Source organism: Lissotriton helveticus, chromosome 12, assembly GCF_964261635.1.
Source record: "Lissotriton helveticus chromosome 12, aLisHel1.1, whole genome shotgun sequence".
Lineage (NCBI taxonomy): Eukaryota > Metazoa > Chordata > Amphibia > Caudata > Salamandridae > Lissotriton > Lissotriton helveticus.
The window spans coordinates 81,798,875-81,870,963 of record NC_136073.1 but is presented as its reverse complement, the minus strand read 5'-3'; the positions used below and the strand labels follow the sequence as shown (position 1 = coordinate 81,870,963).

General features: G+C 44.6%; 1 protein-coding gene across 1 annotated transcript; it reads right to left on the bottom strand.

Moving 5' to 3' along the window:
* Positions 1–16,640: 16,640 nt before the first annotated feature.
* Positions 16,641–65,819, bottom strand: LOC144797871 (extracellular calcium-sensing receptor-like). Its single transcript, XM_078668674.1, has 7 exons — positions 65,575–65,819; positions 51,534–51,825; positions 49,378–50,202; positions 36,895–37,126; positions 30,363–30,370; positions 17,637–17,760; positions 16,641–17,560 (listed from the first exon to the last, which is right to left on the bottom strand). Exons 1-7 carry the CDS (start codon positions 65,817–65,819, stop codon positions 16,641–16,643), a joined length of 2,646 nt encoding a protein of 881 aa, XP_078524800.1.
* Positions 65,820–72,089: the final 6,270 nt, after the last annotated feature.

Below are 72,089 nucleotides of genomic sequence, written 5' to 3'. Positions count from 1 at the left end.
TGTGACATCATCAGCAGTGGATTGCGGGTGCGCGATATATAGTTAGTGCAACTAACTATATATGGAATTTCAATGGTTTTGTGTGAGTAAAATAAGGTTTTGTAAATGCTAATTCCTAACTATATATGGTCTATAACCTATGGTTTTTTCAGTGAATATATATATATATATATATATATATATATATATATATATATACACATAAAACATTCTTAAACATTTTAGAAAGACTGATACTAACTGGATGATGTCATCAGTGATGCCATTTGAGATGTCATGAGGGATGTCACTGACCATGTCATGAGTGATGTAATATGGGACATCATCAGCAGTGCATTACGGGGGCGCGAGTTATAGCTACCTCAGCTAACTATAACAGCTGAACTTCTCAGGTTTTGTACAAGTGAAATGTCAGCCTAAGAATAACATCCATGTAACCTTTGTTCTTTCTATCAATTCCTAAGGTTTTTTAAATGCTAATTCCTAACTATAATGCACCTGAAACCTGCGTTTTTTTCAGTGAATTTCTAAGGTTTTTTAAATGCTAATTTCTAACTATAACATCCCTGTAACCTTTGTTTTCTTCTGTGAATTTCTGCATTTTTTTAACTAGTACTCGCATTTGCAGAGTGGTGGAGAATGGGGCCTGGGCCTCCGACCAGCTCTCAGGAATTCCATTGCGTAGGACTTACAAGAGGTACCAGGAGGGCTTCTCGGCTCCCAAGGTCCTTCAGAGGTAAAGTGGACTTCATCCGCCAACCAGTAGTGTACTAGGAGGTGGGTTTGCAGAGTGTGGAGAAAGTGGGCCATGGCCTCAGAAGACAGCTTAGCAATCTCGCTGTGTGGGAATTATTGGAGGTAACAAGAGTGGTAGTTGGCCACAAGGACGTCCTTGTGAGCCAACTACCCCTCCTTTTCCTCCAGTAAGTCCCGACACAGCAGGATTGCTGAGTTCTGATAGCAGGCCACATGCCCTTTCTCCATCAGTCTACAAACACACCTCCTGGCGTTCTCTTGGTTTGGGGATTATGGCCCACATGCATCAAGCATTTTTGTAGTCGAAAACGGTGCGATTCCTTAAAATCGGCCGTTTGCGAATGCAAAAGTGCTTTTTGGGATGCATGAAGCAATTTTAGAATTCGTAACATTGTTGCGAGTTCTAAAATTGCGGGTGCTTTTAAGAAGTCGCATATGTGCGATTTCTTAAAAGCAATGCATCATTACTTTTACAAGTGGAAATTCGCAATTAGGGTGCCAAATTTACCGAGTGGTTGAACCACTCGGTAAATTTGGAAAAAGTGTTTAAAATGGTGAAAATGTTTTTTTTTCAACATTCATGTTTCACACACACATGTCCTTAGGACATGTGTGTGTGAAACATGATGCGAAAAATACATTTCAGGGGTGCAGGGGGGGGTCCTTTGGACCCCCCCCTGCACCCATGAAATTTTCTAAGTGCCACTCGCAATTTGCTGATGCCTTCCCATTGACTCCTATGGGCCTTTTGGCCCATAGGAATCAATGGGAATTGCGAAAATTTACTTAAGAATTCGGTATTCATTTGGGATTCGGTAAAAATTGCGATTTTTACCGAATCCCAAATGAATACCGAAAATAATGATGCATAGCATTTTGCACTTCTTCATTTGCGATTCCTTATTTTTCGCAAATTAGGAAGTGCAAAATGTTACAATGATGCATGTGGGCCGTAGTCTTCCTAAGTACATTTTGACACCCAAGGGGTGCCTCATGAGGTCTTGGACCCTTGGCTTCAGTCAGAGTGTACTCCTCCAACCTGCAAACTGCAAGACCTTGACTCCAAGTGAAAATCCAGAATTTCTGAGCTCTTCAAAATCACGAGTTGACTCTGCATCAGCAATTACCATCCCCATCTCCCGCCAAAGTGAAGCTCCTGAGGTGACAGGCCAGTTGTGTCAGCAGTGACTGCCTGCGTCTGCCATCGAGGTGAAGCTTTGAAGGTGGCATGTTCTTCAGACCGACAACAATCTAGTCACGGCTTCCTGAAAACAAAGGTCCAACTGAAGCTCCTCACTTGGAAGTGGACTGTGTGTGAATGTAAACTTTCCACCAAGATGGACCTGGTCCTGCAGCATACCTGTGCTCCATGGTGGTTGGCCTGAACTTGTGGATCTGAACCAGTCTAGCTTGACTAGATAACTGCAATTGGCTCTTTGTTCTTCCTGGTGCCTTGTTTACCTAAAACAAGTTTTAAAAAACATAACTCTGCTTCTAGTTATTGGATTTTTGTTGATTTTGTATTTTTTTTTCTAAATTGGTTTTAGATTTTTCTGGTGTTGTGTTTTCACTCTATTACTGTGTAAGTGCTGTAGAAATACCTAACATGTTGTCTCTAAGTTAACCCTGACTGTTTTTGTGACAAGCTACCAGGGGTTAACCACAGGTTTAGCTAGTAACTTTTCTGATTTACCTGAGCATTGTGTTTATTACTTGAGATGAACTCTCACCCCTCTCAAACAATACCTACATTACTTACAATGTTGATTGACATTCTTTAAATCTATTACTTTCTTCTTCCATCTAAGTGGCCGATTCTGATCTTGCTCGTAAAACATTGGGACCAAATCGTGTCTGCTTTCCAATGACTCAGATCTGGGGAGTCCGACCGAGCAAGTACATGCATTTGAACGCATCCTGATACAATTCGGTCAGACTCCCATTGACTTCAATAGGAGCCTGTGGACCAAATGCGTACACAGGCTCACATTGTCAAAAGGGTTGATTGGGGATAATCGTGCACCCTGTGGCGGACACCCCATGACGCCTGCCACACTGTGCATGGTTGGGAAGAGGAGACCTATGGGTACCCCCACAGCCAATTCGGAGGGCCCCGGGTGAACGGGGGCTGCTATGGGCCCCTAAAGAGCGATTCCGGCAGCTTTTTTGATCAGGGCAAACCGAGCTGGGAAGGCTGTCTGAATCGTTCATCGTACTTGCTTCCTCAAAAACCTAGCCCATAGAGCTGTACGATATGGCTCCGGAAGGCTCTATCCCTCAGTATGCCTTTTGGAACCGATTCGGTCAACACCAAGGCTTTCAAGGCATCTTACTTGGTTGTTCGGAACTGTGAACAATGCGGTCGGGGACAAGGGCTCTGGATTGGTTTAGGCAATTCCGAATCCGATTTGAAGCACTTCCATACGAGATCAGAATCAGCCCCTAATGGTTCCATGCAGAAAACACTGCAGACATATAGTTTAAAGGACCAGGGTTGTTATTCACCTAGAACAGCAATGATCTGTTGCACCATTTTGGAACCATTCACCCTGAAATAGGTGATTCATCTACAAATTAATTTTAAAGTACATTTTTTGGCTGATGGGTATTATCAGCTTCTTAGTGTTGATATTTGAGCAGTGGCATTCAGAGATGTTTACTCTATCTGTAGAGGGACCTCCACACCAAGGTAGAGTGTTTAGAAAAACACGCTATTCCGTTTCTAACTTCTAGAAAGCGTGCTTCCACGCTAGAGGGTTAACCCTAAACCCCCTTCACTTTTGTTGTAGCTCCGAGTGGAGGGCTTCTTCTACACACATCATCCACCATACTGTGTTCAAATAACCCCTGATGAGGGGTTTAGCTGAAATGCATTGGGATTGATTGTAAAATGAGCAACTAATGTTCTCTTGCAAATAATGCAATATGAGTTAAATTATTGTATTATGCACCAATGATGTTTCAAATTGTATTTGTGTAATATATACACGTTTATTTTGAGAATCATGAAAATACAAAAGCATTGCAAATAACTTTGATTCAAAACATTGTGTTTGATTTTGTTGTATATGATTCCATAACATTTGAAAAAGATTGGATACCTAATGAGACCTTAGGGTCTTCTTGCTTTGCTTCATGCAGGTCTGGGGCTTCCCACACCTTTAGTTCATTTGATATTCAGAGATGTTTTACACCTATTCTGAACTGAATGTGATGCAAGGATGGAGTTTTCAAGAAAAATGGTTAAAAGATAATTCTTCTTATCCATTTTTTTTTCTGTCTACCAGTGGTAAGACAATAGGTGTGGCCATGTAGATCACTGAGGAAGATGCTACTGAGGTAATTGACTTGTAGGCGCCATTTTTAACTAGAGTGACTTCATTTCCTGACATTGACAGTGTAGAGGTAGGGTAATATGGAAGCATAAGAGGGTCTATGTATGTGAAAATATAGGGCATTATTTAGAGTTGAGTGTGCCACAAATTGACATGTTCTCCCGCCTCATTTAACATGGGGAACAATGAAAGTAGAAGCCTCATCTTGCTCCACTAACATAAGTTGTGGACCTTGAACCTCATTAATCAGATCACAGTTAGATCAGCGGTACAAACCAGGACCGCCATGCATGGAAGAAAGTCACAGGAAGGAAATTGTTAGAATGGAGAAAGCTCCCCCTGCGCAAGGGATATATTGCTTTTTAGACACAAACTCCTGCTTTGGGGGTTTATTGTTGAACAGCAGAAAAGCATGACAAGCATACGGAATAACATGGCAACTTGTCCCACATTTGACCAGGATGAAAGTATACCAGTGAACACACTTTTATCACAGAGATCACTGCCAAGGGGGAATTCCAAACACAGCAGGTGGTCCTCTGATGGGAGGCTGAGATTGGCAGGATTCACTGGAATAAAATACAAATGAACAGCTGCAAATTTTAAAAAAGTCTGAACTTTGCAATTTCCTCCTCTCAATCATATGTTTATGTATGCTTTGCCATTGAGTCAAAGATAAAGGGGAATTCAGTCTGCATGGCCCCATGCAAATGAGGGAATCCCTTTGCCTCTTCACCCGCGCCATTTAATTGACGCAGGCACAGAGGCAAAGAAACTGTCAGGGGGAGCACTTACAGTGCACCACCTTAAAGGTGGTGCACTGTCAGTGCACCCCCTGATAGCAGCCCTCTGGAGGGGGAATGGGGGTCCTGTGGTCCCCCAGACATCCTTCTGCTGGAGGGGGCAGTCACTTACTGTACCCGCTTGCAAGAGGATTTCTAATCCGTTTGGAAGGTTCCCACACAGTACCTAGTAGTTGACAGTTGCTGGATTTCCAGTTTGTTTGGTGGTGTTTTTTCATTGAAAAGCAATGTGGAATGTTATTGTGATTTGTTGGCACCATTCCCCACTGCCATTAAATCTACTTTAAAATTGTAATTCAATGCTGCTATTTTTTTTTTAAATCCTCAAATTCTTTGCCGGTATTCTTTTAGTATTTTGCTATTGCAAGCTACTCAATTGGGAATCGAGAGGAAGTGTTGACATATAGACGGGGCTTTTGGGAGGAGGGCTGGTACATGTCATAGAATGATGCCATATTGCGACTGGTGCATTCTTCTGCTGCATTTTTATCAGGAGGAGTCCCCTCCCATATATTCAAGGCCAAAGTGCGAACACGCAGCGGATGCATGCAGCGGGCACACTGCTGGTGTGCTAAAGACATGTCTAAGGCAAACCTGTCTGCACCCATTTGCGTGACAACAGTGGCCTGCGCAAGCCATTATGTTGATGCGGTAGGGCGAGATTTGTTGAGAAAAACGTATACATCGGCTGATTTAACAGGAATGACAGGGGTCGACTCACAGGGGTGCAGTCCGGTTCCGTTATACTGTGTTGGCCCTGTGGTATGCCGCAGATGTAAGCATAGTCTTTTTCCTTTAATTCAATGGGCCACCAATAGGGTGAATATAAATAACAGAGAAAGAGAACTGAAGGCAGCTCTGAATGTATGCTCCCTACATAAACATGTGCTAAATATTTTTGATATGTTAAAATATGGGAGCCTGGATGTGAATTTGTTAAAGGAAACTTGGATGAACGAAGTTTCCTGCCCTTACCTCCATTTTGCTATGCCTGAATTGTATGTGTATAAGCACTTAGACAGGGTGTGGATCGGGTGGGTTGCTATGGTCTATAAAAGAATCATTAATTGTAAGTCCTTCAAACTCAAGGGGCTGATAGGAGTGGAATCTTTAATGTTCAGCTTATCTGTTGATAGTCAAACTAGCTTCTACGGCGTATTGATTTACTGCCCCCCTCAGGATATGTGGGAGATTGTATTGCATCTCTCAACCAAGCTCTGGCCCCTAAATGTATTTCCTATACAAACTCTACCATTCTAGGAGACTTTAACATCAACTTGAACAAAGTTGAAGATCCAATAACTATGCGCTTGATAGAAACTCTAGCTTATTTCAACTCAAGGAGCTTTCATACTGAACCAAGGCATATAGGTGGACATGCTATTGATGGTATATTTTTCAATGTAGCGTTAAAGATCAATCCCTCTCAGCCAGTGCATTGGGCGGATCACCTTGTATTAACTGTCACCTGGAAAATGGATCATTTGAATGAACCTCGCTCCCCTTTGCCGAGGAATGGGAACAGAAGCTGAAGTAGTGTACCTACAACTGTAAGTAAGTAAGTAATAGTTTATTGTGTGATCATTTAAAATCAATACAAAATTGCCTACAACTGATTTTAGGAGCACACTGCTAGATTTAATTCCTGTAATTCCAGACTCTGTAGTGGAGGGAGACATTGCCACCAAGTCTTAGCTTACGAGGGCAGTAGATTAGTTAGCCCGTAGTAGGGCCTCCATAAAGACCAATAATACTTGTTAAGCTTGTTGGTTTTCACCGCAATTAGCTCTAGAGAGTGCAGCGCCACTATTGTGACACAGACAAAATTCATTATAAATCCATCTTGAAAGTTTATCAGAAAAATCTTAGGAAAACCTGCAACTCCTTTTATACGCGTTGCATTAAGCAGGCAATTAATGTTGGGGAAAAGATTTCTAAGATTGTAGCCAAGTTTAATTTTTTTTTTTTTTTTTTAAGACCAACGGTCCCAAACTTTATTTAGTTTCACAGATGAGGTAAGCAGTAATCATACAGTGTCATACCAATGAAACATTACTACAAACGGTACTTGGCTATCAGCACAAAATGACATGTCAATTATATACAAGTGAAAATAAACAGTAGCCAGTGGAGAGGCATTAGTTCACAAGTGGCAGTGCTAGGAAATGTCTCGTGTCGCAGTGCTCGCGACTCGTAGCACTGCGCAAAGGCCAGGGTGCCCAAGAAGTCCAACAGTCATTGTATGAAGTTGCGCTCCCTGGTTGTCAACAATCTCCGCGTCAACCAAAAGATATAACTGGGAAATAAAAGAAGAGGGAAAGGGGGAAAAATATTTCAACAACTGTTGGACTAGGATATGTGTGTGTGGTAGTGTGTATCTAGGTCCCTAGCTGTGTGGGGTGCACCCTATGTGGGCTGCGCGGGGGCGGGCGGAAATGAGGATGTGGGGTCGCTGCTGCTGCAGGGCGGAGGGAGGGGGGGAGGAGGCGGGGGGGGGGAAGGGCAGCGGCGGGGAGCGGCAGGGGACATCCCACGTTGTGTAAAATCTCAGCAGTCAGGGCAGGCGGCGGGGGGGAGGAGGGGGGGGAAGGGGGGGGCGCGGCAGCGGGGGGGGGAGTGTAAATTCCGTGCCCTACATGGACAGCAATGAACCGGGTCCTGTCTAGTCTGCGTCGAGGCGGCATTCTATACCGGCCTGGGCGCACGCCCGATGGTACGCGATCAGGGAAGCGTCCCAGTCTTGGGCCATCGGGTATTTCCGTAGGCCAGCGGTCTCCTCCCTGTGCAGTGACACACTCTCCGCACAGGCCCAGTTGCCAAAAGAGCGACGCCAGTCCGCAGGGCGCGGTGGAGTGGCGCTTTTCCACCGTTTCGTTATGAGGCGCTTGGCCGTGATGAGGCCTAAGTCCCAAAAACGTGCCCGCAGCTTGGTCTGCTTGGATCTCTTGTAGAGTCCCAATAGGCATACTTCCCACGTCCTGGGGAGAGTTTCGCCTGTGGCCGCTGACAGCGTGTTAGTGACCGCTGACCAGTACGAGGCGAGGTGGGCACAATTCCAGAGTGCGTGTAGGAAGTCTGAGTCCAGGAGGCCGCATCGGGGACACGCCGACGAAGTGAGTCCAAAATAGCGATTCAGTTTGTCAGGAGACAAATACGCTCGGTGAACGATATAATACTGGATGGTTTGAAATCGCGCGTTGCGGGGAACATTTCTAGCGCCTGCTAGTATCGCGACCCATTGTTTGTCCGTCCAGCCGGAGCCCCGGTCGGCCGTCCACTTCTCCCTCAATCTTTGTGAGGAGAAGTGGGTATGGGTGTGTGGAGCCTGTGCCAGCCAGTGCACTATGTGAGACCCATTGCCCATCACGTGTAGGTACTGGATGAGCAGATGAGTGGGCGGTTCTTGGCCCATGTCACCCCATGCCTTCGTCAGCTCATGGAGGAGTCTGGCATATGTCAGGAATTGACCCACCGGTAGCTCGGTATCTGCGGCCAGGGTCTCGAAGGGCAGCAGCTCTCCGTCGCTATACAGGCCGCTCAGGTCGTCTAGGTCTGCCGCAGTCCAGCTGCGTAGCTCAGTCGAGGACAGTATGCCCGTGCCTAAGGGAGTCCCTAGTAGAGGTAGGTTCGGGGCATAGGGTATGGTACCTTTGGTGAGTCTGAGGGCCCGCGCAAAGCACCGCCTTGCAAGCGCCACATGGACTTGTGTGAGGTGCCGTCCCTGCGTTAGGGGGTGGAAGAGTGTTAGCACCCGCACGGGGGACAGGATGGCGTCGGCCGTGGCCGTGTCCATCAGGTTCTTGCCGCTCAGCCAGTAAGCGACCCATTGTAGCTGGGCCGCTAAGTAATATAGCTCTTGATTGGGGACTGCCAAGCCTCCAGCGTCCGTGGCAGCATATAAGGTCCTTAACGCTACCCGGGGCCTCCCTTTGTTCCAAATGAGGCGCCTGGGGAGAGTTTCCAGTCCTCTGAAGATGTGTGTTGGCACATACACTGGCAGGTTAGCATAATAATTAAGGAGCCGGGGGAGCATTATCATTTTGGTCAGCGCCACTCTGGCCGGCACATTCAGTGGGAGGGAGTTCCAGAACGTGACCTGGGCCGTGAGCGAGGATATAGCTCTCACCAGGTTACCCTCCAGGAGATCCACGGGGTCTCGATATATCAAGATCCCTAGGTACCTGAATACCGTCGGGTGCCACCGGAGCGTCTCCCCCATCATGCGCACCTCACATTGCGGCAACTCGCTACTGAATGCATAAGTTCCCGATTTGGCCCAGTTAACGTGGAGGCCCGACATATCCCCGAATGTACGGAAGATGTCCGCGATTGCTTCGGGTACATGCGTGAGGTCCCTGACATACAGTAGTAGATCGTCGGCATACAGAGACACCGAGTGTACGCCGTCCGCTAGCGGGATGCCCCATGTGGCGCCGGAGGTGCGGAGCAGCTCCGCCAATGGCTCCATCGCCAGGGCGAATATCATAGGGGAGAGGGGGCAGCCCTGCCTGGTACCCCGCCCTATGCGGATCCTGTCAGAGAACAACCGTCCAGTCCGGACGCGTACCTCGGGCGCCTGATAAAGGAGCCCCACCATCTGGATATAGGCCTCGCCTAGTTCGTATTTCTCGAGGACTCGGAGGAGATACGGCCATTCCACCGAATCAAACGCTTTTTCCAGATCGAGCACGATACACCCTGAACGTGGCCAGGTGGGGGTTGCATACCGTTGGATCCTAAAAAAGCGGCGTAGATTGTAGGACGTGCTCCGGGTGGGCACGAAGCCATTTTGATCAGCGTGTACCAGCGTGGGGACTAGCGGTGCAAGTCTCCGAGCCAGCGTCGCGGCCAATATTTTATAATCGGTGTTGAGGAGTGCCAAGGGTCTATATGAGCCAAGTTTGGACGCGTCCCTACCCGGCTTCAGTAGAGAGACCACATTAGCTTCGTTTAGGGACGCCAGGAGCTCAGCATCCTCCAATGCCGCCTTATACATTTTCAGCAGTTCCGGTATCAAAACCAGTGAGTAGGCTTTATAGAATTCTGCCGGGAGCCCGTCAGGGCCCGGCGCTTTGCTATTGGAAAGGGAGAAAATCACTTCCCGTAATTCCTCACCGGTGAGCGCAGCGCCCAATTCAGTCTGGTGGGCAGCAGTAGCTGTTGGGAGCCGTAGAGTCGTTAGATAGTCCACAATCTCCACCACAGTGGCCCGCAGCCGTGAGCTATACAGGGACTTGTAATGTGACGTGAACGCCTCGTGGATCTGCGACTGGGTATAGACCTCGACGCCCTGGGTCGTGCGGATCGACAGGACCGACGCGGAATGCGTGTCCTGCCGTATCAGCCACGACAGCAGCCTACCAGGTTTGTCCCCCGCGTTGTGAGTGCGCGCGGAGTGGGCTGCGAAGTTAACGTTCTTTAGGCGCTCTAGCAATACAGCGTGAGCCGCTCTGGCCGAAATCAGTTGGGAATCGTCGCCCCCCGTCGCCTCCCGCTCCTTATCTAGTAGTGCCTCCTCCGCCCTTATCAGATCCCTCTCCACCTGACCTCGTATGCCCGCCTGCACACTGAGGCAGCCTCCCCGGGTGACCGCCTTGAAGGCGTCCCACACAACTCTCGGTGAGGAGGTCGAGTCGTCGTTGTCTTAGAAATATTGTATGATTCTCCTGGACATCTCCTCCCGGAAAGGTGTGTCAAGCAGGAGGTCCGGTTGCAAGCGCCATGTGGGTACGGGCGGACGCGGGCGCCGCCATCCATAGACCAGTGTGTGCGGGTTATGGTCCGAGTGCGTCCGTCCTAGATAATCTGCGTCAGTCACGGAGGAAATCAGGGCGCGGGACAGCATGTATCGATCCAACCGGACATGTAGTGAATGGGCTCCCGAGTAATAAGAATACACCCGGGCGGTGGGATTTCTGACTCGCCAGGCATCGTGTAAGTTCCATTGCGTTGCCCAATCAAGCAGGGCCTTGGAAGTCGCTTGCGCTGGGGCGATCGCTGCTGGGGGGGACGAGCGGTCAAGGGAAACATCCAGTACGCAGTTGTAATCCCCACCCACCAGCAAAGGTACGTCTGGCCAGGGCGCAATTACTGCTGACAAGCGCGTGAAGAATTTCCCCTGCTCTACATTAGGTGCATATATGGAGGCTATGACAATCTGTTGCCCATCTAGCCTGCCCTGTATGAAGACGTAGCGTCCCTCAGTGTCGATATTGCTGTGTGTTAGTGCGAATGGAACCCCGGGTCTGACCCAGATCAGGGTCCCCCGTGCGAACGCTGAAAAGGTGGTGGCGAATATCTGCCCCCTCCACCTACGGCGAAGTGCGGCTACCTCAGCGGTGACCAGGTGCGTCTCCTGTAGTAGTGCAATCTGGACCTGTTGTCGCCTAAGGTATGAGTACACCTGGTATCTACGTGAGGGTGTGTGCATGCCCCTGACATTCCAGGTACAAAATTTAACCGTAGCCATCACAGTGTGCCTCGTGCCCAAGTGCCCGCCCTCCCCCCCCAACCCCCAGCCCGCCCCACCCACACACGCACAGCAGCCGTGAACAGCGACCATTGTTTCCCCCCGCCCACCCACATAGGCCCAGGGATGCACGTCGTAACTTATCAATGTCCACACTAGTCTCAAAAGGAAGAACTTTAACAGAAACATAATACCAAAAGGGCGACAACAGAACAAGTCGCCGCCCAAACGCTCAATCAAGCTCAATCAATCCGTGGTAGCCAAGTTTAATGACCCCAAATTTACCTCTCCCTTTTTGGATTCTAGCAAGTCTTTATGCTCCCAACTCAGGGATTTGTTTGAGGATAAAATCCTCAAGATCCTGTAAAATTTAGCTGGGATAAATAGCGCACCCAGAGGGTTAGAAACCCTAGCCCTGATTTCTCCAACATCACACTCTAACGTTGTCACTTTCTCCACCTTGTCTTTGGAGGAAGTGACTGCCGCTTTTGGGAATTGCAAGTCATATTCACCAACAGACTACAAACCTCCTCACATCTTGAGGTCTGTATTGAATATCATTGCTCTCTATATCGAGAGTTGCTAGTTGTCTCCCTTAAGTCGGTGGTCGTGCCAGATGCCTGGAAGAGAGGTAATGTGATCCATTTTTGAAAAAAGGCTAATGTGGATCCCTAATTCCTGTCTAATTTTAGACTGGTTTCCCTACTCCCAGCAGCTTCAAATGTTTTGGAAAAGTTGGTTAACCAACAACTTACCACCTTTCTAACTGATAACAACTTGCTTCGTCCTTCTCAATCAGGATTTAGAGCCCGTCACAGCACTGAGATCACATTACTTGATGTTTCAGATGCCATTACGTTCAATTTGGATTCCAGTCGCATTGTAGCTCTGGTGCTGCCTTACATGTCAGCCCCATTTGACACAGTGGATCATAATATCTTGTTCGACAGGTTAGAACATCTAGGTGGGCTCAGCACATAGCTGGCTGGGTTCATTTCAAGAGGGACATGAGAAGGAGGTTTGGGTGAAGCCATATCCTTCAGGGGCAAAATAGTTGAAATGGGGTGTGCCACAACATTCCTCTCTTAATCTACACTTATCCTTATTTACATGGTCATATTTGGCAGAATCCTTTAACATCAAGGTAATCGCATATACAGATGACACCAAACTCCTGCTCTTGTGCGATGAGCAAGCTAACAATGTAAGGGTCACATTTGTTCAGTGCATGACATCATTGCTTGATTTACTGAAGGCTAATTGCCTGTGATGCAATCCAGCTAAAACTGAAATCTTACTCTTTGGGAGGGACCACCATCCAGAATGATTAGTAGTCTGACCTAACAATGTCTCACCGATGCCCCCTCCATCGGTAGTTGCAAGAAATGTTGGTGTTATATTTGATGATCAACTCTCTTTCAGAGCTCAAGTGTCAGCTGTAGTGAAGGCACGCTTCGAGATCTTTTGTATGCTGAAGAAGTTCCTGTAGTTGCTTCCACATGAGACGCTGGTTATTGTGCTTAGGGCTTTAATCCTTTCTAGGCTGGGCCATACCAATGTTTTGTACCTGGGTCACACAGATTGTTTAATTCAGTTGTTACAAGTTATTCAAAACATGGTAGTCAAGACTACTGTATAAAATTCCTAGAGGTGCGTACGTGTCCTTGTTCAGGGACAGATTGCATTGGCTGGCAGTGCGCCAACGAATAACGTACAAGACACTGTTCCTAATGCATCAAGCCCTTCGTGATAGGGGACCAATGTATTTGAAGTAACAGGTCAGGGAATACATCCCAGGGAGACATCTTCACTCCAAGAAAGCCAGACTTATTGCAATCCATCGTTTTCAAAAGCCACAAAGGGGAGGTTCCTCCTTTTCCGTCATAGCAGCAGGAATGTGGAATCAGCTGCCCTGTACCTGAGGTTTATATCATAGGAAAACAAATTTAACAAGCATTTGCAATGCAATAGCTCTCACATTTATGTGAGTCTGAGCTATTGACATTGCCTTTTATTTTAGTTTTTGTTTTAAAAACATAAATAAAAGGCATTGTCATTTACAATGCCATTAGCTTAAACTCGGGTACAGCAAGGTCTATTGCATTGCAAATGCTTGTTACTGCTTGGTGCAGGCTGCGAGAGACTTCTGGAGCCCCCATTTAGAGAGCCTATTCCCTTTAGCCATTGAAATATTTTTAAAAGACCATCAATTCATTGTCCTGCCCCCTCGTGGGACCTGCCATAATTTCATTTGAGCCACTGGATTCAGTGAACTTGAGTTTCAGGTCTTATAAAGTTTTGTTTTAGTGGCAATTTCCACGGGAGGAGGAATGGGTGAACTAGGAGCTCTTTAGAGATCAGAACCATTTTTGAGAATCTTTCTGGATAAGATAATTCTCAGACCCAGTCCTGCTTTGCATCCAAAAGCACCATAAGTGTTTCATTGTTCAACTCACTTGGTTTTGACTGTTCTTGTACCTTCACCGTCCTCACCAGAGGGGGGATTGCTCCACACTCTTGATGTGAACAGAGTACTGGTATTTATTTATAGAGAACAAACTTCTTTGCAAACGTAGCTCGTTTGTTACTTTTTGTTCTACAGGAAGGGGTTCGAAAAACAAACCCCTTTGCAGAGGAAGATTGTTTGTTTCCTTTTAAAGGTCTCTGTGTCAATTCTAAGCAGGTGGTTGATTGAAGCCATAGTGGTTTTTACCTGAAACAAGTGAATTATTTGACAACCCGCTTCTTTAGTGCCAGGGAGATTAACAAGAGCAGTGGTTGCACTGAAAGGCGCTTTAATGTCAGTTGGTAAATGTGGGTGCCTTAAATCCCACCGCATTGGGAATTACAAGCAGAATATTATTATTACATCTAGTCCGTTCGTCCCATATGCTCCCGGTTCAATTGATTTCAACTCTTAATTCCACTGTGCTCGAGGGATGTAACTGTATGTACTGTACCAGTGTTTACGTATGCAGCTTCCAATTTCTATGCAAGTCATATTTGGGGCCTTAACTTTTTACAAAGCAAGATGGCCGAAATATCCGTATTGTGAGTAAATCCTGGTAGCACTAATAAAATGGCTCTTCGATCTCATATACAATTATCGAACACTGACCATTTCTTGAAATGCAAATTACTTCAGAGAATTTCTGGGTGCTCTGAAAACGAGTGGGAGTGTAACCCCGCCTTTATTTTGCTAAGTGTGGGTTTCTAGTGATACTGAAGGCAGGCAGGTTGTTTTATTCCCACCCAGTGGCAGTCAGCATGGCAGTGACAGCCGCTAATTGACAGGAAATGCCTTCTGAGAGTTCCGCTAAATAAACAACTATTGGAAAAACAATAGTGAACAAGGCAGAGGCGCTTTTCATGCGGATATGAAAGACTCTGCCCTGGAGCTGGGCGAGCCACTCTCGGGGCTGGAAGTCAAGCACTATAGCTGTACAAACAGCAACCCTTCAGGGAGGCGGCTCCACCAATGTTGTCTTTTCATTCTCACACGGCTCATGTGAGCGGCTCTCTCGCACAATAATATTTGAGCGGCATTAAAGAGGTCGAGTGATAGCGCCCAGTGAACGACGCGAGCAGCCACCAGCGGTCGCCTCATGACATGAAGCGGGGCTAATCTGCTTCCTCACTCACGGGCCACTCCAGGCAGGGCCACGCTTCAGGGACTCGGGACCAAGCTTCAAGGACCCGGGGGCCAAGCAGGGAGATTGGGTAACTTTTCATGCTCTGTGAGCAGCTGCTTCTGAGAAAGAAAGCAGATAAGGGTATGGTGGGGTGGGGGGCTGTATTATTGGTTGTGGTGTCGCAATCAGCACCACCTGCTTCTCCTTCACTGCATGGCTTCTGAGGAATAGCAAGTCTAGAATAACAAACATTAGCAATGGCTGGGGAGGGGGCGGAAAGGCACGGAAAGCGGAGTGCGGGTGGGGGAGGTCGTTTCCCTAGTGGGAGTGAGCAGCAAGGCGTGATAATTGCTGACAGAGGGCACCACTGCTCGCTCCCGCAAAGGAAATGCCAAACGTGCATGTGTTGCAATTGAAAGCAATGCAAAGCGTGCATGTTTTTGGGCAAAAAAGCTGATCGATTCCAAGAGGTCCCCTCCTATGCAGCGCATGCACGCTGCATAGGCGAGACCTAAAAAGGAGCTTTAAACATCTGTATTCTGATTGTAGAAGTGTGAGCATTGTGTTAGTATTTGACTTCCATCTTGATCTTTACCTAAAGCACCAGGACACTCTTTATGCTGAGCAGTGCGCTATAGAAGTAATTTCATTTGTTCTTTCATTCCCCTGCACTTCCCCAGGCAGCGCAAGTTCTCAGCTGCCCTGGAAGAAGTGCATTGACTATAATGTGGCACACTATCCTGGTTAGCGCTGAGCGCTCCTTTTAATAGGTGCCCCCAGCGCTAAACAGGAAAATGCGCAGTATTGGCAATACGGCCCCAGAGAGGCAAAATTAAAAAACATTTAAATTAATTACTATATCTCTTTTGCAGGCGGTCATATATACAATATCGGTTTGGTAAGGTTCAGGTGACAGCAGGTGCCAGAGAATAGTGCAATGTACATCAGGCTGAAGCCATTTGTCCCTATTATCATAGCCAGATTGAGTCCTTGACCGCAGTGAAAATACTACAGTGTCTGTTTTTCATGCATGCCAATGTGTCTGCCATGTGCTGACAGTTTTACAATCAAGAAAGGTTTGAGTAGGTTGCCGTATTTATCATTGAAATCATGTCAGTGGATCAATGGAGGAAAATACTTCATGGCTATTATGGAATAAATGAGATCTGTAGGCTCATAAATATGTTAGATGTGCCCAAATTCTATATCACATCATGGAATTTGTACACCGGATTCCTGTGGATAGTAGTGTGCAAACCGGAGTAGCCAGATACTAAAGATGTAATCAAGAATCACAGGTACCAGAGGGGCACACTTGTCCTCAAAATAATCCAATGTGTGCATGTCATAGTAATGCCAATTTTAGGTAAAGCTATCATACACAGTGTTTTATGCAAATTATGTAATTAGAAATGCACATTACATATACAAGACAACACAACACAACACACCTACCTGTGTCAACACTATGTAACATAGATGCGAAGTCAACAAATGCTAACAGTGGGCGATAAAAATAATGATCTTTAACATAATTGAATTTATTGGTAGTGTAAGTATCTAGAGTTTATGTACCATGTCAGACACATATGAAAGAAAACGATGTAAAATGTATATCTAATTATAACAGGTTTACAGTAGTAGACTATAATTTCTTGGTTTGTCCTGCACCACGGCCCATTAGATATTCTTTGGTATTCCTTTTAGGTCTCAAGAGTATTATGTAACATTTTGGTGAAAAAATACACAAAACCAATGCTAAGGTAGAAGACAAAATAGCAAAAATCTCCATGGCCACCATGTACTTGCCCTTAGTACTGAGATAGGCTGGAATAAATGAGATCCAAACGCTGAGGAAGGCGAGCATGCTGAAGGTGATGTATTGAGCCTCGTTGAAGCTGTCAGGCAGTTTCCTAGCCAGGAAGGCCACTATGAAGCTTATGGAGGCCAGAAGCCCAAGGTATCCCAGCATGCACCAGAAAGCGACAGAGGAACCCTCATTGCATTCTGCGATGATAATTCCAGGTTGGGTGTGGGTGTTATATTCAGCAAAAGGGGGATTGAGAAGCAACCAAAAAACACATAGTAGAATCTGACTCAGAGTACTAATACTAATGATCGTATATGACAGGTTAGGTCCAACCCATTTCTTGAAGGCACTGTTGGGTTTTGTGGCATTGAATGCAATTACCACCATGATGGTTTTGGCCAAAATGCAAGCGACACAGAGAGCAAATGTGATTCCAAATGCAGCCTGGCGGAACATGCATTTTTCAGCTGAGGGGTATCCAATGAAAGCCAAACCACAGAGAAAGCACAGGATGAGAGAAAGAAGCAGCAGGTAGCTAAGGTTAGAGTTGCTTGCTTTGACGACCGGCGTGTTTCTGTAATAGACAAAGATTCCAAGGATTAAAGCAGGAATCAGTGATAACAAAATGCTGGTTGCTGTCAGGGTAGCTCCAAAGGCTTCCTTAAATGAGAGAAAGTCTGTGACCTTTGGGATGCATCTTTCACTTTTCTTATTGGGCCACTGATCCCAGGGGCATTTGAAGCATTCATTGGAATCTGAGATATAAAATAATGAAAAGTACATTAGTGCATTGTTCTTGACCAGCCAAATGGACTTGCTGATTTCTCTTACCTGTTTGGTTAGAAATTTCCCCTAGTAAGCACTGGACACACTGGAAACAGCAAATGGGCTTTCCTGGTATGGTAGCCTTTCTAAATCCAGTGGGACAGCTCGGATTGCACACAGACACAGGAACCTGGATAGAAAAGAAATGTCATATTGAGTAAGAGATTACTTTTCAGGTAATATTAGTCATTTTAATTGCAATTAAAATATTCTGCCACTTTAATAGGCTCTGCTCTTAGTGATGGGATGCCATTTAAAGGAAGCACAAAGGGAGAGTTACTATTGGAAACCATCTGTTACTAGGAATGATTTGAAAGAGTTACACTAACTTTCTAATAGCTCAGTTGCTACTAGGCTAACGATTGACTTGGGGATCTTACTTTGGTAATTTTAGACCTGTCAGACGTAGATCGATCTCCCCAAATATTTGTCTTCTCTCCTCTTGTTTTGCTGAATTCGTTTTTTTGTTGGGCTTATGGACTCTCTGCACTTTACAAGTGCTAACCAGTGCTAAAGTGATTGTGCTCTCTCCTTTAGGCATGGTAAAATTGGCTTGCACCCAATTTTCACCTTCAGTTTACTTGTAAGACCCTAATAAAGGGCTACTATGGGTACCACCAGTCTGTAAATTAAATGCAATTATTGATTTTGCAGCACTGATAGTGCTACCTTCTTCAGTAGCCTTTCAAACATGTCCCTGCCTGCAACTGCAGCCTGTGTGTGCAGCTTAAACTGCCATCTCAACCTGGTGAAACAAAATGTTTCAATTCTAACAAAGGAGGGAGAGAGAGAATATTACCTCGAAATGGATTCGTTCTCCCTGGGTTACATTTACAAACAAGAGGAATCCATTAGGTAATGGGTCAACAGTGTCCCTATCAGTATTTTAATTGTAATTCACTTAGGAAACGTATTCCAGTACTGCCATTTCTTATTGCCAAATGACACGACCCAATGCAGGCGCGAACCCTGGTCTCTCAGGGTAGTCTAAAAAAAGTAGCAGTCAATTCATGTACTATATCTGTATTTTTATTGTAATTCCCTCTGAAAATGAATCACAATATTTCCTTTCCTTATTGCCAAAAAAAACTATCGTTTTTTATAACAGACCCAGTGCAGACGCGAACCGGGTTCTTAGGGAAGTTTAGAAATAGTAACAATCAACTTGTGAGCATGCGCGGTCAACAGCAGGACCCTTTGGTATAACGCGCATGCGTGCAGGAATGAAACTTATCATCGCGCATGCGCCTTTCGAAAAGAAACACTGGAAACGAACCCAATTACCGGCGAACCAAATATGGGCCGCCCCGGTCAAAAACCTTACCAATAATCCAATTAAGGGCACAACAGCGAGAGTATATAAAGGGCCCTGTGCAGACGCACTGCCACAATCACCGGAGCCGGCGTAAGGGGCAGCAAAGAGGGATTCTCCTCATAGACCCGTGAGTAATACCATCAAAAACAAAAAACGGAAGAACTTACCACCCCTGAGAAATATGTAAGTACCAGAAAACAAATAGCGGTATTTGTGTAATTTTTTTACAGGTGGGAGCCCGGGTAACCCCTACGTTAAAAACGGTCTCATGGAGTAACAAACTCCTAACTAAACAGTATGTTTTGCCCACTGTGAGCTTCACAGAAATTTCCCCAATATTCACAATACTTAATAAATACCACAGGGTTTTACCAACACCCTAACATTAGAGCGTGTGTTTTGTGTTACATGTGTGTCTGTCTTGTATGTGTCTTTTTTGATTTGCTGAATAAACTTTCACCATAGGCACGTTCCTCATGTGTAGAATGACACTGTCGTGTCTTGATATTTTTCAAACCGCACTACTTTTTGCATGACTTGAGCCACAGGTGAACCGACCCATGTTTTTTTTGAAGGAAGGGATCAACTGAATTTTTTTTTGTCCTTTTCATTCGCAGGTCAGCTAAATAGCGGTTGTTCAGTAGGTACATTGATATACCTTCACCTGTAAATATCACTTTTTTGAAATATTCAAAAGACGAGATTAGAAAAACGTGAGTAAGGTGGGGATTTGTGTACCCCAGTCCTGAAGAAGATGTTTTTACATCGAATTATGTTGACACACACATAGGAGGTGGCACACATACGTTATGCCAATACCTCCTTACATACCTTTTTACCAGTACCAGCCTGGGGGCCAATTAAAGTTTTTTGCTAACCTACGAGCCAGGTGCTTTTTAAACTCCACTCACTATTCTAAACCCCACCACAGCACTCACATAAAAATCCCTCACATACACCACACATAGTCAAAAGAAGTGCTCCCACGCAGTCGTTGGTCGCAGCACGCCGTATCCCGTAGAGGGATACGATGACCCTGATGATGAAGCATGACACCAATGGGCCTGTTGGTGTGTGAGGGGTACCCTAAAACATCTAACGTGTTCCCAACCATGGTAGGGACACTGTTGAACCGAAACAAAATGTTTGCCAGACACAAACATTCCTTTCTAATACATATGTCACCTCAGGGAAGGAACTTAACAGCCCATAGGGAAGGGTGCATTGTATTTAAAAAGTTGGACATTTAATTTTAAGTTTTACATGTCCTAGTAGTGAAAAACCTTAAAATTCATTTTACACTCTTTCAAGGCCTACATTTCCCATAGGATAACATTGGGTTACCTTATTACTTTTATAAGTGATACTCTGTGATTAGAGAGCAGGAAGGAATGTAATGTTTGGTGTCACAATTATATAAGTGCTACATGTTGAAACTTGGCATTTTCTTGTCATAACCATTTGGTGCCTACAGCATGTTTTCTGGGTTGCAAGACCAAGTGTAGCTAGCAGTGGGCTTTTGGGTATTACTCCCAGACAACATCACAATAGAGGGTCTGGATGTTGGCAGGATTGGGCATCACTGTCAGGATAGAGGGTGGAGGTGTCACCTACCTCGCTTGACCTTCAAAAGCACTGGATCAGCTCACACACAAAGGACTTTGCATTAACCCAATGTGCCCATAGACAGACTGGGACCAGGGCAGGGAGGCAAGAAACTCCAGAGACCTCTATAGAGGGAAACTCAAGCAGCTTCTCCTACTTCAAAATAGGCATCAGGCATAAAAAGAGGAAGGACTATTAGATCTAATCTTCAGTACACTCCTGGACCTGTGGATACTAAAGAAGAAGGAAACCCTGATGCCCTGCTGCTTGAGGCCTGTTGTGCTTGTCGAGAAGGAAGACTGGATGGCTCCTTTCATCTCAGTGTAAAGTGACTCCAAGGGTCAGCTGCCTGTCATGTTCTAAGCCACGGGGACATAACAAGCTCTTGAAGCCTCACTGCATCTATCCTACTGACCTGCTGCCTGGTCACTGCAATGGAACCAGCAACTGCCTGAGTTCTGCAGGACTCTGCTGGAGTGAGATATTGATACTCAAGGGGTGCCCTGCAGGTCTTGGATCCCTGGGGTAGCACATGTTGAGATCATCCTTGAAGGAAAGGCAAAGTCCTAAAGTTTTTGGCTCTGTGAAACTGAGAACGGGCCTGTTCGCTCCAAGATTTTTCTTCCTATGCCGCTGGCCAACATGAAGCTCTGTTGAATCCAACTCTTCATGCTACAGCCCCCAGAGCAACGGCCGGCAAAGCGAGATATGTACTTAGTGCTGCAACAGCACCAGCCAGTGGTGACCACCACTGCAAATCTCGAGCAATGACAGTGTGTATTCCCCACAGAATCTCTGCTCTACTGCAGCAACTGACACCTGGGATGCTCTTTGGAATACAGTGATAACCATCTGCAATCCCATACCCAGTCCTCGCCACCTTCTACACCACAAACAGGGCTCTTTTCACTCGTCATTAGAAGGTAACTCTTAAAGCAGGAGTAACCTGGTCCCTGTGCTCCATCAAATTCAGTCTGAACTTTAACCGAGTCTTGCATAACAAAATAACTGCGAGTGGCACTTTGTTCTTTCAGGCACTTTATTTACCTTATTTCTTTAAACTTACAGAGTTTGTTTCTACTGATTGTATTTTTGTCATTTTGGTGTCCTATAATTAATTACATTGTGCTCTATTTTTCTAAATTGTTGTGGAATTTTTCCTTTGTTGTGTTTTCACTTTATTTCTGTTTATGTGCAGCATAACTACTTTAACATTGCCTTTAAGTTAAGTCTGACTGCTTTTGTGCCAAGCTACTAGAGGGTTAAGCACAGGTGAATTTGATGATTATTTTGGTTCGCCCTTACATGAATTGTGGCTGTTGCTTGAAAAGAACGCACACCCCCTTCAACCACAGTCCACTTTCTCACGGTACGGCAAAAGAGACAGATTAATGCTTACCTGGTGGCATGTACCCATGGCGGCCGTATGTTGAAAACCTATGTAATATGGAGCAAATCCAGAAACACTGGCCTCAATTTGCTTCATGCTCTTGGTTTAAATTCCCTCAGGTAATTCGTTTTGGTGATTTTAGAATATGAGTAGCTCTAGACTACATAAACACAGAGTTAGTGATAAAATCAACGCAATTATAGCTCAGAGTTTGGTTACCCGAGCAAATATAGTCAGAGGTGTTTAGTATAGCTGGATTATTTTTTCTGAATTTTTTCTTTTGTAATGTAGACCTAATGTGCATACGAAAGTGCTTAAAATAAGTATCCTTAAACAATGTGAAAAGCATACAGAAGTCTACACATTCCGTCAAATGATTAAAAGATATTCGAGTGATGGATTATTGTAAAGGTGATAGGTAGCCTTACTATTGTGGAAGAGGTGTGGCTCAGTGGACAGGGCGACTGACTCTGGATGCTGGGGATCATGGCAGCAGGGGTCTGCCCAGCACCATGTGATTCTGGGTAATACCTTGCTTAATCTTCCCGACGGCCCCCAGCGCCTTGACACCTTTAGAAAATTGTTCGCACTTTACAAATACTGGACATTTACATTTATTATAAGTGCATTATATCCTAAAGCACTTGTAATAAGGCAATGGGATATCTGGCAGATTTGTGATGGAGAAACCTGTCGGTCAAACTCTAAACCAGACCCCAGGTTTTATGTTGTTACATGAACAAAATAGCTGACCATCCTGCAACAATATTTTTGCGCAGTGTCTCGTCGCCAGAATAGGTAGTAAATGCTTGCTGCGAGAGGGACATTATCATGCATATAACGTACTACAAACCTGGTGAAACCTATTCTGACACTTTGCAACAAGCCGGTTTTCTTGCCTCCTTCACTATGAAGAGCATACATTATCTGGACAATCCGTACTTGGTGAAAGCTTTCGTTCAGAAACAATGTACAGCAGCGCCTGTTTTTTTCTGTCAGGAGGTTAAACATCCCTTAACATTTCTTATTCCTATTATATTTGTATCAGGTGGGGTGCTTCTGCTTCCTGAGCTCCCTCTTTACATATTTATTTTCCGTTGTCCTGCTTTCAATGTACCATTTGGGTTTATGTTTCTTAATCCACACAGCTCTTGTTAAACACTGTGCTTTAACAGCGAAAATACAGGCATTGCAACATTTAACCAAAATTCGAACTACCAGTGGCAGCAAATTTACATCAGCATCATTCGACCACATCTAATCCAGGATGCTGTTTCCGTTAAAGCATCATCAATATGGTATGATACCAGAAGCACACCTACAAATAGACAAATTAATGTCAATGTATTTTACTTGTTTGCATGAATTGTTCAAGGAAATGGAGGTGCTTCACGCGCATACGCATGTCAATCACCTTGCCTGAAAGCCACTGTGGCAAAATAAAAATAAAATAAAAACATCCCAGACTCTAATCTGGTAAAATAGGGGTCGACTCTCACAGCCACTTGGGCATTTAATTGTCACTGACAGTTACAATTCTGTGAAAAGCAAGTGGTGAAATAGGACACTTGCTTTCCAAGGAGGGTGGACAGCTAACACAAGATCACATGCAGGTCATTACTAACCTTTCACAGCCCAAGACACAAAAGGAAGTACGTGCCTTTATTGGCCTCACTTCTTACTGTAGGCAATGGATTTCCCAGTATGCATATCCAGCCAACCACTCATACAGTTAACTACACAGGAGGCAGCCACTCTGACTGTACTCCCTAGGACACATGAACTCACCTTGGCATTTGAGGAATTAATAAGAGCATTATATCACGCGCCATATTTTTATTTATTTTTACATTTGACTGTAGCGAGACTGACAGGATATGAACTGACATTATTTCAGCCACACATAGAGATCAGACGTTGTAACATTCTGAATCCTGCAACACTTTTGCCCTCAAGTACAGTAAATGCACCACCACATGACTGTGTGGAAGTAATGAATATAGTGACAAGACCAAAACAAGACCTGACAGATATTGTACTCCCAGACCCTGACCTGACGCTCTATGTAGATGGATCATGCATGAGAACGAGTGCAGGAGAGTTAGTAGCAGCGTATGCCGTGACCACAGAAATCATAGAGACACAGGAAATAGACACACTGTCTGCACAAGCAGCAGAGCTCATTGCTCTGACACAAGCCTGCATAAGAGCTAAGCACTTGAAAGTAAACATTTATACTGACTCACAATATGCCTATTGACCTCCCATGGGACCAAGATTCAGCACGGCCAGCTTATTCAGGCCCTGTTAGAAGCCATACATTTACCTACAGCCATTTCTATCCTGAAGTGCAAAGCTCACACCAAAGTTACAGACACCATTTCCCAGAGTAATGACCTGGCAGACCGAACAGCTAAACTTACAGCACAGACACCAACAGACACGACAAAGACAGAGGTACCGTTACTGACAAAAAGTATGACAGTCAGGGATCCCACTCAAGATGTACTCGACATACAGACACATGCCACAACAGATGAGATAAAGAATTGGACTGAACAAGGAGGGGTCTAGACTAACCAAGGTTGGATGACTAAGGAAAAAGTACATGGTCTCTTTCAGATTCTATGGTACAAATAATCATAAGCACGACACATAGCCCCGCACACTTGGGAGAGAAGGCAATGATAGACAGCTTACAGAATATCTGGTTTAACAAGCACCTGCGTGCCGCAGCGAAACAGAAAGTGCGAACATGCATGATCTGTGAACATGTATGATCTGTTGCCAGTTCAATCCAGGTAAAGGCATTCCGGTGGAACAAGGCGGATTTCATCCTCCTGACCACCCTTTTGAAGTTCTCCAGATGGATTACATCCAAATGGACAGATGTAGAGGTTACAAATATGTCTTAGTAGTTGTGTGTGCACTATCTAGATGGACAGAAGCATATCCAGTTCCAGGTTATACTGCTGTGACAACAGCCAGGCAATTGGTCCGCGAGTTCTTCCCCAGATATTGCCCCGTGTCATCTATTCAGATAACGGGCAGCCATTTTCTTCTGAATTAATGAAACAAGTGTCTCTTCTGGTAGGATATACTTGGAAATTCCATTGTGTAAGACACCCAGAACCAGCAGGCCTTGTAGAAAGACATAATCAGACAATTAAGACAAAAATTGCTAAGATCTGTGCAGAAAAAGGCGTGGATTGGATGGTGGCCTTGCCGGTTGCCCTCTTTTACATGCGAATGGTAGCTCATTCCAGAACAGGCCTATCTCCTTATGAAGTAGTTTTCGGTAGACCGCCAAATATGTGGGGTACACCTATGCTTAAGTAAATGCTGACAGATTACCTGGCTTCCTTGATTTCTGCACTACTCTCTTATTGTTCACAGGTTGCTGCCGCCTTCCCTGACAACACCCAGGTCAAGGAACATGCCATAAGCACCAGAAGATTCTATACTTGTGTCCGGAATTTTGATTGTTCAAGCCCCCTTGAGCCACGTTGGAAGACGCCGAAACCACGAGGACCGGAGTGAAAGTGGAAGGACGTAAAGGCCGAACTCACCTTCATCACTACAAAAGATACTTCGGACTATTTGGAACTTTGGAACTTTTGCAAAAAAAAAAAAACTATAGACAATACAGACTTTGCGCCGCCTTTTGCTAGAAAAGACTCCCCAACAAGAGTATAAATCCAAATTAAGATCTAGTAAGTCAGACGTAGTTTAATTGTCTAAGTCCACTCGGTGGTGAATCGGTTAGGCTAGATTTCTGACATGTATAAGATCACATACGAGAATAGTAAGAAGAGAGATAAGAAAGGAGAGTACTGCAAGATATTACGCAGTAGATGTATAGTTACCTTGATCATTTTTTTTATTCTGTGCATTGTTATAATTGGTATCAGTTTATTGCTACATGTTTTCTTTCCCGTTTCCTCACATATACATTCTTCCAGTAATAGCACCGCAGAGCATACATTTAGTGAACTGCCACCTCATGAATTGTCATATCGACTAGCACTACGTAACAATACTTTCATTCGTATGTTACACCATTCTCACCAGACCAGCAATGCAACTGATTGCTGGGTATGTGGCCAACTGCCTCCTTATCAAGAGACAAAGGGAGTCTTGCCCTTCTACCCATTACCGTTCTCACACAATGGTTCGTGTGGAGCATGGTTTGCCTTAATGACCTCAATAGATAGAAAGTACATAGCTTATCCAGGTGGCTGGATATATGGAAACCTGAATAAAGTAATGAATGAAGCATGCTTTCCAGACAAAGACGGATTCCCCCAAAGAAAGGGAACCGATTTAGAGAATGAAGAGTACACACAGGGAAATGCATCCGTTAATTTTATAATGTTAAATGTTCAGCCCAAGCAAAACACAGGTCCACCGTTTATTTCAGTCCTGCCAGCTAAAGGTGATTTATGTGTTAGTAAGAAAGGCTCAGTACTTATGGGACACAGCGAGTGTAACACTGTAGTGGAGTTTAATGATAAAGGACTTTCTTCTTTCAAAACATCACGCCATACCTATTTCATTTGCGGTCAGACAGCCTATGTACATCTGCCCTTAGACTGGGGTGGGACTTGTTATATAGCATTCTTATTGCCACCCGTTTTTCTAGCCCCATCAAATTATCATAGAGATCCACGACTAGAACATGTTAGACAAAAGAGAGAGACAGATTCCGCAGGGATCGATCAGACTGAAACAACTTGGGAGCAATATACAGATTTCAACAAAGGATTCTTTTTCTTCATAGGTCCCGTCCAAAACAGTAAAGTGATACGCAGGTTAACAAGGACTCTGGAAACAGTTGTAAATATAACTGCATCTGCCCTGGCGAACTTGACCCAGGAACAGTCTGCTATTAGACTTGTCGTTCTTCAAAACCGCCTCGTTCTAGACGTCATCTTGGCGGATAGGGGCGGAGCTTGTAGAGTCATCCGATCTAGTTGTTGCATTTTCATCCCAGATAATGCACCATCTGTGTACGAAGCAATAACAAGGCTCCACAAAATTGCTCATGCCATACATCAAGACCCAGGCACATGGACTTGGTCCAGTTGGTTCTGGGGTATAATATCAGCTTGGGGATGGAAGGTCATGTCCTTCCTAGGAATGGCCCTACTTATGGTATTTGGTTGCTGTCTCTGTCTGCAGTGTGGCCCGGCCATTTGCGGCCTGTGTGCTACTGCCTGTATTCCACATCCACTTAAACAAAGGATAAAAGATGAACAAATGATTCTGTATGATCAACTATACGGTCTCATGAATATAGATGTATCCTGAAGGGTTAAGTAGGGGACAAGGAGGGAATGTGGAAAATGAAATTTTGCCTGACCAAGATGCCCCCTACGTATACCCTATGTTACATGTGTGTGCATGTCATCCATGCATATTTCCTTGTAGTGGCCTGAATCACTAGGCCTCTGCATTCATGTCCTGCATTAGAAATGCCAGTCATCAAAGTCTCCCAAACGTTAAGGTAGCATAAGGCCCATGTATTTGCATTTCATGACTCCTGACACACTGAAAGCCGCAAGAAGCCCAGCAAGAGGCCTGCCAAGACAGTATTATGAATAACAGTTATCTGTTGCTTTACAGAATCACATTACAGTCTGGTGAAGAAGGTACACAGAACCCATCTGCATAGATAGGGCCCAGCCATTCTGTCTCTGTTTAAGTGGATTACAGTACTTGCACCCATAGAAAGCTCATGCAATGAACGAATAATCAGATAATACATCCCCTGACTCTAGATATCAGTTGTACTAGATGTGCTGGTCGCCTTGACACAAGAGATCTCTCTACTAGGTTGAAAGTCAGCTTCCTCCCAGTTACACGTCAATTGCACGTCATGCTCAAAGTTGCACAATTAGGGCATAGTTCCAGCTAGCTATCCAAACTCCTCCTCTAAGTACCCACCCACCTATGACACCTACCTATCACCTTCCTATGACTCATCAAAGTGTACACCCACATGTTCTTATCTCTTTCTTTCTCTGCTCTGCCTCGAGCGTTCCTTCCTATGTCCTATGTACAAGATAAAATGTATATAACCTATGTTCAGCAAATAATTGTTAGAAGACTCTTCCTGAACCTCTGGGTGATGGAACATATTCTCCCTTTGACTCGAGTTATTGGAATAAAGCCCATTTTAACTTGGACACCACGGATCGTGTCTCTCATTTGATGCATGATACTTTGTTAATGCCTAGAAATTCTGCCAGGGTAATATTTTATTTACCACAATCTAACAATGGCTGCCAAGTTGCTCTGGATGCCAAAAGGATCGAAAATGTACACGTCTCTGGACAGGGCATGCACACAGAGAGGCAGGCAACAGTCAGATGTGCCCTCTTGGGGCACACAGGAGAACCACCACACTGACAGAGTCACCAGGAACATGGGCGTCCGCAAGGGGGGCAAGGAGGGGCGCTTGCCCCCCCCCTGGAGCGCCTCTCCTTGCCCCCCCTGCGCAAGCCCATCTGTACCAATGCATCCAGGAGTGAGGCCTGACGCTGGGGCTTTTAAGCATGGCAGGGAACAGAGCTGTTCCCCTGCAAAAGGCCTCAGCTCCCTGATGGGGCGCCTCACACTCCTCTGAGCACAAGAGTAGCCCCACCCCGCCCATTATCATTCTGTGTGGGGCTGATTGCCCCATACAGAATGACAATGGGTCAGTCTGGGCTGGCACAGCATGTGGTGGCCTCATCCAGCCTCGGTCCAGGGCAGGGCATTCTGTCCCATGAAAGTGCAAAAACGCCCATGCTGCTCCTAGGTGAGAATCCACTTAGCCAAAGGAAGGCGGTGAAAGAAGTTGAAAGGAAAGGATTATAGTTTTAGTACAGCAACCATGATTGCTGCTTTTTTATTTTATTCAACTAACAACCATTGACAAAGCCAATAGTTCTGGCCTGTTGTAGGTGTAACGTTACTTTTTCTAAGTGTAACGTTACTTGTATTATATATCTGGATGCAATGACAGAAGCAACAAAAATACCAGTCAGGCGGCACATTATATTAAGCACAGAATTTTAGCTTATGTGTTTTAAGGCACGCATTTTGTTACATCAAACACACTTTTGAAGAGACCCCCCTAGTTTTCTCATCCCACTTAAAGCTCTGGAAACAACACCATGTCACAGTCGCTCCACGTCAAGGCCCTGCGCATTATGCATGACTCATGCCTTCCACTTTTTCAGATTGCCTATGTGCAGGGGCATAGTGAACCCTGCTCCACCCCACCCCTTACTTTAGGAACTACAGCGAGGGTGGAGTCCTTGATGGGTCTCATAATGAATGTGAAAAGGTGAGTGAGTAAGTAAGTTAAGGGATGAGTGGATGGATGGATGGCTGGATAGATGAGTGAAATGATGGATGGATGGATGAGTGAAAGGGTGGATGACGGGCGAGTGAATGGGTGGATGGATGAGTGAAATGATGGATGGATTGATGAATTGATAAGTGAAAGGGTGGATTAATAAATTGATAAGTGAAAGGGTGAATGGATGGACGAATGAGTGAAAGGGTGGATGTAAGGCTGGATGAGTGAGTGAGTGAAAGGGCGGGTAGATGGACAAAAGGATGGATAGATGAGTGAAGGAGTGAAAGGGTGGATGGATGAGAGAAAGGATAGATGAATGATAGGTTCAATGGATGGATTCATGAGTGGATGAGTAGATGGATGGGTGGGTGGATGGAAGGATGGATGGCTAAGTGAAAGGGGAATTGAAAGAGGAAGGGGGATGGGTAAATGGATGACTGAACAGGTGAATGGCTGGATGGATGAGTTAATGGATGGATGTGTGGAAGAGTGGATGGATGAGTGTACAGATGGATGGAAGGAAACGTGATGGATAGGTTTGTAAATGGATGAATATGGACATGGATCGGCACACAGATGGAAGGACAGAATGAATGGTGAAAGACTGAATGATGGATGAAAGTATGATTACACATTGTAAGCCCCATTATCTTAAGCAACATTTCCTATATATTGACTTTATGAGTGATTGGCTCTATATAATATGTGTGTGTTGTAACGCACTGCAAAACTCTGCCCCACATATTTGGGATGAGTAGCACTATACAAGAAATTAAATACACATGAGAGAGGGTCTATGTGAAGATGAGGGGCACCATTGGAGGGTGGTATCAAGGCCAGACTGGCCGGAACGGGCATCAGGCGTTTTCTCTGGGAGCTGGAAAGGTGGGGGCGGTTTTGTTACCATAAAAAGACCTGCACATTTGTTTAAAGCTGCACGTATACTGACAAACCATGAAGTGCACAATTGTCTCAACCTAATATAAACTTATTTTCACTTGTACTTTAGTGGTTGTCTATTTACTTACTTATATACTATTGCGCAACCTTCTCTGATGTGTCTTTAAACCTTACCTTTTGTCCTGAATTTTGACCTCCTGTCTTGAATTTTTGTCCTGAATTTTGACCCTTTGTCCTGAATTTTTACACTCACTCTCCTGAATTTGCACCCATGCCAGTTGGTTACTCTAGGCATCACGGTGACCCCTCCAGGTGCCGGTGGTTTAGGGGGGGGAGGCGGTGATCCTTGGCGTTCAGATGGAGGGGGCTACCAATGACAGAGGTGACAAGTGCTGGCGCCCTGCAACCCACTCATCACCACCACATGAAGGAAGAAAATAACCCGATCAGCTCGTCGACCCAACTTCCTGAAAAAAACTTTCAGACACCATGGAAAGGCAGCAGCATTTGCTGTCTGCGAGTATGTCAAATTAGATTTGTACAATAAACCTATTTGTAAAGGAAACTGCATTAAATGTCTGCCCCATCACAGTCACCACTCAGTGTCTTCAATCCCTTGTTCACCCCTCTTTTTAACCTCACGTCAACTCCTCTCCCTCAAATTCCGGGAGGGGGGGGCTAATTCATCCAGCCAAAGCCATGTGCAGAGTGGAGATGCAGGGGCTCTAAGTAGGGGTGAAAACACAACAAAGCCTCATTACCAAGTAAATGGTCTTTTAAAGACCTGTGTGAAGTACTCGGGTGCAGCTGTGTGTGTGTGGTGTGCGGGGAAGCTGTCTCAGCCGGGCGCACACAATCTTATAACATTCACACCCCTCAGAATGACAAATCACCACTTCTAGCTGCCTGGTCATGGCGTGGGAGTGGGAAGATGTGCACAGCAAGAGGAAAGGGATGGTGACGCTTTTCTTTTGTATAGGAATTTCTGCTGGCATCATAGTCCAGGGTTTGCTGTCTGTGCACTTGTATAGGTGTGTATCCATACAAGTGCACAGACAGCAAACCATGGGCTATGACGCCAGCAGGAATGACTTTACAAAGGAAAAGCGTCACCTGCACTGCCATCCCTTTCACTCTGCTGTCTGTGCACTTGTATGGAATACACATACATGGCACTGCTCACCAGATAAATGGTGAACAGGGCCATGGATCTGTCTCTTTTTGCATCCAAGGGCACTGATGAAGAAGCAGAGGAGGCCCAGACATGGAGAATCCAGGAGACATTTGACCAACACCTATCTAGAAAGTGAGACCTTCGGTAGGGGCTGGATGCCAGGACGACAGTGCTGCTGATCAGCCCAACTCCACCGAATAGTATCAGAAGAGCAGGCAGCAGTTTTTAAGTAAGTTCCAGTAACTTTAATGCATTCTGCAGCATCACCAGCATTACCTACTGGCTGCATATCTAGGTTACAGTGTTTTAGACTTACATGCATGCAAACCTCAAGGAGGACAGTCCCCTCTGAATATGCGAATGTAGTGTAAGCTTGTAGGGGTAGATTTACAAGCCCCTTGGGCCACTTTTGCGACACTTTTCCCATGTTAATAGTGACGCAAAAGTGGCGCAGGGGCTTGTAAATCTGCCCCATAGCGTTCAGCTTTTGACATGCCAGTGGGGTAATTTAAGGGTTTAGGGTGGGTATGGGTTTTGGGGTGGCAGGGATAATTTTAGGGTTCAAGGTGGGTATGAGTTTTATGGTGCCAGGGGTAATTTGAGGGTTCAGGGCGAATATGGGGTTTGGGGTGCTAGGGGAAATGTTAGGGTTCAGGGTGGATATGGGTTTTGGGGTGCCAGGGGTAATGTTAGGGTTCAGGGCGGGTATGAGTTTTGGGGGGGCATGGGTAATTTTAGGGTTCAGGGTGGGTATGGGTTTTGTGGTACCAGGGGGTAATTTTAGGGTTCAGGGTGGGTATGGGTTTTGAGGTACCAGGGGGGCAATTTTAGGGGTCAGTGCGGGTATGGGTTATGGGTTTTGGGGTGCCAGGGGGCTAATTTCAGGGATTAGGGAACGTATGAGTTTTAAGGGGCCAGGGTGTAATATTAGGGTTCATATGTGTGCTCTAATTGTTGTCCAGTTTCAAATGCAGAATTCACCACTTTTTTTTCTCAGCTTGGCCTGAGCATTACCCGATCCTGATTGTCTGCCATTTTAGCCCCGCCCCTATTGATTAACATTAGCCACGCCCCTTCATTTGCCAGGTTAGCGCCCCCCCCTGGAAAAATTTCTGCGGATGCCCATGACCAGGAATCAACGGAGCAGAGGATAATGGCGGCATGGGAGCAGTGAGCACTGTTCATCAGTAGAACAGGGGGTGTTGTGCAGCTGGGATTGGAAGCAGTGACACGTTCAGAGCAAGGGCGAAGGGTGCACGAAGGGGTGAATTAGGGGAGCACAGGGTAATAGACAGCACCGGGTGCTGGTGGCAGTCCTGGGTTTTTAGCCTGCAGCATTATGCATATCAGGCTTTTTATGTCTGTCCTTAAACCACAAGGCTCAAAGATTCAACATTCTGTTATCTAAAAGGTTAGAACTAGATGACGGTGTCACACATGACGTGAGTCACTTGGCAGAAATGCACAAGGATTTGGTGAAAAATAGAATAACAGTGAAATAAAAAGATAATGATATAAAATGCGACATACTTTTACATGTTTTGCCGATTAATGATGTTCCTGCTTTTACATTGCCCTGCTTTCAGACCAAAACCCTGCGTTTTAAGTCACAAACTCACATGTTTCCATTCACTAAGCTCCTTTCGTAAGGTGATTGCAACTTGTGAATCAGGAACAGGAGGACTTCAACTCGTTTATATAGTAAGCTAATCAATATGCATAGTGCATTACGCTACTGGCTGGGGTAATTAGCATTCAGGATTACTGTGTTTACTTTTCCTTGCAAAACAGAGGGCATGGTGCAATCAGACAATGTAATAAGCATAGCCCTAAAGCAGCTAAATGACACTTCAGGTTGGGCTCATATGAATGAGGATAACCCAGAAAATCACATATTGGTCTTCTAAATGGATCCTGTCAAAGCAAACCTTTACAACAGTGCTAAACAAACCACTTAAAGAGCAGGAAATAGAGCATTAGTCAATGTCCATTCCTTCTATTCCTAAAGTATTACCCAGACAGCTCAAACAAATGAAAAGCCAATAAATCTACAAATGACACCGAAAGCCCTTATTCTTACTATGACCCCGATAAGGTTTGGTATTTTAGTTCTATGACAGAAAGTCTCATATCCAGAGTCGCAACACCAATTTTATGCAGCCAGCAGAGCCACAATTATGCACAAAGAGAAGATTTAGTCAGGCAAAAATCCTTGACATGTTTCAGTAGCATTGAAAACTGCTTTAGAACATTTTAGAACAATTGTAATAGGCACATGTACATCTATCTAATATATACATTCGGCATGTTCGAAGAAATATGGTGTGGCCCTTCTTTCTGCATGGTCACCTTAGATTTGTCAACCTTTGCTGGACCCTACTTATGCTGGTGTTAGTAATATGTGCACTTTACTATTGCGAAACAGTTGTAAAGTGCCTCTGCTTGCCATCTAAAGTAAGTGCTGCAAGGTGGACTAGTGGCCCTATATAACTTCTTCGTAAGTCAATTATACATGGTGCTTAAAGTAATTCAATGTATTGAAAATTAAATATCATGTGTGGGCTACAGTGTGTATTTATACCACCCACATATATATCACAGAAGCACTCAATGCTCTGGCTGGGTTACAATTTATTTTGACAGCAGTTAATCAAGGCATGGAATAATATATTTGCCATGCTGGAAACTCCAGTATTATATAGTCATAGATCATCTCTAAACTGTGCCTTGTTAGTCCACAGGCCTAGGAGCTAATATATTAAACTATAGCACACTATATATTGGGGTTAGAGTGCCCTCACATTAAAAAATAAAATCCAAAATCAACTTCACTGTGTAGGCCTTGGTGTACTTTTCCCTATGTAAACTTAGATGAGATTAAATTCTTAATTATCCATCTCTGGTTAGAAAGCACTAGAAAGCTTGGTTTGTAAAATCTGTTTTAACGGTGGAAACATACTTGCTGATTTAAGCAGAAGAATCACTTCATAAAAATATACTTTAGGTTGCCTTAATCAGATTAGGCTTAAAACCAGTTCAACCACTCATTTTACCTCAAACGCTGGAATACTCATTCCTGTATGGGAGAATTAACAACCCTGGCTCAGCGGCGAATGTACTTATAATTCTGAATTTGTAGCTAAGATTAGTTATCTGGGAGTAGATGAATAGTTGGCAGAACAATGATCAGCCTGAGCACTACCCCTTTTGGCTCAGAGATGCCAAGGAAGACCTCATATTCTTTCCCAGGACCCTCCAAGATAGCCAGGCTCTGGTTGCAATAGGGGAGTGGCTTTTGAGATGAAGACTGGCTTGCGTGGCAGCATATTGGTTTAGCCATCTTGAAACTGGGACTCCTGGGTAATTTCACAAAAGGAAAAGAGTAATTGCTGCAAAGGGGAATTGAGAGATAATAGGATTAGGTGATATAATCTTTCCAATCACTTACTAGTGAACAAGATACATTTATCACTTCCACCACCATTTTCTCAGAACAGTTCTGTGCCTTGTCTTATTCCAACAGGGTAAAAAGGCCCTACGGAAGAAGATTCCTGGTTTCTGCTGGAAGAAGAAGACTTGCACACGGCCTAAAGGACTAACTCCTGCTGGACACATGGATTGGAATTGCTCTCCGAGGATCAAGTGGTTGGGCTCCTGTTTTCCAGCTTCAGGGACACAAAAAGCAAAGAGTGGACCATGCAAAAGACCTGGCTGGAGAAAGACCCTGTGCCTAGAAGGAGTTGGGGGCTGCAGGACTGCCCAGGAGGAGCTTTTACAGAACTTTTTTCCACCTGTGGAGGACCAGAATAAGGGGCTAGATGTACAACTGTACTTTTGGCTGCAAACTGGAAATCGGCCTGTTTGCGACTGCAAAAAAGGTTGGTAGTATGTAGAAACAATATTCTGCGAGAAGTGATTCGCAAAATAGTGTTTGCTAGTTGGTATTAGGAAGGGATGTGCCAAGGGCGTCCGTTCCTAATAGTGAGTCAGAATGGTATGTGCCATTGTTTTGCGACCATATTTGCGATCGCAAAACACTTGCAGTTTAAAACCTACTTGAAGTAGGTGGTAAGCCACTCGCGAATGGGAAGGGGTCCCCAGAGAACCCCTTCCCATTTGTGAATTCATGCGAAAAATTATTTTTACTTAAAAAAATATTTTTACTTAAAAAAATAAAACAGAACCATTTCATTTTTCTTTTTTAAATGTATCCCATTTTCCTTTACGGAAAATGGGCTGCAGTTAAAAAAAGCCTGCTTTAGTGAAGAAGCAGTCACATACATGGTCTGCTGACTCCATCAGGCCATCTTCCCTGCGAGTGCTGGCCATTCACAATGGGTCGCAAATTGCAACTTGCCTCATTGATTTTGATGATGCAAGCCATTAGGAATCGCAACACTGTCTGGAATGGTCGCACACCTGGCCCAATTTGCTGAGGCATGCCGACAAGGGGGGCACCCAAGGCGAGAAAGAAAACAAATAAACTAATTATTTCAGTCCACTCTGATGTTTTTGCCTTGCTGAAAACTTGTTCAGCCTCACCTTACAGCAAAGATAAGTGGACTTGTGGAGCACTACCCTGCTGAGGCTTGCAGCCATACCTCACTGGAGGAATTTGACTTAAGAAAATGTGATTACGCCTGCAGGTAAAACCTTGGACTGGGGAGAGGTGGTAAATCTATCCACCTGACAAAGCACTCTCAAAATCCCAGATTGTCCCACTCTGAGCTTTTGACGCCAAAACCAATGGGTTCAGTGGGAGCACTGTGACAACATATTCGACTTTGAGGGACCCTCACCAGCCATAACCTTGAACCTTGCCTGGCTCTAAGAGTCTGACATCCATTGTTATTGATTTGATCATTTTAATTGTGTTGTGTTATTTACTTTAAAATTGCCGGTGATGCCTGAACTTAGCACACAGTTCTAAGTTAATTACCTGCTACTTATGAGATAGCTACCAGTGTCTCAGCAGAGATTCTCTCAGAACTCAGTTTTTACCCAACCAGAGCTGGTTTATTAATGTGCTAGAGATGCCCCTCCCAAAACCAAGTTAAAACACCCATTTCTGACAACTGCTATTGAATATTTATTAAGGCATGCATATGGATTTGACCTTGCCCTGACTGGTAACGGCTTGCTCTATGTAGTATGATAAACAAATGCATATGGGAAAGCACATTAAAAAACATAAGTCTTAATTGGCGGCCATAATACTAACCTAGACAGATTCTTGGCCATATCCAATACCTATTGAGGGTTCTCCTTTTAAATTTTCTACTTTTCTTATAATCATTCCTCATTCATGCGTGGCAGTGGATCAAAGTAGCCATCTTGTTAATGACGTGACAGTGGAGCTCTTAACCCCAGCTGACATCATCAAAGAAGCAACATTCAAGAACACCTATAGTTGCTGATGGCTTTGATGCATGACTGATCAAAGTGAACCGTTTTTTTATTTTCTCTGCACTGAATGTCCCCTTTAAGATGTTCAGAAGAAATGTTTCAAACCTCTTCCTTACAGGTGTTAACCTCCTACCTGTTCCTTTCCAGTGATCCATTGTACAGCACTGGCATTGATGTTCAGGATTTTCCCATTAGGTGCATTAGAGTCATAGCTGCCCACCTTCACATGCTTGATGGTGCCCGCTGGACCCCGCTGCCAGTTTACAATGTCATACCGTGCTGGGGGGTTGCCATATTCATCAAAAAATGCCTTATTGTTTTCTTTCTGCAAGCGCACCTTCTTGATATAGTGAAGAAGCTGGAGGTAGAGGCAAGTTAGAAGACATTTAGTAAGCAACATGCATTACTTTTGTTGTTCTAGTATTGTTTAGGGTTGCACTTTTCAATCACACTTCTTTTCTTTCTGCTGTTGTGATTGTATGTCACAGATGCAGCATTTAAGGTCAATCATGCATAACATTTTCATTGTAACCATCTTGGGGCATGTTTCTTACAATATGTTGCATTAAGCATACATATTTCGATTGGCAATTGGACTCTTTCAATTTCAAATTTACTGAAAATGTAACCTGATGTCATGCTTTGAATCATGCTTGAGTGACATTCAGGCCATATTTTTCATGTAGTTGCATCGCTTTTGCACCATGCAACGGGGTGTATGAGCCACACAACTACTAAATGCAATTTATCAAGCCAAACATGCCGACCTTGCATGGCCCAGAGTGGCTTGATAAATCCTTAATAACACAATGCAGTGCAAATTTCTGCACTGCTTTACGGGGAGGCATTCCATGGGTGCTGCATGGGTGTTCTCTCGCAACACCCAGGGATTTTGGTGCATTCCTAGATATTGAAAAAAAAAACTAAGGAGCGCCATGCCACATGAAATTATTTAAAGAGCAAGCATGTAATGATATCCACAGTCCAGGATCAACTGTCAAAGAAACCTCATTAGGTTGTTAAGAAAGCCCTCACTCACCAACCTAGTTGGTGACATGCTTCATCATCGGGCCACAATAGGAGTGGCCGAATGCCACCCTAGTGTGCTGCAACGCCAGATTACTGCGGAGCTGTTTTTTTTTGATGTGTGAAATGTGAAATTAGTGATTTAAAAATGTCCCAATTGTGTCGAAAAAGGTTTATTCGTTTTACCAATCAGACATATATAAAAACAGAGGTTTAGGATAAAGGACCAAAATTAAAAGTCCAGATTTATCCTTTTTGTGAGGTCAACATGTTTCAGCCTATGTGAAGGTAGTTATACAGGCATTCGTCAGGACCAGTGAAATAAGGTATAGTGATGGACCCCGGTGGTATGAACGCGCTAAGGCCCACCCTAACCTGGGGTCACTAGTGTTAAAAAAGAGATTATCTTTTGTAAAAAACACTGTAACAAGATTCTGTCACAATGGAGTGGAACGGAGTTTATTCTGTAAAACAAAGACATTAACATTGACGAACAAAAGACAGGACAGAAAGAAAAACAAAAAGATTAAGTATATCCATATCCGTTGTCGATGAATAAATAAAACATGCTTCAGTGCTCAGACGATGTGTTTATAGCCATAACAAATACACGAGTGAGAGAGTAAGTGAACTCGTGCACATACAGGATTATCATTAACCCCGTGGAGTTTGCAGGGATTAAGATCCCTACACAAGCCTTCTAACGTGGCTATATTAAAAAATACAGGCAAAATGGTGTTAATATGCCCATCTAATGTTAATAGCTAACACGTGTCACGAAAAGTAGAGAAAACGGTCAGTCAAGCTGCCATAGTGCTATTGGGCAAAATGGCTAATCGACAGAGGCAACACCATCCTTACAGAAAGTGCTAACATTAAGAGCACCATGGGTCTCAGGAGGGGGGTGGTAACGAAAGTGGCACACCCTGCAAATATAAGAAAGTAACAATATGAGTAAAAAGGGGAATAAATTCTGAACCGAAATACTCATTTCAAAAGCACCGCGCTCACGCCCTTGATGCTAGGCACCCGCTTGGTACCTGTGTGATTCCTCGTTAGGCCAGACCCCGAAGAACAACATGCTTTGCGGTGGTTAGGGTAAATAAAGGCGAGAAGGGAGAGAGACGCCACCGCCAAGAAGCACGTAGTGGGCGTGGCATGGGCGTGGAGAGCGTCATCACACGTCCCTAACAGAGGATAGGCAGATGGAGCTACCAATCGCGGGTCAGGAAAAATCCTTGTGAAGCGTTTCACTAATCAGAGTTAGTGGAACAATCCGAGTTACCAGTTGTCAAGGCAATACTGCTCAACAGAGCGAGTCTCGTAGTTATGGCAACCCCAACCAGTGTGCATAGAAGGCGGCCATACATACAGATAAAGTTGCAAAGTTAAAAAAGAAAATTCAAGTTAAAAACTAGAGCTAAAGAGAAAAGAAATGACAACCAAAACACTATAGGCAATCCCGCAGCGCCATTGAAGGGGGCCGCCAAGTGTTGCAGTCTCCGTAGTTACGGAACAAAAAATTAACATTAGATGAACATCATAAGCAATACTACGCTGATGTATAGAAGCGCGCAGGGGCAATGGGTGCCTAGGGATGGCTGAAACTGAGTGAGATTAACTGTGAGTGCAAGCGAGTGAATGAATGAATGTATGCAAGTGAGTGAGAATAAATAACTGTGACTGAGGATGAATGAGTCTGAGTGAGTGAATGTATATGAGAATACCTTACTAAAGGTAATTCTTGACTTATAGAGGCATCTATTGCAAAATGCTGACGCTGACATATTTGATGCAATTACTACGAAGAGAGGCACCCATCAAACTAGAGGGATACTGAAGGAAATTCCTGGCATGGGTCAACAGTGGAAAAGTGATTGTACTGGCACATTACAAGTAATTCTTTATATAATAGCTGGACAACCTTGGCACATGGGAAGGCGGGAACCATGGTAAAATGTTAGCCATGACAAACTAGAGGTAATATCTTGACATAATAGTCAGCCATGATACATGGACGGCACTAATAAAATCATTCTGTAACTGGCATTTTGTATGTAATTTCGGCCCAAGGAGGCACGCATGGCATATGGAGCCACCCAAAACACAATGCTAGCACTAGATACAATCGCCAAGGACCGCACACCGCTAGCCCCTCCTCCGGATCTCCCCTAGGGACTCTGGTACATGGAGTTCTTGAGTGGTTCACCCCAGTGGGTGCAAGTAGGTACTTGTTGAACTGATGATCTCTAGACCCGATACATGTCCCGGGTTTTTGGATATCGCCTGAGACATGACTCGGGTTTCGGGATAACTTCCCTCATCAGTAGAGAAAATAGTTAGGGGTGGAAGAGAAGGCCGCCAAGCAACCGTCAAAGGCCTTAATGCCCGAACCGGCATGCAGGTGCGTCGTCCAGGAGCCCGTCGACTCAAAGCTCAAGGGAGCCAATTTGTAGATACAATCGCCATGGACCGCACACCGCTAGCCCCTCCTCCAGATCGCCCCTAGGGACTCTGGTACATGGAGTTCTTGAGTGGTTCACCCCAGTGGGTGCAAGTAGGTACTTGTTGAACTGATGATCTCTAGACCCGATACATGTCCTAGAGATGATCGCAATACAAGTATTTACTTGCACCGATTGAGGTGAAATACTTTGAAACTTTGAACTTTGAACTGTTCTTGAAAATACTCGAACTGCACAGACCATGATGCAGTGGGGCGATACGGCGGAGAGGTTAGCAGTGTGCTCCCAGATTCGAATTCCCTTTTGATGGCTCCCGGTAGCCATTTAAGCTGACGAGCTTCCTGGAGACGCACCTGCGTGCCGGAGGGGCAACGAGGCCCGTGACGGGTGTTTGGCGGCCTGCTCTGCAACCCCTGAATGATCTCTACTGATGAGGGAATCAATCCCGAAACACGAGCTAGGCTCGTGTCTAGAGATGATCGCAATACAAGTATTTACTTGCACCGATTGAGGTGAAATACTTTGAAACTTTGAACTTTGAACTTTGAACTGTTCTTGAAAATACTTGAACTGCACAGACCATGATGCAGTGGGGCGATACGGCGGAGAGGTTAGCAGTGTGCTCCCAGATTCGAATTCCCTTTTGATGGCTCCCGGTAGCCATTTAAGCTGACGAGCTTCCTGGAGACGCACCGGCGTGCCGGAGGGGCAACGAGGCCCGTGACGGGTGTTTGGCGGCCTGCTCTGCAACCCCTGAATGATCTCTACTGATGAGGGAATCAATCCCGAAACACGAGCTAGGCTCGTGTCTAGAGCTGATCGCAATACAAGTATTTACTTGCACCGATTGAGGTGAAATACTTTGAAACTTTGAACTTTGAACTGTTCTTGAAAATACTCAAACTGCACAGACCATGATGCAGTGGGGCGATACGGCGGAGAGGTTAGCAGTGTGCTCCCAGATTCGAATTTCCTTTTGATGGCTCCCGGTAGCCATTTGAGCTGACGAGCTTCCTGGAGACGCACCTGCGTGCCGGAGGGGCAACGAGGCCCGTGACGGGTGTTTGGCGGCCTGCTCTGCAACCCCTGAATGATCTCTACTGATGAGGGAATCCATCCCGAAACACGGGCTAGGCTCGTGTCTAGAGATGATAGTAAAACAAGTATTTACTTGCACCGATTGAGGTGAAATACTTTGAAACTTTGAACTTTGTACTGTTCTTGAAAATACTCGAACTGCACAGACCATGATGCAGTGGGGCGATATGGCGGAGAGGTTAGCAGTGTGCTCCCAGATTCGAATTCCACAATGCTAGCACTGGCACAATGGAGATCATTTTTGACATTTGGACCACCCATAGCACATATTGAACAAGTGGGATCAACTCCTGGAAAGCATGAGGTTTTCACTGGTTTGGAATATAATGAAGCAACATAAATATTTAATGAGTGCCCTTTTAGAGCCTGTAACTTATTAGCTCATTTATTTGAACATTGTGCTTAAAATGCACTATCTGGTCCCATTCTTTTGACATTTTCTGAGGGGACGAACCCCCCTGGACTCTCCGTAGCAGAGGTCAGGTCCGCTTGTTTCGCTTGCTCGCTACAATTCATGTCTAGTGCTTACTTCACCGCCTTCAAAGATGACCAGCCGCCACACTCACGAACAGAAGTATACCATTTTGATGAGCAATGTAAACTTTCTGCAGCTTCCACTGGAGCTTGGATACTACACTTTAGGTTTGTATAATTAATAAACGCAGTAGTACAATGCCCACGCTTCCGATCAAATAACAATAAAATAAAAAAGAACACATTTTGAAAAAGTTGTTGTCATGTTCCATTATTGTGAATTTAAACTTCACCTCCGTCTTTTGAGGAGTGATAGAGCATTGCAAATGATCATAAGTCAAATGTATTAACAATAATGAATAATTTAAGTCAATACTTTAGTCTTTATGTAATACATGTCCTACATCAGTTATTGCATGTGGACATAACTGCTGCTGTTTATTGTTCCTCTTTTTCCTCTCCTGTGTTGTCAATATATTTCCCATTGTGGTATAAGCTTGCACTAGGGCATGGGTACTCACAAACATTTGCCCAGGGTCCTCAAAGTACAGAAGGTGGTGTGACCGGGGGGCCGCAGTGATGCCAGCAGGGTGGGAATGGGGGGTCTGGGTGGGTAAGGAGGTGTAAAAACATGTTAAATAAGTGAGCAAGCCTTTATTTGCAGGCTAATACATGCTTGCCCGTTTATTTAATATTTTCTTCTGAATATTATTGCTCAGCTACTAAATAGCAGCTTGTGCTGCTGTTCACCAGGAGGGCTGCATGTAAAGGTCAAGAGGGCCACAAACGGCCCCTGGGCAATACTTTGAGTATCACTGCACTAGGGCAACTATGAAATTCTGTCAGTTTGCGCCATAAGTTTTTTAGATTCCCACTCCTGTTCTGTGTTTTGGGGCACTATATCCTCTTCAGATGAGCACACATATTTTTCTTGTAATATAGTGAAAAATTAGTAATGTTCCCCATGTATTATGTCAGCACCCTAAGATGAACTTAACAAGAAAGGAGAACTCTTTTAAGGGCAAGTGTATGGTTTATGGAGCCATCTTTAATCTGATGTCTCGCCATTGAGACTCTGTTTTCATTGGTACTGTATTTCTCAGGCCTAAAGATGTTTTTTTTCTTATGGTCTCAAAGTTTCATTTAAAGGGAATCAGTGGCAAATGTTTCTCTGGGACTGCAGCTGCAACAAGAAATTCTGGCCCCGTACCTTTAGTCATGACTATTAAGTGCTCAAGTTTCATAAAAGACTCTGATGTTTTCACCATCTCCTCAATCTATCTAGTGTTTTGTTTTTCTTCCTGATGTGTTGATAAGATGGCAATAGTATTGGGTTTGCAAGTGCAAAAATATTAATCTGGGTGATTGTTTTCTAAATTTGATACCTAACCTAAAATACTCAAATGTCTGTGTTGCATATTTTTTAATTAGTCATGCAGTTATTATGGAATGCCAATGATACCATGTATTGCAATGTCAACAGGGTAAGGTCCTGTGACATCCCTTCCAGGGAAGATTCAAAGTATTTATCCTTCCTGATTTGGCTTGCGGTATCCAGAATTCATGATCTATGCAGAAATCCATGCATTTTGCAGAAAGCTGACCCATTCGTTTCCACACTGATGCTGGCTGATTCATCATTCTGTGTGTACATTTACAATGTAGATTCAAAAATTCAAAATGTAAACACATTCAGAATAAATAGCTATGGGTAAAGGTAGCTGTCTTACAACATAAGCTTCCATTGGTCCATGGGACACACACTTTGGTCTATCAGCGTAACTGGATTCATGCCAAAGGGAACTCTGAGGCTGACTTAGCAGCAAAGGCTGAATTAGTGGTATTAATGAGATTGATACAGATATACTAACAGCGGTACAGGCAACAATGCAGAGTGAAGCACCTCCTCCCCGAATACTTCTACACACTCCATTCGGATAACACTGCTGTGGTTACTATACCTGAAGTGGAAGGCAGTATAATTCTTAATCAGCTATCCAGACTACTTAATCAAAGCAACGCATGAGGGATTGGAATCTACTCATGCTGAGAGAAATATAACTGAAGCAATGTTACTGGTGGCCATGTTTATAAAAGCAGATCAGAGAATATGGTGGTGAATGTGATGTTTGTCAACAGATTAATGCTTCTACTGTTCGAAGATCTGAGCAGACGCCCCCCACATTCTCCAAGACACTATTTAGGGTCATATATTTGGACCATATCTGGCCAGTACATTCCATGAACCAGTATAAGGACATATTGGTGGAAATCAATTTATGTTCTTGATTGCTATGGATGAATCCTCAGACAAATGCAGGATCTAAAGCAGTCATTAAGGATCTGCAGTATCTGAGACTAATGAGAGCAGTTCATACCTTTCATTCAGGCAGTGGTCCTGTATTCTCCTTCAAGGATTTCAGAGATGCTACGTCTACTCTGAGAGCATGCAATCGAGCAGAGAGTAACAGCAAAATTGAGTGCACTAATAGCATGCATAAACAAGCCCAAATTGCTAGGCTACTTAATTTAGATCTTAGTTGGTACAATCATCTGTATGGAGTACATTGAGAACCCAATAATTTACACACATGCAAAACTGGGAGGGCGCAATCCATGTGAATACATATGTATGGACATGGCCTAGATAATCCTGGGAATGTGGCAGATGTAAAAGATTTATGACCTGGCCCAACATTTAAATGTCTTACAGAACATACAAGAGGTCAGCCGCAAGCTATCTAATGTAAAGCATTCTGAAGCCACCACTGGCAAAAAGGAAGTTTTTAACAGCTGTTGACAGGTGAATCCCACAAGTATGGGATCTAGTTTAAAAAAAAGTCCGCAGTAAACAAGCTTTCGAGCCAACCCACAGACCACCCATTATTTTGATAAAAGGCAAACAAACTGTAATACTGCTCCTTTGTCCGGTTCGAAGAACAACTGACAAGTGTCCATTGACCACGTTAAGAATCTCTATGTGGTCAAATCTGTACAGCAGACCCTCCTGGACATCAAGATGATTTCTGAGTAAAACTTCTCCAGCTCTCCCATCTCTAAACTAAATACCCCTAGAAGAGCAAAATCACATCACTAGCTTCAGTATTCAGCTGGGTATACTTGAGCCTACTATGTCTACAGCTTGACATCAAACAATGGATTCCATTACTACAGTTGCAAATTTTCCAAGCAAGCCGTGGTTTTTTGTGAACCCCCGCATGAGTCAACATCTGCTGAGATGATGCCTTTTTGAGATACAACGCTTTATGAAAATGTATCCGAATTCTACAAAGAGGGCTTTTCATCACCCTCCTCAGTCACATAGTACCACAGATTTCTTCTTGCTTATCATTGATTTTGCGACAGGTATTGATACCACTGTGGTCCTATGTGTGAATTGCTACGGAAGTTTCTTTACATCATGAGGCTGACAATGCTTACTGTTATTTTACTGCTACTGAATGGACATTACATCCCTGAAAGAACTGTTCCACAAACCATGGTTCGAGAACTACAACCAGATCTTTCATCCCACAGAGCATAACAAGATCTCTACGGTGCAAAAATTACAGCCTACCCTGTGTCAAAAGGCTTAGTGTCGGAAAGGCTTCCTTATCAGATTATGGGATCCACTGAGACATTGCAATTACCATATGTGCTGGAAGTTTCAAAGAATGCTGGAATTATTCCTGGTTCTATTTCAGATGACTGGAAAACTGAGGGGCTTATTTACAAGCCACTGTGTGCCGCCGGAACACCATTTTATTGACGTTCCGGTGGTGAACATAAAAGTGCCATATCTATGAGGCCGCAAAAATCCACCCTGCCCCGCTTTTCGTCGTCATGTAAATATGGTGTGAGGCAACACAGTACAAGTCACTGCATTTCCTCACATTGCGATGAGGAGGCATGCCATGGGTGTTACGGTGTGTGTTCCCACGTTACATACACATGACATGTGACACATCCCCAAATTTACAATGTTTTGTAAACATAGAAATGTGTCAAAAGCCTATGCCTCCTAGGCGAAGCATGGGGGTATTTTAACGAGGAAAAATAACTGTATTTCTCCTTGTTTTTACTCTTTTTATGTGTACTGCATTCAGCAGCACATAAAAAAGGAGGAAATTGGTTGTTTTTGTGCAGGAAGCTGCTCGTGCTGATTTGCAGCACCTGGAGATTGTTCAATACTGAAAAATAAGCTCAAACAGCACCACACAGCTCAAGTTGATTTTTTTCAGCTCAAATAGATTTTTTAACGGATTCTTTACTTGAGCTGCAGTTTTCTCACTGCATACTGCAGCCCTCCTTGGGAAAATCTCACCCGGAGCCCTCCTAGCTCCAGGAAATAGTGCTTGGGGACACCAGTTTTCCATCAAGCTCACCAACTTACCATTGGCAAAGCGTGCATGAGAAACAAGTCTGCCACTCAGCGATTGGTGGAATTTGTCCGGAGCTCCATGTCACATGCGTAAGGCGGACTTGCCAAAACTCCACCAACTCCACTGGTGGAGTGGAATTTATTCCCCACTCCTACTTACGATAATATCTTTTATGATAATGTATTTTACATGACATAACATTTTATCTTATCACTTGAAACATGCAAGGCTTTAAAGAAGTATTTGTGCAAAGCTTAGTACATTATTTCATGCTGTTTTACATATTTTATGATATTTTACTGATATCCATTTTTGTGGTTATGCTGATTTTTTGCACTCATTGTAGATATGAAGTTGTATTCTCCCTTCTGACAGCATATATTCTACTTTTGCATTGTAACCTGAGGTCAAATACATATATTTGACTCGACAACCTCATATTTAGGCATAAAATCCAGGGAGAGTATAAAGACCCATGGCCAGACTAAATGTTGTTCCCAACCATTGGCCTGTCTACCTTCAACTCAGATATCCCATGTCCTTATCTTTTGAGGAACTCATAAAATGTGAAATAATCCAGACAATTACTTTGACAAACATCTAAGGTGACATGAGTATAAGAGACATGTGTTGTTATCTTTGTTTCAAGGTCAGACGGTGAGTATTCAATGTAACAATTTAGTCTGGTTTAACACACTTTTGTCATACTGGTTTATACCGATTCACCTTGAACTGTCATAGTGGTTCATACTGGTTATGTCAGGAATTAAATATAAATTCCACAATGCAAGGATAATATTCAGTGGCTATTACAATAAAAAACTGTGATTTGTCAACTGATTCAGAGAGGTTTTCGCACAAAAGGTCCTGCCAGATGTCCTACCAGACTGTTGTACTGCCACAGCATCCATCCCTGTGCTGAGAGCTGACACCAAGCCAAATCCGAGGGGAGAGAAACGTAGCCCAACTGAAGTGTGTTTCAGAGGTGACAGCATATAGGCATTTGTGTATATACACATGCAAGGGGCATGATGTTTATAGATAGCAAAATGCAGTGAAGACAAGTACAAGAGAGCAATACTGTGTAATTATTTTGGATAGCGGTGATGATAGGGTGCAGGGATGAAAAAAGGAGAGGTGCCACTGGCTGAAATTAGTGGTGAGATGCTGGTAACAGGCACACATAGGTGCGCATTACAACTCAAGCACCAATTTGATACAGTAATTCTGCGGCTACATTTTGCCGCACTGCGAGATGCAGTTATTAGTCAATACACAAATATCACTCCATAATGAGTTAAATATCTCAGATAAGTGAATGACATGCGAAATGTTAATTTCCACGTGCCCACAATTCAAGCTATTCGCCAGCATGATTAATGCTATGTTTGATCTGGAGAACATTCTGTGTGGAAATTTGTCCCCCAAGAAGTGGGACTCATGCTCTAGCTGGGATGAAGATGTGTGGCCTCCTTTAAACCCTGTCAAATGTCTGCTGGCCTACCAGTTCAGCCAAAGCTACAGTTTCCAGTCCTGTATTAAAGACCAGCTACGAGAATGAGAATCCTCATGGGGATCTATGCGCCCCCTTCAGGTCCAGTAAAGCTGCTGCTGCAACAAATCCTTTGCCAAGCAGATGTCATAATTTATGCCCCCACTCAGCATAGTATTTTGTTCTTCAAAACCAAACTTGCAAAGCAGGAGTTTGATTTTGCAGAACAAAATAGCAATAGCCCTGGGGGCATATTTTCAGGCACCTTTGCAATGCTCTTGCACCAAGCATCTTGAAAATGAGATTTATGAATCCACACAAGGCCACCTTGTGTGGCGCTAAGTGGCTTCATGAATTTGAGTAATGTAACTCAGCACAAATCACTGCATTGCATTACTCGGCCCTGGGGAAAAAATTCCATGGGCATTGCGTGGGTGTTCCCACGCAACATTCAAGGATTTTGACTCATTCACAGATTTACCAGAAGTGGTAGGCATGGGAATGCGCCGAAAAGCCGACCTCTCCCCAGTTGAGGTGTAACGAGGAGACTGTGTTTATTTCTCCTTTTTTTCTCTTTCTACATGCTCTGAATTCTGCAGCACAGATAGAAAGAGCAAAAGGCTGGAAGGAGTTGTTTTTATGAAGGAAGGCACTACACACTTGAGGGGGCCTTCCTGAAAACTACATTGAGGGCCCCCCCAGACTCAGTCAGGAGTTGTCATGCCAGGGTACTGTGCTGGTGGGCCCTGGAGCTTGGGGACCCCACACCGCAGGGGGATCAGGGGCCTTTGTTATGCCACTGCAGGAAGGTGTCCCTTCCTGCACAAAAATAATCCTTCTTACAATGCAGGCACCGTAGCACCATGGTGCAAGGGTGCCTGAGTTTGGCTAGGCAGCCAAAATGTTGCAGGGGAAAAGGCAGGTATGTGCCATATTGACTTAAATTCAGCACATTTCTGCCCTTTCCCTGTCACAGTGCAGGGCAGCAAGGAGATTTGTGACACTGAACTTTGTGACTCAGCCACAAATATGGCCCATGGGACATTCCCCTGACGTCTGGGGCCAATGCGCGATTTCTCCTGCCTGGGACCATCATGCCTTCTTTGGGGGTAGGGGAAATGGGTGAATGTTACCCTGTCCTAAATAGAGCAGCTCAACCATCGCTGTTACCTGACAACAATGCTGCAGATGAGTCAACAGCTTAAAGTTTTTATGTGGTGTAGCTATATAAGGCTTTGCTGTTAGAAACTCTATGGTTACCCCGCCTTCAAAGGAGGAATCATGGGTTCGGCAGAGTGTTGCATGTGCTATTTTATGGCAGATGCACTATTGTTTCAAACTGCAAACCCTTATAGTTGCCTTGCATATTCAGCAACTTTTTTATAAACACACACATACTTTGTAATTCATTCCCCTACATGTCTTTTGCTGTGTTGCATGAGATGTCTTGAGATTCCAGGTAACATGTTATTTATTAACTTGCTGTGAGTACTTGCCAACTGTTGAATGTAATCAAAGTGAGTGCTTGTTGGGCTTATGTGCTCACCTTCTCCTGCTTCCTTGTCTTGTGCAACACATGACCATCCCTTTCTGTGTAGGCAAATTTGACTATTGCTTTGTGGTTACATTCACAATGATATTGTTGGATGATATAATTAGATTGAGTATATACCTGCCATGAATGGAAGTCTGAGATGTTTGCACAGATATCATGATGAAAAGGGGCGCCATTTTGCTGGCACATTCTTAGGTCTTCTAAAGCCAATGCAGTGGCATACACTGCATTGTAGATATTGTAAGTCAGTCTAAAGTCCATCATGCTGCTGATGAGAGGGTTGTTGAGGTCCTCAGCTCCTGTGCAAAACTTGGTTTTACTATCGTTGATCATCAGTGGGTTTTCCTCATTTGACCACTGGCAACCAAAGGCCTCCTCCCAGAAACTTCTCACAAAAATATCCCCTGGAGATGACGAAGGATTAATGTTGACAAAATAGTCTTGAAAGCCCATCATACCTCCACTGTGGATTGCAAATCCGATGGTGCCCACAACGACCTCAAAGTATTTCTCGATGGAGAGGAGAGAATATGTAGCCCAGGCTTCACTGGCAATCCAGATCCTTTCCGTCACATTCTGCCTTAAAACCTCATCTAGGAGTGGAACAAGGTAAACATTTGAAGAGAAGATGACGATGGCTTTGGCAGTTGAGTTTTTTATCACTTTTACAATATTAACAGCATTCTTGTCAGATCGGCTTGGAAGGATTTTCTCTGTGAAAGCAATACATGCTCCAGCCTTGATTATTTCTTGCTGTACGATTTGACTGCCCAATTGCCCATAGTCATCATCTGCAGCTAGAATGCCCACCCAGGTCCATCCAAAGTATATCAATAACTGGGCCAGTCCACGAGACTGAAAATCATCACTAGGGATGGTGCGGAAGAAAGATGGGAACTGATTCCGGTCATTAAGGAGTGGACTTGTTGAAAAATAACTGATCTTTTGGAAAAGAAAAATAAGGACAAGTTACCACGAGGCTGTTTTTTTTTTAATGAAGTATTGTCAAATAGTGATCTGAATCCTGCTTAGTTATGAGTCCCACTGATGATGATTAGCAGGGTGAGGACGATCCAGGTCAGACCCATAATGTGTAAAACTAATGTGCTATTCTTTTAAGTGTAGAAATACAGGCATAAGTTAAGAGTAAGCAAAAGACACACAATTGATGGATGGAATGCAGAACAAATCAAAACATTCAACCCCAGTCAAGAGATCTGGGTTAAATCCAGCATTCTTTTGCTCACCATGCCATCCCGGTTTAGACCTGGCCATATGCAAATCAGCCTTGACCCTGTGCCTCATGGGAACAGTCCAACCCGACCTGCCAAGCCAGGTCCTCTCTTGACGGGAAACAAGCATCCTAGGACCGGTTTCGGGGTTTCACCCCTCTTCAGCCAGGATAGCTTGATTCCAGTGAGCCCGGGACCAATGTCTGGGCATACCCGGCGTACTTAGGGCGTGAAAGCAAAAGACACACAATTGATGGACTGAAAACAGAACAAATAAAAACATTCACCCCCAGTCACGAGATCTGGGTTAAATCCATCATGCTTTTGCTCACCATGCCACCCTAGTTTAGACCTGGCCATATACAAATCAGTCTTGACCCTGCGCCCAATGGAAACAGTCCAACCTGAACTGCCAGGCCATGTCCTACCTGGAAACAAGAATACTAGGACCGGTTTTGGGGTTTTACCCCTCATCAGCCAAAATAGCTTGACTCTAGTGGCATTCTGTCCCTTCATTCTTATTTTTTGCAGATGTGATGCATGCAAATGTAAGAACTGTGTTGCAATGACTTCGGATGAAATGGTCTCTGATGTAACAAATGATATTCACTATCATGCATTAGATGTTAGTATATAATTCACATGCAGGATTTTCTGTTCATCACTTTCCAAGTCTGTTTAAAAGTCAGAATTCTAGACTTTAATGAACTCTTTTTCATTGAAGCGCTTACTTTTCTTGGATTGAACATTGACCCATCCTGATGAGCTACAGTTATGATAGAACATTGGAAAGTTGGGAGTTCCACTGAAAAGCCCAGCCAATAATGGTTAGCATAGACCTTTTGTAGTACTATTCCGATGTTTATTGTTTTCCCCCTTATTTAATATAGGCTATTCTAACCTCTGTGGGTGGAATGTGCTAATAGTATTATTGACTGTATGCTTTGGGTTATTCTGGTTGGTAAAGGTCCCCCCCCTCATTATAGACCCTCTTCTGTGGTTCAGACCTATATATCAGCTTCAGGGCTCACCATGTCCTACCTGTGGGTACTTGTATAGACCAAGGATCCGCGCAAGAAGAATTGACCGTGTGGATAAGGAATCCCCAATGACAGCCGCTGGTGGCAAACTTCTCTGGCAGCGGTAGTTTGGAACCAGCTCTTCTTGTCCTGAAAGAATCCATAGTGTCCCCTTCAGAGAACGCTGAAGCATTGTACAGGAGTCGAAGATTTGGAATCCCAAGGTGATGTTGGGTAAAAGGTTGGGGTTGTTGTTAATCTCTTCAATAGCAAAGATCATGGCCTGGATCCACTGGTAATTCTGAAACCCAAACCTGAAATATGCAGAAAGACTGTAGACTTCAGGCCCATTTAAAAATTTCTGTAATACGTTTGCAAGCTGTACATAGTTGACAGCTGCCAAAATAGTCGTAGAAAGGTTTATTGTTTTCTTATTTCCCAAATTCACTACTATAACTAGAGTTTCAAATAGCAGTCTAAGAGCCTGATTACAACTTGCATGGTACAGGGGTAATGGTACAATTGCATTTGATTTTACTGTTACAGTGTTGTGAACCCATACCAGTAGCGTGTACAACTAGGAGTAAACCCCCATTGCAAAGCGCTTCCTCCCAAACCAAAATGGCCGCTCCTAGACTATCCCCGGGAGCGGCCGACTCAGCACCTAACTCGGCTGAGCGCTGGCCCAAAATGCGGGAATTGCGGGGAAAGCTATTTAAAAGCGCTCAGTAATCGAGGCAAAGTGCAAATGCAAGAGAAGTAAATTTTTTTAAAAACAGGTTCAAATTCCGTGGCACATCAGGGGAGGGGTAAAGAAACACAGGCAGTACACTAGCAGAGCAACCTCCCGGCTTTCCGCCTCAGGAGGGAAGAACACACACACAGCAAGGATTAAGCCCAGCCAGAAGTGCCCCTTTAATACTCAGCGCTAGACTGCGCAAAGCGCTTCCTCCCAAACCAAAATGACCGCTCCTAAACTATTCCCAGGACCGGCCGACTCAGCACCTAACTCGGGTGAGAGCTGGCCCAAAATGCGGGAGATGCGGGGAAAGCTATTTAAAAGCACTCAGTAATCGAGGCAAAGTGCAAATGCAAGATAAGTAAAATTTTTAAAAAACAGGTTCAAAATCCGTGGCACATCAGGGGAGGGGTAAAGAAACACAGCGTCTAGCGCTGAGTATAAAAGGGGACGGGCATGCCTCCGCGCAGCGGACCCGCCGGACCTGCGCCGGAGTCACGCCTGAGTCCAGCCCGTCTGCACCTGTCAGCACCAAGGAAGCACCAGGAGCCAGGGAAGGTGCTCCTCGCATTATGCTTCCCGCTGACTGTGAGTTATACTCCCTCTCCACATTACTCTCTGTCAGACCTCCCCTGTTACCCTGCCACCATACTAAAACTCCTGATGATATTATTTGTAGCTGTAATTCTACTCTACCTACGGGTACTCGACAGTCCAAGAAACTTCGGACTAGAGCGCCGACAGCTAAGGTATCAGACAGCCCTGAAATGAAGCCTGGCTTTCTCATTAACGCCAGGTCAATGGTTAAAAATAATATAGCCCTTAAAGAGTTTGTATCTCAGAGGGAACCCCCTAGGATCTTTATAACTGAGACATGGGGTTCGGAGTCCGCTGGGCCTGATCTAGTCGATGCTATTCCGGAGGGCTATGCCCTGGTCAGAATGGACCGAGAAGGGCGCAGAGGCGGGTGGGCTGGGAATTCTTTGTTGGGACGGTTTTACGTTTTGCATTGACCCCCTCTCGTCCCCTTCGGATAAATATGAATCATTATACTTCTCCATACTGTTTGCCCCTACGGCTTCCTTCTCTGGCATGCTCTGTTATAGGCCTCCTGGACCCAGGGCCTCCTTTTCCGATGATATACTTGAAATTCCAGAGCCCTTTATTGATAGGCCAAATCTAACCCTCCTGGGCGACTTTAACTTTCATCTGGAGGTGACAGAGGACAGAGATACGCTGGCTCTGGTGGAGGGCCTGAATGCCTGTGGGCTGAGCCAACTGGTAGTGGGCCCTACGCACTTGGCTGGGCATACGCTAGATGGCATCTTTTCCAATGACAGCAGGTTGGGGATTGGGACTCCAATCCCTCTATCTTGGTCAGACCATCGGGCAGTCCCTTTTCTTCTAAGCATTCCCGCCCCGGCCCCCAAACAAGAGGATAGGAACGTATGGGAAACTAGAAGAAACTATAGAGGTCTGTAATAGTTCCTTAGCCCCATTTCTGGTGGAGGTCAATCCCTCCCTCCAGCCAGAGTCAAATGCCGCGGCATGTAGCCTGTCCAATGGTCTAGGTATGGCCATGGACAGTCTAGCGCCGCCTAAAAAACATTACTCAGCCAGAAAGAGCCTCTCTGCTCCTTGGTATTCTGAACGTCTGAGGCTGCTACGGCAGAAATGCAGGCAAAAAGAAAGATCCTGGCTTGCTCAACCCACCCCTTCCGGGATGAGCCAACATAAACAGGCCTTAAAGGAATACAAAAAAGCGATAATAGAGGAAAAAAAGGGTTATTTTAGCAACACCACTGCCTCGCTTAAATCTTCAAGAGAGCTCTTTAAGATTATTAACACCTTGTCCACACCTAAAACCATAAACTCTATTGTTGAGACACAAGAGCTATGTGACAACATTGCGAACTTCTTTCATACGAAAATCGCTGACATACACAATGCCCTCGAAACTCTAAATCTTGAATTGGATACCAGCCAGGCATCCATGCCATCCATGCCTCACTCTTCCGCCATGGCTGTGGTCTCCGAAACAGGACCCTGCCCTAGTTTGACAAACTTTCCTAGGTTGTCACTGGAAGAGCTAAACTGTCTCTTAGACGCTACTAAGTCCTGTTCTCCCCTGGACCCCTGCCCTTTAAAAACGCTTAAGGCATGCAGAGAGGTTGTCCTTCCCCCTCTGTTGGAGGTCATGAATATGGCCATCTCCGAAGGGAGTGTTCCCGTAGTTTGGAAAACCTCAGTTGTGAAACCTCTTCTAAAAAAGGCCTCCCTGAACCCGGAAGTCTTAAAAACTTTGGACCCATCTACTTACTTCCTGCCCCTGCCAAAATTCTAGAGGCCCATCTCAATCGCCATTTGGCTTCTTATCTGGAGAGTGAGAACCTGTTGGATGTCTTCCAACACGGGTTTCATGCTGCCCATAGCACAGAGTCCGCCCTCACAGTTGTGGTTAATAATATCAGATCAGAGGTTGACAGAAGACAGACCACGTTGTTGGTTCTGTTGGACCTGACGGCAACGTTTGATACCCTGTCCCCTTCAATCCTGTTCGACAGGCTAAAGGGGTTAGGGGTGGAGGGCAGTGCCTTGAATCTCCTCTCCTCTTTCCTTCATCAGAGATGGCAGAGAGTAAAACTGGGCACATTTCTGTCCCCCTCCCAGGCGGTGCAATGTGGGGTCCCACAGGGCTCTGCTTTGAGCCCTGTACTGTTCAACATCTACGTGACCCCACTTGCCAAGATTGTAAGATCCTTTGGGTATCAGGTGCTGTCATATGCCGACGATACTCAAATTATTGTCTCCACCACCCTGCCGATAAATGACTCTGCCCTCAAATTTCGAGCCTGTATGGAGGCAATATCGCACTTGATGATACGTAACCCTCTTAAGCTGAATGGTGAAAAGACGTAAGTCTTGGTCTTTGGAGGGAGTCAAGAGCTGTGGACGGGAGACTGGTGGCCGGCCTCTATAGGGGACTGTCCCCAGCCTACTCATTCGGCCAGGAATCTGGGCATACTTATAGATACTGCCCTTTTATTTGACCGCCAGGTCAACAGAACAGTGGCCACCTGCTGCACTATCATTCGGACACTAAAAAAGATTGCCCCATACCTGTCACCTGATGCGCGCAAAAAGGCAACGGTCGCCTTGGTCTCCTCCAGGCTCGATTACTGTAATGCGCTATATGGAGGCATTAACAAGAAATCTCTTCAGCGCCGCCAGGTAGTCCAAAATGCCACTGCCAGGATGGTTCTTAACCTCCCTAGGAGTACATCTGCTACCAGGGCTAGGAAAGATCTCCATTGGCTACCAATTCAGGCCAGGATCTCTTTTAAAATTCTCTGCCTGGCCCATAGGGTGGTCTTTGGATCAGGATCCAAAGGGATCAGATCCCTTGTTAGCCCTTATATCCCCAGCAGATCCCTTCGCTCGGCCTCTAAAAATCTGCTCATTGTTCCTAGATTTACCAAGGTGAGATGGGGAGGAAGAGCATTTTCGATCTTGGCTCCCAAATTATGGAACTCGCTTCCATCTGAACTTTCCAGCCAACCCTCATTAGGGTTTTTCCGTAAACTTTTGAAGACATGGCTCTTCTCCCTGGCTTATTAAGCTCTATGTTATCCCCCTTATGTTGTTCTATGTCTGTCTGTTGCTTGCGCCTTGATGCCCTTCTGGGTTAAGGTTTGCGCATTATAAGACACCCATTCATTCATTTATTCATTCATTCATGGGGAATGACCATATGGAGAGAGAGGGTTTTTTTTCCTTAGCAGTGAGAAGCATTACCAAAGAAATAAAAACAGGGAATGAGGGCTTGGCTGCTGCTTGTCTCGGGTGATTTTTCCAGCCAGAATAACAAGCTTTAAAAATAGGGTCTGGTTCCCCCACATCAAGAAAAAACAGGTATTACACACTCAGACAGCGTGAAATTCCATGCCATTCTCTCCACCTGACTCAGAGGAGAGACCAAAGTCTTAGAGCTAAGACACTAGTCAGAAGCTGTATGTTGTGATTCTGAGCATTTGGTACACTTATAAATGTTCCACTTCTGTTGCACTGAGGGAGTTAATTGGTATCTAAATTTTACATACAACTTTAATTTCCCATTCCAAAAGATTAGTTGTTTTCAAAACATGGAAAAAACTGGATTCCCATGTAGGTCAGAGGTTGTTAATCTCCAAGAGTTTAGGAGAGTTACAAGGTATCTATGAAATGTCTTTTCCAAAGAGGAAAGTGGTTTAGTCTTCAACAAAGACGTCATCATAGGGCTGAATTTCCCAATTTATTTTCCTGGAGGATGAGTGGGATTGGGATTAGTGTACTGTGTGGGGTTTGTAAACTTTGTTTACTTTCCCACCTTCACCCAACTGCGCCGCCCTGCACGTAAAGGAGAAGTTTCACACTTAAGAAGCATTTTCCAAGTGTTATTCTCCATCATAAATTTCATTTTAGGCTTAGTTTTTCTCCCTTAAAAATACTTTCAATAAATACCTCTTTCTAGAACTTGCCTATTTTAGAAAATTCCAAGGTTAGAAAATATTGTAAAGATTAAAAATAAAATCAAAATGCTCCAGATGAAAAAGCTTGCCACCTGTACACATCCAGAGTGGCTGAGTATGTAATGCTTTACTTGAATGAATGAGTGAATATGCAACTTTTAAAGCGCAAACTTAGCCCAAGGGCATCAAGGCGCTAAATGCTTCAGTGATGCTAATTGTTAGAAATGGGGATTCTGGTTGTCAGTCGGCATGCACCCTGTAAAAGAGGAACCCTCACTCTAGGCAAGATAAGTAAAGTGCACACATAAGTTGGGGACTGATCACCCTCTGGTAGCTATGTACAAAGCAGTGAGGCTAACCTACAGAGGCAATGTGTGAAGCATTTATGAACACATACAGTAACACCGTAAAAACACCCCAGAGGGGCTCCACACCAGCTTGGGAAAATAGCCAATATGTATCTAATAAAAGACCAAAATAACAAAAATCCAACATACATAAATCAAGATATCACTTTAGAATGTTAAAACAGTTCAGTCCACAGAAAACAATGAATATGTCACTTTTATCATAAAGTACCTGGGATGCGTCAGAACCAAAGACAAAACCAGGCGCAGGGGAAGTGAGGCGCTGGAAAAGCAAAGTGATGCATCGGTTCCTTACTGGCAGGGAAGGTGATACATCGGTTCCTTACTCACAGGGAAGGAGATGCGCCAGTTCCTTGCCCCGATGGGATGTGATACGGCGGTTCCTTATTGCTAGGCAGGGGAGGTGATGTGCCGGTTCCTTACTGCCAGAGAAGGTGATGCATTGGCTTCTTACTTTGAGGTGGGGTAATGTGTCGGTTTCTTCCTGTGAGGGGAGTTGATGCATTTAGTGTCAGTGCACACTTGGTGTACAGGTGCGATACATGGAGTATCCGGGCACGCTGGGGTCGATGTAGTGGAGGCGAGACAGCTGCTGCGTTGGTTTTCCCAGCCACGAGCAGGTGATATGTCGATTTCTTCAGCTGCACAGAAGGGCCAGCGTAGGAGCAGGTTTCTCAGACGTCAGAGACACCGTGCATAGGACTCAGGCTGCAGCAGTCTTGGAGTTGCACGACAAGCTGCGTGGAAATGTTTCTACCACACTGAGGCAATGCATTGTTTTTTCAACTGCCTGGCAAGCTTGTGGCAGGAAAAACAGGTGATGATGACTGGTGCATGGATTTTCTTCTTTTCTTTGTAGCAAAGCCACCTCCAAGGGCACAGAACTGAAAACGGCACCACTTGACATGTCAGAACTCCCAGCACACGAGATCAGGGGCTGCAGGTGTTTTCTTTGATTTCCTTGAAACTTTCAACTGGAAGCAAGCATGCACAAGCCCTTGGAGAACCTTGACAAGCAGAATACAAAAGCACAGTCTTTTCAGTCTCCAAGAGATAATCAGCAAGCAGTTGGCCATCACAACACAGCACGCTGTGGGGCTACAAGTGTTATACCCCTTTTAGTCTTTGAAGTAGGTATATTTTAAAGGAATGTCTTTGATATCCACAAGATCATGTCTTACCCTGCTTTAGCTCGAGACATACTAGGGTGGGTGGAGACAGTATTGTGTGAGGATAGACACAGTCCTATTCAGATGTCAGTGACAACTACCCTCACCACTCCAGCTCAGGAAGACCCATCAGCCTGGTGATGGGTCATCAGGATGTGCAGGGCACAACTCTGATGACTTTTGTGTGATTGTCAATGAACACACAAACAGCCCCTGTCAGCCTAAACCAGACACTGATGCCACAGGCAGGCAGAGACACAGAAAGGTAAAGCAAGAACATGGCCACTTTCTAAAAGTGGTATTTTTTATACACACAATTTAAAAAACAACTTCACTAAAAGCAGTTTTTTAAATTTCACCCAAACTTCAAATCTCTATCTCTTCCCAATTCAAAGTTACACTTGTAAGCTGTCACGAGGAAGCTCCAATGAAAACCTATGGGAGCAATAGTGAGAAAATAATTTGGCAATAATTAAATATCAGGACATGTAAAACATACCAGTGCTTGTCCTACCTTCCACATACACTGTACCCTGCCCATGGGGCTACCTTCGGGCTAGTTTAGGTGTGCCTTACATGTAGTAACATGTCAGGCACGGGCCTGGTAAGTGGGTGCACTTGCCAGGTGGAAACGGCAGGTAAAAACTGAAGTGGCAGACACTGCAGTAGAAGGCCTAAGCTATGGTTCCAGGTTACAAGGCTTGTCATGTTGGTGGCTCAATCAGTGCTACAAGCCCACCCGTATCATTTGATTTACAGGCCTTGGGCACACAACATGCCTTTTACTAGGGACTTACCAGTATATAAAATATTCCAATCATGGATAACGAATCATAATCACAATTACACAGGGAACACTTGTACAAAGTGCCCAGAGTACACATACCAGCAAAAACGAAGTCCAGCATACAGTCAAAAATACAGAGGGTAGAGGCAAAAAGACAGGGGAAACCATGCCAAGGATGCAATGTCTTACACTAATACTTTAAAAAGAGCAAAGGCAAATCCTAGAGATCTCACTATTCTTAAAGAAGTAACAATATTCACATTTACATGTCATTTCATCACAACAGCAGGCAAGTGTGAAGGCAGGGGCACTCAGAGCTAGTACATGATGCGTTTCTGCCTGAAGACAGCGCGCACAACACTGAAGCCTGCCTCTCCCTATGCCTGTGCCCCCAGATTCTCATTCAGCAGCAGCTACTGTGGACTGGAGTGAGTGTGATCACAGTTCTCTGCTTTGGGAGAGTAACTGACCTACTGGCGGCCACTGCACTATTCTCTTCTGACACCTGCATTTGGTTTTGTATTGACATTTATATAGTGTAACCTAGCTTGGGGGCATTGAGTGTTGCACATCAACTAAAGCTCTGCACATTTTTGAATTTCACAGTGACATTATTTTTCCCATATTTTAACATGTTTACACAACAGCAATATGCATGGAATGCCCCAACTGTGGGTGAATGGCCTGTATTCTAAGGGGAACGTTAGCGGTTATACCAGCAGGGCCAGTGAAAGGCATGGGCAGTGTGGGCAGCTGCCTATTGCCCTGTGTTAGGCCATCAATCAATCAATCATGGGCATTTGTATAGCGCGCTACTCACCCGGGAGGGTCTAAAGGTGCTGGGGGGAGGGGTCCTTTACTGCTCGAAGAGCCAGGTCTTGAGGAGCTTACTGAAGGAGAGATGATCCTGGGTCAGCCGGAGGTGGTTAGGGAGGGAGTTCCATGTCTTGGCTACCAGGTAGGAGAAGGATCTTCCCCCGGTGGTGGCTTTGTGGGTGCGTGGTATGGCGGCGAGGGCGAGGCTGGACGGTCGTAGCTGGCGGGTGGGCACGTAGAAGGTCAGGCGGTTGTTGAGGTACTTGGGGCCCAGGTCGTGGAGGGCTTTGTGTGCGTGGGTGAGGAGTCTGAACATGATCCTCTTGCTGATGGGGAGCCAGTGCAGGTCTCTCAGGTGACCGGAGATGTGGCTGCGTCGGGGGATGTCCAGGACAATTCGTGCGGAGGCGTTCTGGATGCGCTGGAGTCTTTTCTGAAGTTTGGCTGTGGTTGGGGGATGAGGCCTTCTAACTATAGTGTAGCACAGTGATGCCCATAGGGGCATCCCTTCCCTGGGCCTCACAAGCAAGTATTGCACTCTGAGGAAGAGAGAAAGGGGCCAGTTCCCCTGGGCATTGCAGCCCTGGACCATGGCTATGAGGCACAGGGCATCGGAGGTCCCTTCCATTAGCCTCACAGTGCTACACCATAGCTACGAGCCCTGGGGAGGGGTCCCTCTCCTGGGCTGCACACATAGTGATGCCTATGGGATGGGGCCCTTTAGGGAGACCACAACAGCATTTTTGCAGATTAGGTTTGCAATTGAGACACTACATGATGCTTGTTGTCCAGCATTAATGCGCCCCTGCACAATTAACCCTTTCAAAAGTCAAGCAATTCCCACTCTTTCAACCATTGATGAGCTGTGAAAGATATGCTTGTCATTATCGGGTAGAAAGGCACTATGCACCTTAAGTTATTGAGCTGCAAACAGCCTTAAAGGACTGTATGAAACACATGCCGGGGTCCTGTCCTGGGAAAATGTCTATAATCTCTGGGCCTCATTTATGAAAAGTGACGCATCGCTGTGTGAAAACAGCGATGCGTCACTTTTCACTGCACCCTCCTTGCGACACCCATGATGCGTTATATTTACAGTATGACGCATCATGGCGCAAGGAGTTACAGATAAGTCAGTATTTCTGACGTATCTGTTTGGTGTAAAAGTGACGCATTGCTGGAATGTGTCACAACAGTGAGGCAACTCCAGCAATGTGTCCTTTCACATGGGGCAGGCCCTATGTGAAAGGGCCGAGTCAGTCTTACACCTGCTGTGAGGCAGGCGTAAGAAATTGATTCATTTGCGTCCTAGAAGTGGCGCAGTGAAATCTTATAGATTTCACTGCGTCACTTCCATGACCCTTTCTTGTGTCAAAATGCCCCCCTTGCATACATTATACCTGGCGCAGGTATAATGTGGCGCAGGGGTTTAAAAAGTGATGCATCTACCTAGATGTGTCACTTTGTAAATATGGCGCATTTTTTACGCCACTGGTGCGTAACAAAAAGTGATGCACCGGCGGCGTAAAAGTGACACACAGCCTCATAAATGAGGCCCTCTATTTCTTCCAATAAGGATTTTTCAGAGTGTTGCCATATTTTCAGATAAGCGGAGGAAGGAGTGGGCATTTGCCCAGAATCAAACTGTTTGGTAAAATAATACAGCTCAGCACACTTCTACTTGATGGACAGGTTTTATACATTTACTCCTGTGTTTAGGTGAATGTATCAACCTCACCCCTCCCCATATAATATCCAGTTCATTTTTTTTATTGAAATGGCTCCACTACACTGTACAATGGCTTTATTCATCAGTCCATGCTTGGGGCATAGCTATCAGTAGTGCAGCAGATTCAATGGCACCAGGGGGCATGTATGTTAGTGACCCAGTTCACCTAGACTATGACTGTTTCACTGTCCAGCATCATTTTCTTGCATCATTGCCCATGGCACCATTACCATACCACTGACTCCTTCTCCCATGCACCTCACAGACATGATCCACAGCTGCAAGGCACAGGAGAGGCCCATCCCCCAAAGGGCCTTGAAGTCGCGGGGCCTCATTTATGAAAAGTGACGCATCGCTGCGTAAAAACAGCGATGCGTCACTTTTCACTGCGCCCTACGTGCGAGACCAATGATGCGTCATATTTACAGTATGATGCATCATGGCGCAAGGAGTCACAGATACGTCAGTATTTCTTTTTTTATTTAAAAACTTTTATTGGCATATAAAAAAAAGACCATACAAAAATATATATATATAGGTGGAGCGTACAATAGCGGTCGTATCTGTATGGTGCAAAAGTGACGCATTGCTGGAGTGTGTCACAAAAGTGACGCAACTCCAGCAATGTGTCCTTTCACATGGGGCAAGCCCCATGTGAAAGGGCCTGAGTCAGTCTTACGCCTGCTGTGAGGCAGGCGTAAGAAATTGACGCATTTGTGTCCTAGAAGTGGCGCAGTGAAATCTTATAGATTTCACTGCGTCACGTCTATGACCCTGTCTTCCGTCAGAACGCCCCCCCTGCATACATTATACCTGGCGTAGGTATAATGTAGCGCAGGGGTTTACAAAGTGACGCATCTACCTAGATGCGTCACTTTGTAAATATGGTGCAACAAGGCACACTTTTTACGCTGCTGGTGCATCACAAAAAGTGATTCACCGGTGGCGTAAAAGTGACACACGGTCTCATAAATGAGACCTTCGGTCTTTTGCTGTTCGTCTTAATGGAGGGATCCTCTTCCCCTGGGCCTCACAGCCTGGACCATATCTGTGAGGTACCAGGGAAGATGCCCATCTCAGGGATGTACCGATCAATAGTGCAGCAGGTACATTGCCACTGGATCCAAAGGGCGTTATGAGCTCAATTTACCCAAAATATGGACTTTTTTTCACATCCAGCCTGTGGACAGAGGGGGAGAGAGTGGCCCATTTTCCTTGCCTTCACTAGGAAAGTGCAGAGACTCTGCCCTGAGATGGACCCGGGACCCTTCTGCAACATGAACAACTTGTGCAGTAATGTCAACTGCATGATCTATAATTCTCCCACTGCACGCAGCCTCAGCAACACATCACGACATACTCCCTGCTGCACTGGCGATGCTTTAAACTTCCGGTCGGCGGGACCCCTCTCTCTGCTAACGCTGCCTGCAAAGCGCCTTCCTCACTCCAGATCCCAGCAGACTGCCTCGTGGCTTTCTCCCCGCGAGCGGCCTCCTCCAAGCATCTGCTGTGCAGTCAGGTGTTCGGTGAAAGCTCGAGCCAGGCTCGCGCTGATGTCAAGCTCGGTCTCAGCTCCAGGTCCTCTTTACCCTCGAGCCCAAAGCGAGCCGAGCTTTCATGTGGCCTCTGCCTGCCGCCTAGCTCTACTCTTATGTGCCAAGCCTTATAGGCAAAGACTTATATAGCTTTGATGTAAAACGGGCAAGAGACAGGGATACTAATTCAGGGGCTAACCTGCACAATGTGAAAGTAGAAAACCAGGATCAATCCTGGCTCCTATGATTCATAAAACTGTGAGATCCTTGACAAATATTTTATTTTATTGACTACTTTTTCAAATTCTCAGGTATAACAACAACTTCAAATATGCGAGTTTAGCATGTTTGCTGTACTAAACTTATTGTGTATGTTTTAAAAGATTGAAATGCTGCCTCATCTAAGAATCTAGGCCACATATTATGCATACACATGCCAAGTGACTGGCCCCATCACTCACCAATGGCGTTGTCAGGGCAGGGAGAGGGACCGGAAAAGTTTAAAAACAATCATTTTTAAGCATTGATTCTCAATGCAGTGATATACTCAGGTGTTCAATGTTTAAACACTTGCACATGTTAAAGAAATCCCCTGTTTTGGATTTTGTAGAAACATGATCATATTTTCAAATGATTGTTATATGTTTTACAAGCCAAATATTTTCAGGGCTCGGCTCGTGCACTGGCTACTGAAGCCCAGTGAGACTCTTAGCTCGGAGCCTCAGCAACACATCACAACATACTCCTTGCTGCACTGGCGATGCTTTAAATTTTCTACTAAAAAGTGCTCTGAGAACATAGACCGGAACCTACCTGCTCGGCGATCTGCGATCTGCCTAAGGTGCACTGCCAGTCTGCCTGACTTTGTGGTAGCTCCCGCTACCTACTCTGAGCAGCAAATCCTGTTCAGCGGCTCCTCTTAGGAAGGGTATCTCTGCTCATGAAGCCCTCATCAGCTGCAGCCTGCATCCTCATCCCACAAGAGATGCTTGCCTTCAAAACGCGAGTCTAAGTCCTAACAAAGAAATCTTCACCACAAATTCATCCAGCGACTCCCTGACAGTGACAACTCCTCCTCGGACACTGCCTGCAGATATGCCCCACTGAACGTTACCTTGTGAGACACTTTTATTTTAAATTTCTTCTAAGTCTGAGGGTGAGCGGTGACAAAGTCCATTCCACTTTGTATATCCGAACCATGCTCCATCGCGATCGGCCATACCCTTCAATTTTACCCCGGTCTTGAGTGACGAGATACCTGCAATTGGTGCTTCGGTCATTTAGACCCAAGATTTTACTAAAACGTTTTTTAAATCCTAACTCCGGTTCTACCAAGTGGATTTTTGTGTCAAATAATTTCTTAAAAGTTACTCTATTTTTCAAATTTGGTATGGTATTTTTCTTGTGTTGTGTTATCACTTTATTGCTGTTTGAGTGCTGCATAAATACTGTACTCATTGCCTCTCTAAGTTAAGCCTGGCTGTTTTTTCCCCAAGTGACCAGAGGGTTGAGCACAGGTTAAATTAATGGCCTTCATAGTTAACTTTGATAAGGACTGTGGCAGTTGCTTGAGAAGGGATACACCCCCTCAACCAACACACCAACATTCCCAGTGGTCCTCTGTCCCTCTAAGGCCACCCTCCACAGCCTCCCAGCATTGGCACCAATTCCCAGGGGTTGCAAATTGAATCCTGCCCAACTAATATTAATTAGGCAGGTCATGTGTGACCCCCTTCCAATGGACATTCTGGATGGGACACATTGAGTTGCATCAACATTTACTAATCAATTCTCAAACCAGTTCTTGAGGGAATTGCTCATCTTGGTTTGTGAATGAGTTTTACAACATCAGACTCAAGATCTTTAAACATAGTTATACATGCCATGATTAGGCGAAAAATGAGCAAAACATCTGTTTGTTGTTTTTCTCTATATGCATATTTAAAATCATTCTTGTTGTGCGTGCAATGGTGTTACTTCTCTTATTCATATGTTATAGTCTACATACATATGGGGGAAAGGAAGCATGAAACTCAAAATTGAAGAGAAGCAAAACATCTGTCTGAGTAGTCCACAACTTGGTGGGTGGTTTTTTAAATACTTTACATAAATTCACCCACAACCATATAAAACAGGACCATGTACTGCAATTCTTATCTGTACAATCCATGCCATACATATATTAGGTCTTACTAAATACACTGCATTTTCTGCGCCTCCATCCAGTCTCATGTACCTTCAGGAGGGTGATTCAGCACCTGACCTCCGCACTTCTGTTCCACCCACCTCCACCATGACCCTTTTGTTTCCCCTGACACGGTAGAAAGTGGCACCTTTTTATATGTATTTCATATCTAGCTGCTTGGACTTTTGTGATCGTAAACAATTAGCATCTACTTATGATTTGCTTACGTGTGACATGATGCTGGCACTGGTTCCTCTTGGAAGGTGATTTGTTGCTGGCCAGAGGCAAAGTGGACCCAGAAGATGCCACCGATCAGGATATCCCCATTTCTTGAGAACCCGCTGGCTTGGGTTTTTTGCAGCTGGCATCCAGCCATCGCTGTATGAGGAGCGCACACAGGGTACCAGTACCAGGACAGCAGGGACACAAAAGCTCCCAGGTACAGAGGCTTGATGGAGCTCCTGATGGTCATGTTTCCAATGGCTACAGGGAGTGTCTTGTTGATTACACTTCCGTTTTGGAGATGAAAAAAACACCTTACGTCTCCGCAGCCTTTTCCTTATTTTATAGTATAACTGGTAGTATTTTTTTTATTTTTATTTTTTCATTTCAGGTTTCACCTTTAGAAACCGAATCGATCCACCAGCCTCTGTATCCCCAGATATAATAGTTTGAATCTCATGAGCTCATATAGGAGAGGCATTTAATGGACCTTTCTCTCAAAGAATGATATTGTTATTGGGAATATGGGAAGCCGAGATGCCCGACAAGGTGGCTGCAAGTTTGTAGACCTCAGCTAAGGCACGACCAGTAACAACTTGCACGCAGCTGATACATAAATCATTACAAATATGGAAAAAATAAACTAGAAGTGTATAGATGGATACAGCATCTCTATAAACAGCCGGAATTTGTGTGTGCTCAGTTGAGGCACAGCTAGGACTATAAGACTGATTTGTGTATCACCTTGAAGCCAAATAGAAATATTCTTCAGCAGTGCTGCATTAAAACTAAAGCAATAAACTCCAGCACTTATCGCTTTTATCTCAGATTCCTGGGCACTTCTAACTCTTCCTTCAGAAATATGTGTGCACAGAATTATGCGCTGAGGGCGTCTGTGATGAATGCATCTCTATGCGCTATCGATGCTTTTATCTAAAACATGGTCCCCTGGAGGTGCCCAAGGGCAGTCATGTGGGATGGTGTTAAAGCTGCCCTACGTGCAAGTGCTGGTTGATAATTGCAGCTGTGGGAAGAAGTGGCAAATACACAGAGCATCCTCCAGGCATGAGCATCTGTGGAGATCAAGATGCAGAACAGCAGCATCAGTCCTCTGGAGCCTGAAAGTCTTTACACACAATTGTGGCTGTCTGGCCCAGATTTACTAATCTTTCATGCAACACAGTGCAGTGCTGCATTGTGTGAAAGGGTGAGAGCAGATATGCACCATATCTACTAAGATACAATTCACTTCTGCTCCGTTCTTGCGCTGGTGCACTGTGTGCAGCCCAGTGCAAACACAGGCACACATGTCATGCTGCAAGCATGCCTGCATTATGAGCAGGTTTATCTTCATGCAGAAAAACAGTCCTTACAATCTTTTTCCTTTTTCTATGTGTGGGGAATGCATCATACATAGAAAAAGGAAATACCGATCAGAAATAAAGGGCCATATGTATCATGCCCAAATGCGTTCGCAAATGTTTGCGAACGCATTTTCGCAAAATGGTATGTCTCACCCAAATCTGCATGCAAAAGAAGGAATCGCAAAATTTGCGATTCCTTATTTTGCGATTGCATTTAAGGAATCGCACATTTTTCAATTCCTTAAATGCAATGTAAGAAGCCCAAAAAATTTGCTAACTGGCCTTAAGGAATCGCAAATTACCACCAACTTCTAGTTGGTGGTAAGTTGCGAATTCCTTGAAAAATGCACATTTTTGCATTTTCCAAAGTGCATGTGACGCACATACATGCCCTTAGGTCATGTATGTGCGCCACATGTGCACCCATGCATATTTCAGGGGTGCAACAGGGTGTCCTTTGGACACCCCTGCACCCTTGAAATTATTCTCAATTTGCGATTAGCAGATTGCGAATCGCAAATTGAGAATAACTTCTCATTCATTCCTATGGGCCTCCTGGCCCATAGAAATGAATGGGAAAGTATTCCTTAATGGCAAATTCGCAATTTGCGAATTCGCAATTAAGGAATATCAAGAAATCGCTAACAAATTGCAATTTTCTTGATACATAGCAATTAGCGATTCTGAAATAGCGATTTCTTAAAAATCGCTATTAGAGAATCGCTAATTGTTACCTTGATAAATATGGCCCAAAGATATTTCCCCTAGTTACACCCGGGAGGGACATAATTTTGAAGCATTCCAAGGTTTACAAATGTTTGAAAATCTTGGAATGCTCCAAAATCCATGGATGGTTACTTTGGAACACCCACACTTCACCCATGGAAAGCCTCCTTCTGGCAAGACAATGCAAGTTGGTAAAATGTGCTGTCTTGTATTTCTTTGGATTTTACGAAACATCGCAGAGCCACGCAAAATGGCTTTGCGTAGCTTAGTAAATCTCACTAAAGGACTTCAGCAGCCTTGCAGTGACTTGTGTCACGCAAGGACAACTCATCTTCTAAGTAAATCTGGGTCTTGCTTGCTGTCTGGCGATGTCAAAGATTCTAAGTTTAAATGTTCAGCTATGGTGCATGATTGCTCACACAACCCTCCCATCATTTTGCTTTTAAAATACTCAGTCACAAGACCTTGTTTTACATTTTTTAAGTGATCACTATATACTCTATCAATTATATTCCGAACTTTGGAAATAGTATCAGGAGGTGAATGCTTCCCTGGTCACTCATGTTTTCGGAAACTAGTGTGTTCCACAACCAGGACTTGGGCAATATCTTAGTTCGTCCCCTATCATGGTCAGACCATGGCGCCATTCAGTTCGAGCTAAAGTGTGGTAGGAATCAGCTGGCTGAAAGTAAACCAGACCGGGGGATCATGACTAGAGCTTGGGGAAAGCTAGACATCAATAAACTTGAGAGTTCTCTTAGTAGTTCACTACGATCCACTCCCACTGGAGTGGAAACTGCGGTCGCCGATTACAACCAATGGCTTACCGCTTCATGTGACTCTTTAGCACCTTGCAGGAAGTGGCTCCCTAAACGAGCTACGCCCTCAGCCCCCTGGTATTCAGATGAACTAAGAACTAAGAAACTGGAATGCAAATTATTAGAAAGGGCCTGGCGGAAAATGTATACAGATACAGAGAAGGCTAAATACAAACGATCTATAACAAGCTACAAGAAAAGCTTGGCTGAAGCCAAAAAACTGTTTTTTTCTAAGCAGATAGTGCTAGCCAAGTCCAACTCTAAAGAACTGTTTAATACTGTTAAAAAACTGACCTTACCTCCCAGCCCTAAGAGTTATAGTAATCAACCACTTTGTAATAAGATCGCTGACTTTTTTAAACAGAGAGTGGAAGTGATATATTCCTCATTTACTGAGTCGGAGGAATGTATACAGGCCAGCAACAATACTAGTGAACTGGAAAACAGAGACCTATTAAGAACTTTTGATCAATTTACACCATTGGAGATTCCAGAATTCATCAGGGTTCTGACCCAAATTCGATCAGGAGCCCCTAGCGACCCCTGCCCTGCTTGGATTATTAAACAAATACCAGAGGTTATGGGAATGGCCCTGACCCCGTGCTAAATAATATTTTTGCTTCCGGAATTTTTCCTAAGATCTGGAAAGTAGCTTCCGTCCTTCCACTCCTGAAAAAGCAGAATTCAGACCCCAAAGAACCCGGTAATTATAGGCCTATTTCTCGGCTTCCTCCCCCTGCAAAAATCCTGGAAAAGGTGATGAACACCCAGCTCAGTGCCTTTCTTCACTCTAACAACTCTCTGGACCCTTCACAATATGGGTTCAGGGCTGATCACAGCACTGAGCTGGCTCTGCTGAAATCTACAGAGGAAATTAGAGAAGTCGTAGATGGAGGAGGAAGTGCCGTCTTGATTTTATTAGACCAGTCGGTGGCATTTGTCACGGTCCATCATACAATTTTGATGGACCGGCTGTCTGGGATTGGTGTGGCAGGACTTGCTTGGAAACTCATACAGTCCTTCTTAGCCGACAGGTCTCAAACAGTGGATCTGGATGGGAATTCATCGAAGTCCTTCATACTCCCGTGTGGGGTACCACTGGGCTCCTCACTGAGCCCCACGCTTTTAATATATATGTGGCTCCTCTATCCAGAGTTATTAGGTCCTTCGGTTTCCAACTCACCTCGGGAAACATAATTTACAACCAAGTCTTTTCCACGCATGACGTTATCAACGATCCACTTACCCCGCAAACGTCTCTTCAACGCGGGTGCCTTCCACGACCGTCTTTACCACGCAAGTGGTATTCCTTTTGGTCGTCCTGCTTGTAAGTTCTGCGTGGCCTTTGGAGTTTGGGGGGTCTCCCCCCCATAAAAAAATCAAAAATAAAACGAGCAGGCTACATACATTAAAAAAACGCACTACAGTGTCATTTAAAAGTAAAAGAAAAGAGCCGCACCAAAGACGTGGCGTGTACGTCATAATTGTAGTCCTTTTTTAGTTTTGGTAGACGTGTTTTGACGCATATTTTCATGGTGGATGGAAGTAAGAGCTGCTGAACGTAACGTTTTTTAAATGCGATGTTAGAACTTGCGTTCTAAAAAGCTGCGTGGTAAAGCCACTTGCGAAGTAAAATTCGCGTGGTAATGCCATGCGGAGTATTTGTATTCGTGGTAAAGTCATATATTCACTCACCTCCTATGCTGATGACACTCAAATTGTGTTGGCTATAAACAAGGGAGGTGAGAAAGAGACTGGGGAGCACTTTCATGGGTGTATGAGTGCGATATCCTGCTGGATGTCCTCCAACTGTTTAAAACTTAACTCCAAAAAAACCGAGGTGCTAAAATTTGGGAACAATTCCCTGGTGTGGACACCTGAATGGTGGCCAGAAGAACTAGGACCTTGCCCCATACCAACTAATAAGGCCAAAAATGTGGGGGCATTGGTGGATGACAGACTTGTTATGGGGGACCAGATTAGCCAGGTGACCTCAGGTGGCTTTATGATTCTTAGAATCATTAGGAAAATAACGTTTTTTCTGACAGAAAACAGTTTGAAGATTGTTGGCTCTTATAACATCACGCCTCGACTACTGCAATAGTCTATATCTGAACTTACAAAAATGTCAGTTGTATAGACTTCAGTTGGTCCAGAATGCAGCAGCCAGGCTACTATCTGGCGTTCCCAAGTATGCCTCTGTCAGATGCGAGCTTAGGAAATTACACTGGCTGCCTATAAAACAGAGATCTTGCTGCAAAGCGCTCTGTATAGTCTTTAAGGCTATCAAAGGTATTGGCCCGGAATTCCTCAGGCATAAGTTCCAACAGTAGGTGCCCATGAGGACACTGAGATCTACCAGTGCCAATCTAATACAGACTCCCAGGATAAAAAAACTTAACGGGGGTAGGAGCTTTTTCCACTGTGCATCAAGAGCCTGGAACGAGATTCCGTTGGCTCTCAAAAATGCCCCCAATCTTCTTATGTTTCGGAAGAGCCTGAAGACGTGGCTTTTTTCCCAATGATATCTCAGCTAGTTTCAGGAGGCCACTGCTTAGCGCCAGGACACCCAAGGGTAATCGTGCGCTCTATAAGTGTTAAATACATACATACATAGTATGTGCTGTATGTGTTGGTTAGAAACAGGCTGGGGAAAATAACCTAGAAATGATTTTCGAACACTTGCTTATCTATCAATAACATTTTGGAAGCTGAATCATCTAAGACTTCAGAATCCCAATAAAAATCCTTGGAGATGTTGGCCCCTATAGCCAATACTTTCTGTGTTGTTTATAGAACCGTTGGCAATCGCCATCAGAACCAATAGAAACACAGTAGCACCTATACATGGGTTGTGAAATATTAAATTATATGCTGATGACATTGCCCTATTCCTTAAACCCGAGAAAAACATTCAGGAGCATGTTTTTTGGGATCTTTCAAGAGTTTCAAGAATTAGGTGGACGTAAGATAAACAAGTTAAAAACTGAAATTTTATTATATAATTGCTCACAGGAAACCCTACTGCCAGCATTTCATCACTCAAGTAATGCATGACCCAAACTTTATCTACGGATTTAAGTCTCTGAGAATGTCAATGATTTGTACATATTGAACTACGGCCCATTAATTCATAAGATTAAGGCACTGCTGACTAAATGGATACATCTGTCAATTTTATTAATGGAAAGTGTTGCCTTAATTCCCATGTCCATATTGCTTTTATGTAATTATTTGTTGTCTGCTTCACCATGTGCTCTACAGATTACATTTTTTAAAGAGTTAAAGGGTTTATTCTCTGTATTTATTTGGGCAAATAAAATGACAAGATTAGCCCTAGACACCTTATATAGTGCAACTATGGAAGGGTGGCTGGCTCTCCGAAATTGGAGGGAAAATTGCTATGCAAATTCATATATTTATTAGATCCTTTGAGCAGCCCTGCATAGATAATTCTTTTATAGAAAGAAAAATGGGAAAGCAATGGACTCGCAACATTTGGGATTGTTTGAAAACAAAATAAATTGGGATTATATTGAGAGATTTTGCTCTCACTACTTTGAACCAGGGATGGTCATAGATGCACGGACAGCTGCTCTAGGATACTCTCCA

What these genes read in the sequence shown, in the direction of transcription:
- LOC144797871 (XM_078668674.1), bottom strand. Translation starts at nt 65,819, where the DNA reads ATGACCATCAGGAGCTCCATCAAGCCTCTGTACCTGGGAGCTTTTGTG. An exon ending in CAGACTTCCATTCATGGCAG is followed by an intron (nt 37,127 to 49,377) that starts GTATATACTCAA and finishes CTCTACCTCCAG; the next exon opens with CTTCTTCACTATATCAAGAA. An exon ending in GGAAATTTCTAACCAAACAG is followed by an intron (nt 17,561 to 17,636) that starts GTAAGAGAAATC and finishes TTTATATCTCAG; the next exon opens with ATTCCAATGAATGCTTCAAA.